The 72,089-nt window shown below is 36.4% G+C and overlaps 1 long non-coding RNA gene across 1 annotated transcript; it reads left to right on the forward strand.

Annotated features, from left to right (window-relative positions):
* Positions 1-19,026: 19,026 nt before the first annotated feature.
* Positions 19,027-44,733, forward strand: LOC128647946 (uncharacterized). The gene is made up of 3 exons (XR_008400466.1): positions 19,027-19,085; positions 19,640-19,733; positions 44,501-44,733. It is a non-coding gene; the product is annotated as an uncharacterized LOC128647946 (long non-coding RNA).
* Positions 44,734-72,089: the final 27,356 nt, after the last annotated feature.

A 72,089-nucleotide genomic window follows, 5' to 3' on the forward strand; every position in this document is an offset into this window, starting at 1 on the left:
CCTAATAAAATAACAAAGACACCCAAAATAAAAAAAAATGCCCTACCCTATTCTAAATTAATAAATTTAAAAGCTCTTTTACCTTACCAGCCCTGAACAGGGCCCTTTGCGGGGCATGCCCCAAGAAATTCAGCTCTTTTGCCTGTACAAAAAAAACATACAATACCCCCCCCCCCCCAACATTACAACCCACCACCCACATACCCCTAATCTAACCCAAACCCCCCTTAAATAAACCTAACACTAAGCCCCTGAAGATCATCCTACCTTGTCTTCACCATACCAGGTTCACCGATCGGTCCAGAAGAGCTCCTCCGATGTCCTGATCCAAGCCCAAGCGGGGGGCTGAAGAGGTCCATGATCCGGCTGAAGTCTTCATCCAAGCGGGCCAGAAGAGGTCTTCCATCCGATTGAAGTCTTCATCCAAGCGGCATCCATCCAGAGCGAAGCGGCAGCATCCTGAAGACCTCCACCACGGAACATCCATCCTGGCCGACGACTGAACGACGAATGACGGTTCCTTTAAATGACGTCACCCAAGATGGCGTCCCTCGAATTCCGATTGGCTGATAGGATTCTATCAGCCAATCGGAATTAAGGTAGGAATATTCTGATTGGCTGATGGAATCAGCCAATCAGAATCAAGTTCAATCCGATTGGCTGATCCAATCAGCCAATCAGATAGAGCTCGCATTCTATTGGCTGATCGGAACAGCCAATAGAATGCGAGCTCAATCTGATTGGCTGATTGGATCAGCCAATCGGATTGAACTTGATTCTGATTGGCTGATTCCATCAGCCAATCAGAATATTCCTACCTTAATTCCGATTGGCTGATAGAATCCCATAAGCCAATCGGAATTCGAGGGACGCCATCTTGGGTGACGTCATTTAAAGGAACCGTCATTCGTCGTTCAGTCGTCGGCCAGGATGGATGTTCCGCGGTGGAGGTCTTCAGGATGCTGCCGCTTCGCTCCGGATGGATGCCGCTTGGATGAAGACTTCAATCGGATGGAAGACCTCTTCTGGCCAGCTTGGATGAAGACTTCAGCCGGATCATGGACCTCTTCAGCCCCCCGCTTGGGCTTGGATCAGGACATCGGAGGAGCTCTTCTGGACAGATCGGTGAACCTGGTATGGTGAAGACAAGGTAGGATGATCTTCAGGGGCTTAGTGTTAGGTTTATTTAAGGGGGGTTTGGGTTAGATTAGGGGTATGTGGGTGGTGGATTGTAATGTTGGGGGGGGGGGTATTGTATGTTTTTTTTTACAGGCAAAAGAGCTGAATTTCTTGGGGCATGCCCCGCAAAGGGCCCTGTTCAGGGCTGGTAAGGTAAAAGAGCTTTTAAATTTATTAATTTAGAATAGGGTAGGGCATTTTTTTATTTTGGGGGTCTTTGTTATTTTATTAGGGGGCTTAGAGTAGGTGTAATTAGTTTAAAATTGTTGTAATATTTTTCTTATGTTTGTAAATATTTTTTTATTTTTTGTAACTTAGTTCTTTTTTATTTTTTGTACTTTAGTTAGTTTATGTAATTGTAGTTATTTGTAGAAATTGTATTTAATTTATTTATTGATAGTGTAGTGTTAGGTTTTATTGTAGGTAATTGTAGGTATTTTATTTAATTAATTTATTGATAGGGTAGTGTTAGGTTTAATTATAACTTAGGTTAGGACTTATTTTACAGGTAATTTTGTTATTATTTTAACTAGGTAACTATTAAATAGTTCTTAACTATTTAATAGCTATTGTACCTGGTTAAAATAATTACAAAGTTGCCTGTAAAATAAATATTAATCCTAAAATAGCTACAATATAATTATAATTTATAGTGTAGCTATATTAGGATTAATTTTACAGGTAAGTATTTAGCTTTAAATAGGAATAATTTATTAAATAAGAGTTAATTAATTTCGTTAGATTTAAATTATATTTAAGTTAGGGGGGTGTTAGTGTTAGGGTTAGACTTAGCTTTAGGGGTTAATCCATTTATTATAGTAGCGATGAGCTCCGGTCGTCAGATTAGGGGTTAATAATTGAAGTTAGGTGTCGGCGATGTTAGGGAGGGCAGATTAGGGGTTAATACTATTTATGATAGGGTTAGTGAGGCGGATTAGGGGTTAATAACTTTATTATAGTAGCGCTCAGGTCCGCTCGGCAGATTAGGGGTTAATAAGTGTAGGCAGGTGTCGGCGACGTTGAGGGGGGCAGATTAGGGGTTAATAAATATAATATAGGGGTCGGCGGTGTTAGGGGCAGCAGATTAGGGGTACATAAGGATAACGTAGGTGGCGGCGCTTTGCGGTCGGCAGATTAGGGGTTAATTATTGTAAGTAGCTTGCGGCGACGTTGTGGGGGGCAGGTTAGGGGTTAATAAATATAATACATGGGTCGGCGGGGTTAGGGGCAGCAGATTAGGGGTACATAAGTATAACGTAGGTGGCGGTCGGCAGATTATGGGTTAAAATTTTTTTATCGAGTTGCGGCGATGTGGGGGGACCTCGGTTTAGGGGTACATAGGTAGTTTATGGGTGTTAGTGTACTTTAGGGTACAGTAGTTAAGAGCTTTATGAACCGGCGTTAGCCCAGAAAGCTCTTAACTCCTGCTTTTTTCCTGCGGCTGGAGTTTTGTCGTTAGAGCTCTAACGCTCACTTCAGAAACGACTCTAAATACTGGCGTTAGGAAGATCCCATTGAAAAGATAGGATACGCAATTGACGTAAGGGGATCTGCGGTATGGAAAAGTCGCGGCTGAAAAGTGAGCGTTAGACCCTATTTTGAGTGACTCCAAATACCGGCGGTAGCCTAAAACCAGCGTTAGGAGCCTCTAAGGCTGGTTTTCACGGCTAACGCCGAACTCTAAATCTAGGCCAAAGATTCTTGGAATTGCGTGACTTGGGCGCAAGCCTCGTGCTCTTTAAACAGTACATAGATGATGTGCTAATTATATGGAGAGGAGACGAACAAAGTCTTCTGAAAATGTTTGACGATATGAACACAAATACTGACGGTTTACAGTTTACATATGAAATGAGTAAAAATAATATTACATTCCTGGATTTGGATATATTCGTAGAAAACACAACCTTATACACCAAAAATCATTTAAAAAAAGTAGATTCAAATGGATATGTACATTCAGATAGTTCCCACCTTCCAAGGTGGATAAATAATATTACAAAAGGACAATGTTTGAGAATCAGTAGGAGTTGTTCTAGGTTAACAGATTATGATACACAAATAAAAATCTTAGAAGAAAGATTTTTAGAAATGGGATATAATTAAGAAGTGATAAGAACAGCTATAGAATATGGTAGAGATATGAACGGGGGGAATAGACAAAGAATAATAAAAAAAGAGGAAAGTACAGTAAAGTTAAAAGTACCCTTTATCACAAATTTCAATAGTGATTATAAAACTATAGAGAAAATAGTAAAAAAAAACCCTGGCATTTGATAAAGGAGGACCCAGTTATAGGAGAGAAAATAACAGAGAATCCGAATTTTATATATAGAAGGGCAAGAAATATGAAGAGTATACTAGCCCCTAGTGAGTTTACACAAAAAGTAAAAAAATCAGATAAAGATCTAAAGGGAAAATTACTAACGGGTTTCTACCCCTGCTATAGCTGCAAAGCTTGCAAGCATAGCAGCAAGAAAAAAGAGATAGAATCCACAAGTAATAATTATAAAGTTAAAATAAATTAAACCATCAGATGCAGTGACCATAATGTTATATATATATATATATATATATATATATATATATATATATATATATATATATATATTACAATGTAGTTGTAAATTACAATATTTAGGTGAAACGACCAGGTGTCTTCTTACACGAATTCGTGAACACCTATGGAATATAGAAAAAGGACAACAGGAAACACACTTATATGAACACTTTAGATCAGTACATAACAACAATGTTAAGGATCTAACATATTGGGGTATAAAGAAGGTACAGAAACCTTGGAGAGGAGGTAACTTTGAGAAAATAATACTAAAGAAAGAGGCAGAATATACAGTATATATAATATGGAAACCTTGTACCCTAAAGGACTTAATTCAGAACTGGATCTTAACCCGTTTGTATTAGATTAAGAACTAATATTAAGATTTATATAGCATATAATCAATCTAAGAAATATGGGAACATCAGTATAAGGATTTAGAGTAGTTTCCTTTAATATTGGAATCCTCTATAGTAGTTAAGAATTCATTACATTGTATTTGTTACTTATTTGTTATTTATCTGTTGTTTTAAACATTAGAATATATTTAATGAAAGGTATACCTATATGTAGGAAGGTTTTAACATAATGTATAATGTAGAAAGAATTTTTGGATGCATTAATATATAATGTCGCTTATCTTTTCTGTTTCTTTTTACTTTATTTTTATTATCTATTTTTATTTATTATTTATTATTTTTTTTATATATAATTTTTTTACTGTGTTAATGCCACAATTAATCAATAGTGCAAGTCTACCTTTAAGAAATACCACTACCAAACTCACAAACAACGATTAGAAATAAGAAATAGGAAATATCAATATAATACCACCATTAGTAATGGAAGAGACGATACCACCTTAAAAAATCCGAAAAGTGTGATTGGAGGAAATTTTAACAAATGAAAACTTAGGGTGGGGTATTTAAATGTAGTAAATGTTCCCCTTGGATAGCAGTCTTAATAAAGCCTAAAACACAGGTGAAACACGTTGACGTTTATTCAAGGGTCTAAAGATAATATTAACATCTTTGAAATAATCGAAGCAGTCTTTTTTTTTGCCAGTAAGAATCAACACTCTGCGCAGAGTAAAAAAAGACCACGGAAAAAGACCACGAAAGTTAATGTTTACAGCGAATTGATACATGCCTAAAGTGGAAGTGAAAAGAACCGGTAGCCCTACAAACACCCGCCACCTTGAGAGACCTATGTGGTAAAGATCTGCAATAACAGCATTTCAATTGTGACACAAACATATCCAAGAGGTCAGAGGTGAGATCGGAGGCCAATTGGTCTAAGGTTAGACCGCAAGTATATTGCACAACAGCTCTATATCAAAACGGCAAAGGGACTGGTAAAGTATCCCCACTATACAATTATCTGTATCAATACTGTAATGAATCTCTGTAAATACATTGGTTAATTCAGACCGATTGTAACCTTAACGAACTAGCTCATATATCAGAGCCAAACCCATCATATACCTTGCAAGCTTGAAAGTTTGTATGTAACCCTGGAAGTTTCTATGCAAGTTTTTATGGAAGTTTATATGCAAGGCTATTTGCAAGTATAATTCAATTTTGCAAGAGTGTATTAAATCAAATTTGCAACATTAAAAGGTGGATTGATACAAGTGAACTTTTCAATATTAAGTGAACTTTTTTACTCGCACAATCACTGATGGACTTTATTTATTAAATGCATTGTAAACTTAGAAATATAATCATCTTAAGGTGGTTTTGAATAAATAGGCATAGGAGTGAGAAAGTGGCTGAAACACAGAGTTTTAAAATGTAGGTCGGAGGAGACGTCCTCCTATATTTGTACATGGTTTTTTTTTTTTGTTTAAATAATTTTTATTGATTTTTTAGGAAAAAAACAGACATATAATGAACAACAAACATAAACCAATAATTGTTTTTCAATTACAGTAAGGTATTGTAATATCTTAGTGATCATTTCTTTCCCTTATTTGAGGGAAGCAAAAAGCAAATTAAAAATAAGTTATTTGGGTAATAGGGAGAGAGGTGGACAGAGGACGGGTATGGAGAGGGTTAGGGCAGATAATAATAGGGATTAGTAAAAAGTAAAAAGGTGTGTAACAAGAGGGGGGGGAATATAGGGGACGAGAGGGAGAGAGGATGGTTAAGGAGGGATATGGTAAGGGTTAGAGCGTGCAGCAATAGAAATCAGTCGGGTGATAAACAGCAAAAATAAAAGAATACAGATATACAGAGGTACATGATGTCATGGTAAAATACAATATAACGTAATTTCCTTGCGTTTGTCTCTTTTTTTTTTTTTTTTTTTATTAGGTGTAACCTGGATAAATAATTAGACAGCAAAAATCAGCGAACATTCTCCAGCTACCTTGAGTCTTTGTCGTGTCTTAAAGTGAGAAGGGGGAGGGAGGTCTGAGGGGGAGTAGGAGAGGGGTTCGGACAGGTGACGGTAAGGGATAGGAGGAAGTAGACAAACATAAAAATATGTAAAGATAAACTATAGAGTAATATAGTATATTATATTATAGCGTGGTTCCATGTAAATCCTTTGTAATTAATCCTTTCAAAGAATGAAATACATACTCCGAAGAATTATGGAGCCTGTGGTATTTAGCAGTGAAGAAGGGTCGGTTTTGAAGAGTCATGGTGTTCTTTGTTCCCATAGGAAAATTATATCTAGTATAAAATCTCTCTTTCCTATAAAACAATAATGTCTCTTCTCTAAAGCTAGTATGTGTGTGACTTCTGATACCCAGTGTTCATAAGTAGGGGGATGAGCTTGTTTCCAATGCCGAGGGACAACGCGTCTAGCGCAAGTTAACATCAGTTGAAGGAGTTTCCTTCGGTAGACACATTCCAATCTAGGGATTTGGTTTAGTAAGATCATAGTTGCCGAAAGGGATATTTGTGTGTTTAATGTAAGATTGATGCTACGCTCGATTTGAGCCCAGTAAGTGGACATTTTATTACAGGTCCACCATATGTGGGAAAGTGTGCCCACTTCCCCACATCGTCTCCAGCAGCTCGAGTTAGCTCCTGGATATATTTCATTCAATTTTTGAGGTGTAAGATACCAGCGCGAGATGATCTTATAATTAAGTTCGGTCAGAATGAGTGAGGAGGAGGAGGAGGAGTGGACTGTGTTAAAACATTTTAGCCAGGTGTCTTTTGGGAGCTGAACTCGAAGTTCAGTTTCCCATTTGGTGGTATATGAGGGTAGTTTGACTGTGTGTATAGCTCTTAAGAGTTTATGTGTGAGAGAGAGAAGGGATTTCTGAGTGTCTTTTGTATTGCATAGCTTCTCAAATGGGGTAAGCGGACGGAGGCAATCATTTTTATGAGGGTTATCCATAATTGCTTGGCGTATTTGGAGGTAGGGAAACCAACAGTGGAAGGGAGAGCCTATTGAGTCCCTTAAGGCAATTCTATCCCTTATTTGGGAGTTTTCTATGAGTAAAAATATAGGCATATTTTTCAGGGAAGAATCTTCTGGTTCAAATTTGAATTGGTGTTGGGATAAGAAAAGGGTGTTATTTAACAGAGGAGTCATTGGAGAGATTGGGGTAGAGAGAGTGTTTGGATTTTGAATAAGGGAGTCCCATATGGTTAAGGTAGTTTTTATGCATTCATTAGCCTTAGTTATGGGGGGTCTGGATGATTTAGGGAGCCAACAAAGATCTCGCATCCCGCTTAAGCCAAGGGAGGCAGCTTCCATTTGGATCCATAGTTTGGAGGAGGGGTTGTGAGACCATGAGACTATTCGTGTTAAATGTGTCGCTTTGTGATACTGAAATAAATTTGGGACATTTAGGCCACCTTCCTCCTTGCTTAAATACATAGAATTCTTTGACACCCTTGGTTTTTTGTAAGCCCAAATAAAAGAATCTAGCATCTTTATATTTGTACATGGTTTTATATGTGTTTATTCACATTAGACTAATGGTTTTTTAAGTGTCATAAGGTTTTAAGAAATTAAATTGTATATTATTTCAACACTCTAATTTTTAATTTTTTCGAATTAATTTAAAACTGTTGATGAATATCCCTAGCTAGCCAGTATTTGCATACAGGTAAAGCGCTGTTTATTTTTTTTCCCTTTCTTGTACATATTTTTAGAATCACAGTGAGATTATTCTTTCAAATAGCACACAGTGTGGTGACATTTTATCACAGAAATATTAAAATATAGCTCACAGATTTTATACCTGGTAATTCACATAGCTGGTTTATTCAAATAATTCTTTTGTCTAGTGTCTGTCTAAGAAGGACACTCCCAATAGCCTTTGAGTGGCATTTGATAAACCACTCCCTATTGAATTGGGGTATAAAATACTGTAACTCCAAAACTTCTCTCTCTTTCTTTCTTTTCTTATCTTACTTATCCTGGAAAGATGGCTGATGGTGGACACCTTGGAAAATGTGACTAAGTATATTCCTATGATTATTTTAGCAGTATTGGACAAATTGGGGTTATTGTAATAGAGTTGCCCTGTCTTAAATTGGACTGTTGCTGTAAAATAGATTTGCATTTATACCTGTAAATATTTCTCTTATTATTAACATATATTGATTCTTAAATAAACTGTTTGGAAATAATGGAGACCCTCTCATAGAGTTAATTTCACAATTTATTTGTGTTGGTTTTAGTGGTTTCACCATAGAGATTTAGTATATTATATTTAGTATAAAGTAAAGTTATTTTAAATTAATTAAATAACCACATTTTGGCGGATGTGAAGTTGTAGACAAATCCATATGCCACCTAGTTTTGCAGGAATCAAATGAATGTTGATTTATTTCAGAATATTGCAGGATATATATATATATATATATATATATATACATTATTATTTTTAAAAAAACGTTTTCTGAAGAAAATGCATGGTTTGGAAAACCTGTATTTCAGGTGGAATTGTCTGTATAAATTTGCATTTCTATAGAGTTTCGTGGGTGATGGCAAATTAATAGCTCAGTCAAAGAAAATTTCTAATTTTAGAGCAAATAATACAATTGTATGTTACTGCAAAATGTTTAAATTTAACTGCAATAAAGTTAGATTATAGCAAAGTTTTTGTATGCAGTACTGTATTTATTTAAATAGAGCAAATAATGGTTGGTTTCAGCAGGCCTGTTGTATAAGATATTTTTTTTTTATGGGTACTAGGTTTGGTAAACTTTGTTTATTTTTACTGCTGGGATTTATAGATTGTCTGTAGCTTGCTAAATCTTAAATAACCCCTGTGCCTGAACACAGTGTAATCTATATGGCCCACGTGCACTTTCTGTCTCTTTGTGTTGAAAAAAGATTTAAAAAGCATGCAATGAGAGGCGGCCCTCATGGGCTTGGAAGTTGGCATATGGGCCTACCTATGTTTAGTTTAAACTAAGAGTTCCAAGAGAAAAAAAAGCGGATTTGATGATAGAAGTAAATTGGAAAGTTGATTAAAATTAAAAGTCTTGTCTAAATAATGAAAGTTTATACTAGACTGTCCCTTTAACTCTTGTATTTTTCTTGTTTTTGGAAACTGGATACTTTTTATTGTTGAGCCAGTTTTCTATCAGTTGTCCCTGCTAGACATGTTGTGTGTGTTTTTTTTCTTCAAATGTTTTTATTGGTCACCGCATGGATTTTAAACAATTTAATTTGAGAGTAAAATAGTTTTAGAATTTTTGTTTTCTGTAAAAATCTAATGAATTTTACAGACGTGTTGTGTTGGTCCCATCTAAATGTTTTTACAAAACAAAAGCTTTACAGTACTATGTAATAGTTGCCATAGTCAGGTTAAAGTGATTGACTTCTGCTCCTTTATAAATGGAATATAAGGTACATCTTATAAAGATAGTAATTTTCGTGCACATTTTTTTTTTTTTTTTTTTTACAAAGGATTCATTTGTGTGAATGTGTTACACCCAGAGCTCAAGCTTGTCTTATACATATGTTAATGTAAATTCCTTCCTGTTGGGGGAAGGTGCAAGAGGTAGATGGCAAGGTATATTGTGAGTGTGTGACACACTACTTTGATTTATAAGCACAAACATTTTTTTTTTTTTTTTTAACATTTTTCACTGTTTAAACAAAAAACATATGAAGGGTGTTTAATTTAGCCTGCATTTTCAATTTGGTCTATATTTTAGGACTACAAATGTTTTTTGTTTTGTTTTTAAATGCTTGATTTCCGCTCCTTATATACAAAGTTATCTCCTTTACAGAAAGTCTAAGTTGCTTAACTTCTGTTTAGTCTGGTGTTTCATTGCCCTATAGATATGATAATTCCTTGCATTTAGGGCAGGTAAAATAGTCTGGCAAACTATGCTGTGAGAGACACACTATTCTAAGTCTGTTCCCCAGATTTAAAATAAAGAATATTGAGCAGTGGTTAGGAAAACTAAATTTAACTATATTACCACCTCTGCTGCAATGCTAACCTGCTTATAAACAGATCTAATTATTACCCCTTTTAGGTAGCTTAACTGCTATGTCTTTTGTTGTGTAAAATTAGCATCTCAATGGTATCTTGTACATCCTATGTTAACATTTAAAAAAAAAAAAACTACTGTTCTGTGAGAGACACACTATTCAGAGTCTGTTCTAGTATATTTATTTTATTTTATATTTTAGTTCTAACGGCTATCTGTTAAAAATGCCTGGGAAAAACTATATTTCACAGGAAATTTGTGATTATTTTAACAATTATATTCATAAATACAAGGGTCCATTCCTCATCCCAGTAGCTAAGTACCCAAACTGTGAAAGTGTTTTTGAGATACTCACTAAGGTAATATCTATTAAAAAGATTAATAATAATAAAAGAAAATGTATGATAGCGCAGGCAGTGATGTCAACAATAAGGGGACTAACAAATATTATTGGAGACTTGACAGAGCAAAATACAGATCTTAAATTAAAGTTAGAAAAAGCACAGTCTGATAGAGATTGTATTAAACTTTCTGCTTTAACTAACACCATGCAGATCGGTAAATTACAACGTCAATTAAAATTAACAGAATACAGCAGAAACGAATACTCAAATAAAATGACTGAGTTACAAATGAAAATAAAACAAGAAGAAAAAACAATTAGTGATATTTCTAGGAACAATGCAGATAGTGATCACTTACTGCCACAAAGGAAAGAGCCAAAACAAGTAATAAAACACGATAAAATGCAAATGGGCCCCACTAAAAACCCAAGTTCTGTTCCAATTTGCCCCTGTCATAATATCTGAGAATTTTAACAACCTGAAAGTTCCTAAAGGTTTTTCAAATCAGACTAGGCCAATGACTGTAGCAGATAAAGACATTTTTAAGAAATGGTGGGGCACAATCCCCACAAACAGCTTTAATAACTTTTCACATTGGTTTCACAAGGGAACTGAAAAAGCCATAAAATTAGGTATGAGCATGCAGGAATGGACAGAATTGCTTCAAGATGCAATGGGCCCCTATGCAACAGGTTATTAGGATTCACCTCAAGCATATGTGATCAGGCTGAGAGAATAGTTAAAACCTTTTTCCATTTTACTAGTCTAGATAAAGAGATTAGTGAAATTACCATGAGACCTCTAGATGGGCCATTTGAAGTAGCAAAAAGAGTTTTATTCTGGTATGTGCTGTGCCAGCCACAGACCCAAATGGTCTGGGGGTTACCAGCTCACATACAGAGGGTACTTCAAGCTCTCCCCAGAAAATGTCAGGAGTTTGTAAAGCTGTATGATCCAAACTCCACAAACCTAGATATGGTGCTCACTAGAGCTGAGAAGTGGTGGCAGTCAATGGAGAACAATCTGACTATTCACAGGAAGGAATCAGAGATGGGTAATAGAAGGAATGTTTGTGGATATCAGAATAGTAGAGCATCAAATACAAGAAACTGGAGAGACAGGAATTTAATTGGCGACATTAACAGAGGAGAAAACAAGTGTAAAAAATGGAGGCTGAGGCCAAATGAGATAAGCAATAAGGCCTTAAGTTATTGGGAACTCAAACAAAAAAACAGGAGAATGAGAGATGAAATTGGGTTTCTAAAGAAACAGCTGACAGAGCTGGAGGGCTCAAATTAAATCATTCATTTTTGTTTATAAGCACATTTGTTTGCAGTGCATTTGTATTGTGTTAAGTTCAATTAATAATTTTAAGTGTTTTTCATTAAGTTTAGAATGCATAGTTAATTGTTGCATTTTCTTTCTAAAACAAAAAACAAAAAACAAATTACAGATACCTCCATTGTGATTAGTTTTGGGAGGCCACATGCAATACAATTTCTATGTAAACTGTCTGAAGTCTTATCTTGCAGGATGAAAACCAATGAAGATAGAAGGCTTCTCACCTTTCCTTACAGCTTTTCCCCAATAACACATATTATAGATTGTTGTTTTTTAGGTGTCATCAGGACTGATCTAACCAAGAATCTATGATGGTGGCATTGGACAAATTAAATAAGTATAGAATGTATCACAATGGAGATGTAAAATTGGGCACTAGGCCAAAATAATATATATCATAAAGGGGTAAATAATAATATAGGACAAGCAACATAAGTTTAAGTAAGGGGGCGAATGGGATGATGCAATGAGAGGCACATCCCAACTTGAAGTTAATAACTGTGAATGTGGTTTCTACAGCAGATGGAGTGTTGTAGTGTGAAGTAAATATATGCCTGGTTTTAATCTCTTTTCATTCCTTTGAGGGTCTTGGAAAAAACAAAGTGGTTCAAAGAGAGAGATTTGGTAAAGCAAAAGCAAGGACCAGATGCCAAAAGATAACAACAAAGAACTTCAGTGAACCATTATAACTTTTGTTTTACAGGCACAATTCACACTTTATTAATAAAGATTTTTTACTACACTCATACCCATCTAGTGTACCCGCACTCACACACTCATACATGAACTTTTCCCAATTTTAAGACCATTGTATAAATGTTGCTAATGGGGTTTAGCATAGGATTTTGTGTTTCTATGTATAATTTTAAATTATTTTTTTTAAGAAATTGTATAAAGTTAGACTAAGAATTGACAGTCCTAGGAAAGTACAGAAGAGCTCATATCGCCGAGGGAATGATTCCGAAGGGATGGTGGGAGAATTTTCCCTGTAAGGTTTTCTCTCCCACTGTGTTCTTCTGTACTAGTGGGTATAACTAGAAAACAGGGCAACATAGGAGAAGAAAAAGTGAGGGAATTTGGTGACATTTTATCACAGGAATATTAAAATATAGCTCACAGATTTTATACCTGGTAATTCACATAGCTGGTTTATTCAACTAGTTATTTTGTCTAGTGTCTGTCTAAGTAGGACACTCCCAATAGCCTTTGAGTGGCATTTGATAAACCACTCCCTATTGAATTGGGGTATAAAATACTGTAACACCAAAACTTCTCTCTCTTTCTTTCTTTTCTTATCTTACTTATCCTGGAAAGATGGCTGATGGTGGACACCTTGGAAAATGTGGCTAAGTTACATTCCTATGATTATTTTAGCAGTATTGGACAAATTGGTGTTATTGTAATAGAGTTGCCCTGTCTTAAATTGAACTGTTGCTGTAAAATAGATTTGTATATATACCTGTAAATATTTCTCTTATTATTAACATATATTGAGTCCTAAATAAACTGTTTGGAAATAATGGAGACCCTCTCATAGAGTTTATTTCACAATTTATTTGTGTTGGTTTTAGTGGTTTTACCATAGAGATTTAGTATATTATATTTAGTATAAAGTAAAGTTATTTTAAATTAATTAAATAACCACACACTTGCTTTCCTTTGAAAAACACTAACCCCCTTAACCTAACACCCCTAACCTAACACCCTTAGGTACCCCTAAAAAAAACTAACACCTGAAAAATAAAATAACCTAACTATACAGAAAAAAATATAGATTTTTTTTACCAAAAATAAAAAAACTGTTATGCCTAAAAACTCTCAAACTAAAGCCCCACTTTAAAAAAAAAAAAAAAAAAAAACGCACCCAAAATTAAAAACCTATACTAACACTAAACTATAGCAATAGCTCTTTAAAGGGCTTTTTGTAGGGCATTGCCCTAAAGTGACTTAGCTCTTTTTCAAACAAAAAAAAAAACCACTACCCCATTTAACAAGTAACTCCCCATGCCCCACCAAAAAAAAGCTATCTAAAGAAAACCTACTCTAAAAATTGCCCTGAAAAGGGCATTTGGCTTGACATTGTCCTTAGAAAGGCATTTAGCTCTTTTGCTAAACCAAAGCTCCACCAAAAAAACCCTATTCAAAAAATAATTTCACCCAAAAAACTCCTATCACTAAACCCCAAAGGTTGTACTCACCAAAATTGAATCTGACTCTACATGGCGGCATCACGCCATCATCTTCCCGGTGGCGCTCCATCATCTGGTGGTCTTCTATCTTCATCCTGGTGGCAGACTTCTAGCTTTGTCGATCTTCTTATATTTGGATCTTTCATAGCTGATGTCCTCTTTATGCAGTCACCCGCTACACACTGTATATTGAATGCAAGGTACCCCCTTATATACTTATATACCCTTGCATTTCTATTGGTTGGTTTTCATTTTAAAATTTAAATCAACCAGTAGATGATACTAGGCTAGATTTTTTTTTGTTGAACTCATTTAATTTGAAAACAATAAAAAAACACACCTAAGCTGCAGTGACGTGCAGTGAGGTCAGAGGCTGGTGAGGCACTAGATATGATACAACGGAGAAACACATGTACAGAGGGCCGCAAGTACCCCCAACAGGGCAGGTTTAAATGATAGCTGAACCAGTGCACACGTGACATAATCAGATGATGGGTGAGAGCAAGTTAGTAACCACTGAGTTACTGATCAGCTGATTACTTCACCTGTGCACTGATTCAGCTATAATGAAAACCTGGTCTGTTGGGGGTACTTGAGGACCATTGTTGAGAAACACTGCACTAAAGCACCAGCTCATCGGAAATGTATTGATTACCTGGAGAATAAAGCACACATACTCTGCTCACTGACACCCACACACACTCTGCTCACATACACACTCACACAATTCTGTGGCACAGTGCCAGTTAATAATAATTAGAATGATACACAATCTCTTCTCTACTCAGTACTTTATTGTAAAAATAGAAATAATTTACCATACAAATTTTACACAAAGGACAATTTATCAATACTGCCAACACAGCTGCTGCTGTAATATGGTGTTCACACTTAGGTATGCTCTTCAACAAAGGACACCAAAGGATACCAAAATAATGAAGTACATAATAATAAAAGTAAAATATAAAGTTTATTTATTATTTTTTTGTGCAATTTCTATCTGAATGATGGAAATGTAATTATGACTTTCATGTTCCTTTCAAAAACTAATTTGATTTGCTGACATGGGACCAGTAATAGTTGATGCTAATTCTCAAAATAGAAATAACTAGAAAAGTCTATTAAAATAGCATGCTCTACCTCAATCATTAAAGTTTAATTTTAAATGTCTCCATTTGACTATGTGTTTAACCAGTTACTTTACAGTGGCATTATTTCTAAAAACAGTTAACTGCAATAATTACATATATTTTTTAAATTACTCTATCTCCTTTTATTAATATAAACTTGTATAAAAGCAGCACCTATTAAAAACACAATGCAACAGCTTTCAATTGATTTGTGAATTACAAGTTAACAGCAGTCTTTAAATAAATGGAGACACAGAGAAAAATAAAAATAGATTCTGCATCCTCTGACTGAACAGACATAACATATATGGGGTTTGCACCTAATTAAATCAAATAACCATGAAAAAGGGAGACTTAGCAATATTCAATGTCAAAAACTTTAGTTTAAATAATGTGGACACTGCACACTTAACTTCAAAATCTGGGTTTTAAATTATGGATTTAAATTTGAATTTACCCTTTGACTTCCTGTCAGTATTGGGTTATGCTCACTTACTGTCCCCCCCTGTTAATGAGCTGTATCTGAACACAATTTGTGAATCACAAGAGATGTAGAATACTACTTTACTCTTCTGCTTGGTGTCATTTGTTGTTAGGTTACCTCAGCTTCCAGTTGTGTCACATGACCCTGCTCACTGCATCCTCCTTCTGATTAATCTATATATCCTTCAATTGCTAGGAGGCATCAAGAGGGTGCCTCCTATTGGTCCCAATTTTTACTGCTAATATATTGACAGAACACAGGTGGCGCTGCAGCACAGCTTTTCCTTTGACCCATGTACTGCAATGGAGAGAAGCGTTCCTGTACCTGCCTCTCCATAGCATTACCTGGGGGCAAAATATTTTTTTGGGGACTTTTTTTTGTTTTAATTAAATGTAATTAAGCTTTGGCCACATATGGTTGGGTAGGCACTGCCTCCCCTGCCTCTTATGAGTGCACGTCCCTGCTAAGCTGCTATAGTTTATGTGTGAATTCAAACTGATTGGAATGGGGGAAAACAGTTGTCATGATATAAACTTAATATTCATCCAAGGCCTATAGTGGCTGTGTTAATAAAATTTATTTTATGATACCTGGAGCTTACATAAGCAATATTATTTATACATCCTGTCAAATTTAGCCCCATTTCCTTTTTATTTGTTGAAATTTCACTGGAAAAACAAGGCCTATATCCTATGAGATTTGTCACAATGGAGTTACTACACTTCTTTATATCTAGAGTATTTATGTTAATGACTAAATAAATCATACTTGAAATATTACTATTTAGTGACACATTTGGCACTGGTTGCTCACTAAATAGTAGCAGTATGTGAGAGCTTATCACAGTGATCAGCTACCATTGTGGGCATCTACAGGGGGGGGCATCTGCCCCCTTTGATTTTCCTCCCTACCTGTAGTAGAAACTGCAGGAAAAAAGACAACTGAATATCTGTTTTTTTCCTTTTAATCCCCCTGAATGTAGCTCCATTTAGAGGAAGAAACACATTATTTTGGGAGTTACATAGCATTCTGGAAATTGTTCATTATTTCCCTCTCAGCATTGTGCCACTGCAGATCTGGAGGCCCATTTATCAAGCTCCGAATGGAGTTTGAGGGCCCGTGTTTCTGGCTAGTCTGCAGGCTCGCCAGAAACAGCAGTTATGAAGCAGGGGTCTAAAGACCGCTGCTCCATAACCCCATCTGTCTGCTCTGAGCAGGCGGAAAGAGATTGCCACAATTCAACCCGATTGAGTACGATCGGGTTGATTGACACCCCCCTGCTGGCAGCCGATTGGCTGCGAATCTGCAGGGGGTAGCATTGCACCAGCAGCTCACAAGAGCTGCTGGTGCAATGCTGAATAAGGAGAGCATATTGCTCTCCGCATTCAGCGAGGTCTGTCGGACCTGATCCGCACTGTTGGATCAGGTCTGACAGACCTTTGATAAATAGGCCTCCTGGACTCTAATTCCCAGAAAGCATTTTACAGTGGTGAGGAGTGAGCTTCCTGGAAGGCACAAAGTTTTGTATGACATCACACCCTCTCCTTCATTCTATAAGCCCCTTGGACACACTGGGGAAGGCAGCTGGGAGTATTGTCTTCTAACACCTTTTTAACAGCAGCAAAGAATAAGATTCCTTATAAATGGCAATGTGCTTTGTTTGAGTTAACACTTTCTTTACTGGAATAGTTTGTTAAAAGTTTTACTGGTTTAGGCTTTATATGTACAGGTTAACTTTTGTTGGTTCTTTTGTGTTTTGTTTTTATTATGTTTTCTTCTTTATAACTGTATAATGCAAAAGAGCAAATAAACAAAGCACTAAATAATAAATAAAACTATATGCTCCTTCTATTTTAATTTAAATGTTAGGCGTCTGGAGAAATACATTCATTTTATTACACCCAAAATAAAAAAATGTATAAAAGTGTATTTAAGTTTATCTGTCCGACATAATATGCTGTAGCATATCATGTCCGACAGACATCGCTGAATGCTTGTGCAATGCCGCCCCCTGCAGATTGGCCACTAGCAAGGGTGTCAATCAACCTGATCGTATAGGATGGCAGTGGACCAGTTAAGGAGCAGCAGTCGCACGGAAACAGAGGCATCAGGGGCCATTTGGCCCTTGATAAATCGGCCCCTAAGAATTATAATGTAATAGTAAACTAGGACTAGTAGCATTTTGTGATAAATTTCAACCCCTGATTGATATGCTTACATATACAGCTTACTCCCCAGCAAGAAATGCAGATAAACGTTTAAAATCCCAGCAAGGTAGCATCACCGACTCTCTCTTAAATCAAGCAATGTGTGAAAAAAATGTCCACATTTGTGACTCATTTAAAAAAAAACTCTCTCTGTCTCTCAATCTGCTTTTACACTTTCTCACCATAAAACTCTGAATTTTCACAAAAATATTCACTATCATCTCACAACATCCAGACATCTATACACATCAGATTTTACTAGCAAGAAATACAGACAAACTCCAAGCACCCTATCATTTACTCATTTATATAACCACTTTTTCTGATTGATATGAGGCAGTTATCACTTCACCTGACTCGTGGGCTAGATTATGTGTGGAGCCACAAATGTAGCCACCAATCATCAAGATACCAAGAGAACGAATAAAATTTGATAAAAGGAGTAAATTAAAAAGTTGCTTAAAATAGCATGCTCTATCTGAATCCTGGAAGAAAAAAAAAATGGGTTTCATATCCCTTTAATTTACTCATCCATCCATTCTGTGTTTATTAGAATCTTGCATTAATCATGTAGTATTTTACACACTGCTAATAATATGCAATACTGCTGTATAATGAGTATAGAACATGTAAGTGTAGGACATAGAAATAGTATACTGTATAGGACATATTCAGTAATGTATATGATTGCTTAAAGGGACATGAAACCACAAATTTTTCTTTCATGATTTAGATAGAGAATACAATTTTAAACAACATTCCAATTCACTTTTATTATCTAATTTTCTTCATTCTTTAGAAATCCTTTGTTGAAGAAATAGAAACAATCACATGAGGAATCTATGTGCAGCCACCAATCAGCAGCTACTGAGCCTATTTAGATATGCTTTATAACAAAGGATTTCAAGAGAATTAAGCAAATTAGATTATAGAAGTAAATTGGAAAGTTGTTTATAATTGCATGATCTTTGTAAATCATGAAGGAAAAAAATTTGGGCTTCATGTCCCTTTAATTTTTACTGATCGACTAACGCTGAAAAGTGTTTTGTTTTAAATTATCACTACACGTGGTGTTTGCTTTGTTTACACAGCCGGCTGTGAGGCAGCGTTGCTTTGTATGACAGCTGGCTGGATTGGGTCAGTCTAGGGTGACGTCAAAGGTCACGGGATGTCGGCTGCTTCCGGAACACTGCTGGCAACATGAAGGGGATCCGGGGAAGGAGATATAAATGGTGAGTCACTTTTGTGTATGTCACATGTTTTTATAAACAGATTGTAAGACCCAGCTAGTGCCTTCCCTGTTTGGCTTATCTGTTCTGTCCAGATCCCTCCAAACATTTAACCCTAACCACAACGACTGAAGGAGGAATTTTAAAAAACTATTTTCTTACCTTTTGTATCAAGTAATAAAAAATACTTCCTTATTAAATAACACTGGACTTACTGTGGTACTGCAAAACGTTTTTAAAAGACACCTGTATCTTTTTGTACTCAGTAAAAGTGACAGCAACGGCTCTAAATAAGTAATAGGGCACAGTCTATTCAAACAGATGCCTTAATAGGTGCAAGTATGCATGAGCAAATAACAAAACAATAAAGTAAACCGCTTCTTATCATTGTTATAAGTTTTTGATTACTTCAATCAATTCAATAAGTATGAAATATCTAATTCTTATTTAATACCAGACATCATATCCATCTTATTTAATGTAATGAGTTTTGGTTATTAAACCATTCACTAAAATGAGTCTAAGATGTTTGTCTCCTGTAAAATTTACACTTACAGGGGAGTTTATAGGTGAGGAGCTTTGACACCAGAACATTCTACCTTTGGGTAAGACTGAGGTGTTACTTCCGAACATGAAGAAAGAAATGTTTTAGTAAGTATAAATGTAGTTTAAATGGTTGGACATTAGACTCTATGGGGCTGATTTATGATGCTGCGAATGTTATGTCGCTGCTTATTAACTCATTCTCTGAGGTGGCGTACAGCAATCATCCCAATCGGGATGATTGACACCCCTTGCTAGTGGCTAATTGGCCGTGAATGTGCAGGGGGTGCCATTGCACAAGCATTTCACTAGAAATGCTTGTGCAATGATAAAAGCCAACAGCTTATGCTGTCGACATTTACCGATGTCGGGTGGACATTATCCGCTACAGCAGATCATGTCTGCCCGAACATAATAAATCGGCCCCTATGTGTAGAGGAATGAGAACAATTTATTGTTAGACAATAAATAAATGGCCTGGAAATAACTTCTCTTGGGGGGATTGCCTTACTTGGTGGTCATGTGGTAAAACTTTGCAATACACTTTCCACCGCATTACATTCTATATTATATTTTGTACAAAGAACAAGTGCACAGTAGTGGTGACATCACTTCTAATAAAAAATCAGTAGGATTATTTTTAACAAACACATAGGGATGTAGTTAGTGTAAATACAATCCTTCTTGGAATGCTTGGGAAATGCTGGAGAAGCATCATAAATTAGGAAGTGGCATGTTCATATCTTTGCAGAATTAACCAATCAGAAGAATGGGAAGGCTAAATTCTGACATTGACCCATCCTATCACAATCCTTATAGATTTACAAAAAAACTGAATGCACCTCCTAGTGCCAAAAATCTGTGATAATACTATGATAATACTGTATTTTAAAATAAATATATATGTAAATCACTGTGATCAAAATATATACAGAACATACAAAAATATATGTATAAAAAAAGTGTTATATTAAAAGTCACTGGTTTTGCAAATAACAGATGGCAAAAACCGGGAACATAAAGGGTAGAGATCATAACAAAGTCCACAAAATGTCGGAATGATAGACGGTGTCTCTATGCAGCTGCTTGCTTCTCCAAAATCCAACAGGACCGCAGCCAAAAGAACTGTGATAGCAAAGAAGAACAAAAAGAGAAGGCGCCACAATGGTGCAATATCATTCAGATGCGTGAGAGGTATGTACAAGAGTAATCACATTATACTCACACTCTCCAGAGCACTTAAAAAGTGCCAGATAGGCGTGCTGAACTATCATGAGCTGTTCAGAAAGCTTTCACAGGCATATCCGCTTGTGTTGTGTCTCAGAAATGATCCCGGCCACAAGCACAGGTGTACTTGAATTGAATACGGCAAACTGCTAGCACACAGGGATAATGATATCGTCAAATGCCAGAAGGTATTAGTAAGCATAAACAAAGGTGTGCCGTGCCGTTGAGTGTCTAAATACAATAGACTTTAATAAATGCTTTAAAACATTAAAAAGTTCACAACGCGTTTCCTAGTCTACACATGGACTGCTTCCTCAGGTAAACACTGAACAGCACGGCATTTATTCTGATTGGATCGATTTTAATTACAGCTGAAAGTGATCACTATACTTCTGAGGTGACATATTAGTCACGCCCACATGAATACAGCTACAATGAAACCAACGTTCTCATGGATACCATACTTGCTATGTATTGATACCATACTTGCTATGTATTTAAATCAACTAATGCCATAAGGAGAAATATCAATATATATATAGAGGCACGGAGAACCTATTTCACTCTACCATAAGCTGAGCGAATACCTTACCTCATATGATTGGGGTAATAGTTGTTAAGCAGTAATTACTTACTATACATCACTGTATCAAAGAATCTAAACGTTTGGGTTTAAGGAACTTATTTACATTTACTGTGGACTACAATCATGTTTATAACCATTGAATAAGAACATTATTGCTAGCTGAGCGCCTCTGCACTGTTATTGAAATTGCTCTTTCTGCATTTACTTTTTTTCAGAGACAGGGGTACTCTGTATCAATATAGGGGCTGCACGCTACTCTCTCTTTTTATATGGTCCATATTTTGTGACAAATTAACAGGGACAGTTTAACTGATACTATAAGTCCTAATTGTGACTATTACAGAACTTTAGGCTTATATTCATATTTATATGTAATTTTATATTCATATGATATTAACTGTACTTTCAAATATATTTGGAGGTAATACTATTAGTCCCTAACACACATACGTATATATTATTGGCCTTTTAAGAGATCATTAGACACATTAATACAATCTACTTAGAATTAGCGCTAGTGATTTTCTTCTTTACACTTATATATATATATATATATATATATATATATATATATATATATATATATATAAATCAGAAATACATAATAAAATGCATAAAAAATATATATACAAATTTTGTGAAATTAATATTAATAAACACATAGCACATATGAGAATCAGATATAATCAAACATAAATAAAATCATATCATAACGAAAAAATGCACATACGTTGTTACTCATGTAGCAATAAGGGATCAGTCTATAAGGCGGTTACATATTGTCTACATTTAATCTGAGGTTGATCTGCCCAAATGATATATACAATATATATAGCTATATATAGCTATATATATATATATATATATATATATATATATATATATATATATATATATAGCTAGTGTAGTCTAATCAACATATGGCCCCAGATAGAACTCTTAGTTAAACATTGTCAATCAATCTGTTTGTTCTTCAACTTCCAAATCCAATACATTTCCCTTTGGCGTAAATGCACTAACCTATTGGTGCCCCAACTCTTACTTATATGATCAATAGGGAAAATCCTAAAAATATCAGATCTGCTTTGATGTTGGCAAGCACCATGTCTAGGGACACTATGGTTGGGGAGATTTTAGGTTCCTCATATGCTCTCCCCATCTTTTTTGAGGGGTCTACAGGTCCTACCTATGTACTGTATCTCACAGATACACTTCAAAATATAATCCACAAATTGAGAATCACATGTAAAACGTATTGAGATGTCAAAAGATTCATTAGTGGCGAAGGATGTGAAGGTAGTTCTAGTACCAAAAGTATAAGAGCAAAGACCACAATTAGCACTCTTACATTTATAAAATCCTGCAACACACAATAGATTACATTTTTGGCCTTATTTCTATATTTTAGCTTATTGTCTGATGGTTTTAGTTTGCTCATAACTATTTTACTTGGAGCCAACCTATTTTTTATAGTAGGTGCTCACCTAAAAGTACATATTGGACTAGGACCCACTACGTCTCTAAGAATCGGGTCACCTCTAAAAAAAGATGGGGAGAGCATTTGAGGAACCTAAAAAACCCTCCCCAACCATAGTGTCCCTAGACATAGTGCTTGCCAACATCAAAGCAGATCTGATATTTTTTAGATTTTCCCTATTGATCATATTTGTAAGAGTTGGGGCACTAATAGGTTAGTGCGTTTACTCCAAATGGAAACGTATTGGATTTGGAAGTTGAAAACCTTTTGTCCCTTTGGCCAAAATGAACAGATCGATATGGCAGCGTTTAACTAAGAGTTCTACCTGGGGTCATATGTTGATTAGACTACACTAGCTATATATATAGCTATATATATTGTATATATCATTTGGGCAGATCAACTTCAGATTAATTGTAGACAATATGTAACCACCTTATAGACTGATCCCTTATTGCTACATGCGTAACAACGTATGTGCGTTTTGTTCATAATGATATGATTTTTTCTATGTTTGATTATATCTGATTCTCATATGTGCTATGTGTTTATTAATATTCGTTTAACAACATTTGTATATATATATATATTTAATGTATTTTTATTATTATTATTATTATTATTATGTATTTCTGATTTTATGGATCGATTTTGGTTCCTACTGATATATATATATATATATATATATATATATTTTGATATCTGTCCTTATGGCATTAATACATATTTATATTATGGGGGGTAGTTATCAAGCCGTCTACTTTTCTGGCTTCGCCGGCCCAATACGCCCGCCTAAGCTCGCCTACCTTCGCTGCCGCGGACCTGAAAAAATACGCCTAAGTTATCAAATAAAGCTGTCAAAAAGCCGCGGGGCGATGAGCAGCGGACTGTGACAGTTATCACTCATCCGATCTCGCTGCCCTTCGGCTTTTTCCCAGCTTTATTGCTAGCCTGTCACTAAGCACTCACACTAAACTGCACTGTTCTACCCCCTATACCGGCGCCCCCGGAGCCCCCCGCAACTAAATAAAGTTACTAACCCCTAAACCGCCACTCCTAGACCCCGCCGCAACTCTTATAAATGTATTAACCCCTAAACCGCCGCTCCCGGACACCGCTGCCACCTACAGTATACCTAGTAACCCCTATCCTGCCCCCCCTACACCGTCGCCCTCTATTATAAAATTATTAACCCCTATCCTGCTGATCCCGCACCTCTCCGCAACTAAATAAATAGTTTAACCCCTAAACCGCCGCTCCATGAACCCGCCGCAACCTATATTAAACCTATTAACCCCTATCCTGCCCCCCCTACACCGTCGCCACCTATAATAAATTTATTAACCCCTATCCTGCCCCCCACTACGCCGCCGCCACTGTAATAAAATTATTAACCCCTAAACCTAAGTCTAACCCTAACCCTAACGCCCCCCTAACTTAAATATTAATTAAATAAATCTAAATAAATTAACTCTTATTAACTAAATGAATCCTATTTAAAACTAAATACTTACCTATAAAATAAACCCTAATATAGCTACAATATAAATAATAATTATATTCTAGCTATCTTAGGATTTATTTTTATTTTACAGGTACCTTTCAATTTATTTTAACTAGGTACAATAGCTATTAAATAGTTATTAACTATTTAATAGCTTACCTAGCTAAAATAAACTGAAATTTACCCCTAAAATAAATCCTAACCTAAGTTACAATTACACCTAACACTACACTATACTTTAATAAATTATTCCTATTTAAAAATAAATACTTACCTGTAAAATAAACCCTAAGATAGCTACAATGTAATTAATAATTATATTATAGCTATCTTAGGATTTATATTTATTTTACAGGTAACTTTGTATTTATTTTAGCTAGTTAGAATAGTTATTAAATAGTTATTAACTATTTAATAACTACCTAGCTAAAAGAAATACAAAATTACCTGTAAAATAAATCCTAACCTAAGTTACAATTAAACCTAATACTACACTATCATTAAATTAACTAAATAAACTACCTACAAATAACTACAATTAAATAAAATTACATAAACTAACTAAAGTACAAAAAATAAAAAAATAAGTTACAAACATGTTAAAAATATTACAACAATTTTAAGCTACTTACACCTAATCTAAGCCCCCTAATAAAGTAACAAACCCCCCCAAAATAAAAAAAATCCCTACCCTATTCTAAATTAAATAAATTTCAAAGCTCTTTTACCTTACCAGCCCTTAAAAGGGCCATTTGTGGGGGCATGCCCCAAAAAGTTCAGCTCTTTTGCCTGTAAAAGAAAAATACAACCCCCCCCAACATTAAAACCCACCACCCACATACCCCTAATCTAACCCAAACCCCCCTTACAAAAACCTAACACTAATCCCCTGAAGATCATCCTACCTTGAGTCGTCTTCACTCAGCCGATCCACCGATGGAACTGAAGAGGACATCCGGAGCGGAAGAAGTTAATCCTCCAAGCGGCGCTGAAGAAATCTTCCATCCGATGAAGTCATCATCCAGGCGGCGCTGAAGAAGTCTTCGATCCGGCCGATGTCATCTTCAAAGAGGCGCTGAAGAGGTCTTCTATCCGGGCGAAGTCATCTTCCAAGCCGGGTCTTGAATCTTCCTTCCGCCGACGCGGAACCACCTTCTTCACCGACGGACTACGACGAATGACGGCTCCTTTAAGGGACGTCATCCAAGATGGCGTCCCCTCAATTCCGATTGGCTGATAGGATTCTATCAGCCAATCGGAATTAAGGTAGGAAAATCTGATTGGCTGATGGAATCAGCCAATCAGATTCAAGTTCAATCCGATTGGCTGATCCAATCAGCCAATCAGATTGAGCTCGCATTCTATTGGCTGATCGGAACAGCCAATAGAATGTGAGCTCAATCTGATTGGCTGATTCCATCAGCCAATCAGATTTTTCCTACCTTAATTCCGATTGGCTGATAGAATCCTATCAGCCAATCGGAATTGAGGGGACGCCATCTTGGATGACGTCCCTTAAAGGAGCCGTCATTCGTCGTAGTCCGTCGGTGAAGAAGGTGGTTCCGCGTCGGCGGAAGGAAGATTCAAGACCCGGCTTGGAAGATGACTTCGCCGGATAGAAGACCTCTTCAGCGCCGCCTGGATGATGACTTCATCGGATGGAAGATTTCTTCAGCGCCGCTTGGAGGATTAACTTCTTCCGCTCCGGATGTCCTCTTCAGTTCCATCGGTGGCTCGGCTGAGTGAAGACGACTCAAGGTAGGATGATCTTCAGGGGATTAGTGTTAGGTTTTTGTAAGGGGGGTTTGGGTTAGATTAGGGGTATGTGGGTGGTGGGTTTTAATGTTGGGGGGGGTTGTATTTTTCTTTTACAGGCAAAAGAGCTGAACTTTTTGGGGCATGCCCCCACAAATGGCCCTTTTAAGGGCTGGTAAGGTAAAAGAGCTTTGAAATTTATTTATTTTAGAATAGGGTAGGGATTTTTTTATTTTGGGGGGGTTTGTTATTTTATTAGGGGGCTTAGATTAGGTGTAAGTAGCTTAAAATTGTTGTAATATTTTTAACATGTTTGTAACTTATTTTTTTATTTTTTGTAACTTAGCTTTTTTTATTTTTTGTACTTTAGTTAGTTTATTTAATTTTATTTAATTGTAGTTATTTGTAGGTAGTTTATTTAATTAATTTAATGATAGTGTAGTATTAGGTTTAATTGTAACTTAGGTTAGGATTTATTTTACAGGTAATTTTGTATTTCTTTTAGCTAGGTAGTTATTAAATAGTTAATAACTATTTAATAACTATTCTAACTAGCTAAAATAAATACAAAGTTACCTGTAAAATAAATATAAATCCTAAGATAGCTATAATATAATTATTAATTATATTGTAGCTATCTTAGGGTTTATTTTACAGGTAAGTATTTATTTTTAAATAGGAATAATTTATTAAAGTATAGTGTAGTGTTAGGTGTAATTGTAACTTAGGTTAGGATTTATTTCACAGGTACATTTCTCTTTATTTTAGCTAGGTAAGCTATTAAATAGTTAATAACTATTTAATAGTTATTGTACATGGTTAAAATAAATTGAAAGTTACCTGTAAAATAAATATAAATCCTAAGATAGCTAGAATATAATTATTATTTATATTGTAGCTATATTAGGGTTTATTTTAAAGGTAAGTATTTATTTTTAAATAGGATTCATTTAGTTAATAAGAGTTAATTTATTTAGATTTATTTAATTAATATTTAAGTTAGGGGGGCGTTAGGGTTAGACTTAGGTTTAGGGGTTAATAATTTTATTACAGTGGCGGCGGCGTAGTGGGGGGCAGGATAGGGGTTAATAAATTTATTATAGGTGGCGACGGTGTAGGGGGGGCAGATTAGGGGTTAATAAATTTATTATAGGTGGCGACGGTGTAGGGGGGGCAGGATAGGGGGTTAATAAATTTAATATAGGTTGCGGCGGGTTCAGGGAGCGGCGGTTTAGGGGTTAATACATTTATTATAGTTGCGGTGGGCTCCGGGAGCGGCGGTTTAGGGGTTAATATGTATAGAGTAGCTTGCGGTGGGCTCCGGGAGCGGCGGTTTAGGGGGTAATAACTTTATTTAGTTGCGGCGGTGTAGGGGGGGTCAGATTAGCGGTGTTTAGACTCGGGGTACATGTTAGGGTGTTAGGTGTAGACAGCTCCCATAGGAATCAATGGGATATCTGGCAGCAGCAAACTTGTACTTTCGCTATGGTCAGACTCCCATTGATTCCTATGGGATCCGCCGCCTCCAGGGGTGGCGGATTGAAAACCAGGTACGCTGGGCCGTAAAAGTGCCGAGCGTACCTGCTAGTTTTTTGATAACTAGCAAAAGTAGTGAGAATGTGCCGCACTTGTGTGCGGAACATCTGGAATGACGTAAGAATCGATCTGTGTCGGACGGAGTCCGGCGGATCGATGCTTACGTCACAAAATTCTACTTTTGCCGGTCTCGAGCCTTTGATAACTAAGGCGTATCAGCCTCGCCACAAATACGCTGCGGAATTCCAGCGTATTTGAGGTTGACGGCTTGATAACTAGGCCCCTATATTTTTTTATATATTGTTACCCCATTTGATTTACATACATAGCAAGTATGGTATCCATGAGAATGATGGTTTCATTGTAGCTGTATTCATGTGGGCCTGACTAATATGTCACCTTAGAAGTTTAGTGATCACTTTCAGCTGTAATTAAGATCAATCTAATCAGAATCACCTGAAGGGTTTTTAAATGCTGTGTTGTTCAGTGTTTATTATTCACCTGAGGAAGCAGTCCATGTGTAGCTAGGAAACGCGTTGTGAACTTTTTAATGTTTTAAAGCATTTATTAAAGTCTATTGTATTTAGACACTCAACGGCACGGCACATCTTTGTTTATGCTTACTAATACCTTCTGGCATTTGACGATATCATTATCCCTGTGTGCTAGCAGTTTGCCGTATTCAATTCAAGTACACCTGTGCTTGTGGCCGGGATCATTTTTGAGACACAACACAAGCGGATATGCCTGTGAGAGCTTTCTGAACAGCTTATGATAGTTCAGCACGCCTATCTGGCACTTTTTAAGTGCTCTGGAGAGTGTGAGTATAATGTGATTACTCTTGTACATACCTCTCACGCATCTGAATGATATTGCACCATTGTGGCGCCTTCTCTTTTTGTTCTTCTTTGCTATCACAATCCTTATACATTGTTTAACAAAATTATAAAGGCCAGATTACGAGTGGAGCAGTAATTATTGCTCCTGTTTGTGTGTTAACTCTGCTAGAAGTAAGCTTTTTGCACGCATTAGGTAGCGTTCATATTAAAAGTTGGAAGTAAAAGGTTTTCCCTCGTGCGCTAACCAGACAGACACAAAAAGACAAACTTCCAATATCACAAACGCGTTAATGTATTCCCACATTGACTTCGATGGCAAAAAACATAACACCTTACTTACACGCAAACCTAATTGCATTTTCTCAAGTGCGCTAACCTGACATGAAAATATGAATATTTCACCTTCCAAAGTTCTTATACATATGTATACAGCTGCCAGGGTGCACTTTAACTCACATTACCGTCCCATCAAAAAGGCACTCGCTGTTCTTCATAAAAAAATAACTTTTATTTTAGTTCTTCATAAGAAATGACATAACGTTTCGGTGCCTAACAACACCTTTGTCAAATGTCACAATAAAAACATCAAGCCTCCAAGAAACCCAATCCCAAAAAAACACCTGTATATATATTGGAATTTGTTTGAAAAATATATCTATACCATATATATATATATATATATATATATATATATATATATATATACACTATATATATATATTGGAATCTTTTTGAAAAATATATCTATAATATATATATTTATATATATATATTTGTATATGTGTATATATATATTTGTATATGTGTGTATATATATATATATATATATATATATATATATATATAGATAGATAGATGTGTATATATATATATAGATATATATATAGATAGATGTGTATATATATATATATATATATATATATATACAGATATTTATATATAAGAATATATATATATATATATATATATATATATATATATATATATATATCTTTATATATCTATCAAATCTATTTCTTTCTTTCTATCTATCTATCTATCTATCTATCTATCTATACATATACATCTTTAGAGAGGTTTATGTATGTATCTATATGTTTAAGACATTTGCCTACCTTTTTTGTAACACCTCAGTCCTCATATCTTTAAGCCCTTATAACTTTTTAGTGCAATATTTTTTTTAAAATATTTTTTTATTAGATAGTGTTATTATGAGTGTAACTGTACTTTTAAATTTATTTATGATGTGTTTTGTGACACTTTGTTTCATGTAACAGTTCTGAAAGCTCTGAGGTTGCAGTAATCATTATTTCATAAATCGTGATTGTGCTCATGCACAATAAACCGGATATCGCTTGCACATTACTGTTAGCGCACCACTCGTAATCTGACCTTAAGTAGTAACAGCAGATAAGACCCAGACTAAGATTATCACAATGTGGCAAATCTGAGGTCTCATCTGCTTATTGTCATCTCTTATATTCTATTTTAGTTAATGATAATTGTATTATTTTAGATCTCCATAACATGTAATTGTATTATTATTAATTTAAACATATGCAGAGGCAACTCCAACTTTGAAGCCTAATATTTCTAGGGCTGGTAAGTGGAGTCTCATAAAATAATGCTCAGAAAACACAACCCTGTAAGATATATCACACTGCTGTGGTGTAATAGTTTTTAAAAATTAGTTTAAAGGGACAGTCTTGTTAAAATGAAACTGTCATGATTCGGATAGGGCATGCCATTTTAAACAACTTTCCAATTAACTTTTATTATCAAATTTGCTTTGGTCTCTTGGTATTCTTAGTTGAAAGCTAAACCTAGGCAGGCTCATATGCTAATCTCTAAGCCCTTGAAGGCTGCCTCTTATCTCAGTGCATTTTGACAGTTTTTCACAGTTCAACAGTGCTAGTTCATGTGGGCCATATAGATAACATTGTGCTCACTCCCATAAAGTTATTTATGAGTCAGCACTGATTGGCTAAAATGCAAGTCTGTCTGGAGTAGACTGTCCATTTAAGTGTAGCTTTCATGCTTTCATTATATTCAGTATGTTATTTGAATAGTATACCCTCCATATGTTCATTGCTAATAAATATCATTGCTTAGGATATGTAAATAAATGTAGAAATAAAAATATCCATGTGCCTTACAAAATATGTTTTGGAAAAAACAAAAAGTTTCCTATTATATTAACCAGGGGATGTTCTTAAATACATGGAAGATGTCTTCCTCTCATTTGGTTACATCATCAGAGTGCCCAAATGGAGAAGACTTCCTGGAATGAGGTGTTAGATATTAAAAAGAAGCATGAAATGTCTCACTCATCGTAACTAGACTCTGAGGCTCAGGCTGCATGCTTGGATTTATTGCCAACTGTGAAATTCTGTCTGAGCAAACTAGCACGAACAGGAAATGTCACAGGCAGAGCATCTCAATGGCATTGGTAGCATGCCTTGCTAAGTACTAAGGATTGACACTTGAATAGTCTTAAATAAACCTGGCTAGAGGCAAATGTGTCAAGTGCAGTCAAGATGCCCTGTGGCAAAAAACAAAAAAAATCCTAGAGAATCAATCTATCGCATCTCATACTCTTATAATGACCCATTTATCAAATTATAGCTGCCATACTTCATCAAAGTGCCTTGTAAAATGATCCTTCCACATTTTTATCAGATGTATAAGGAATGTTTGTTTTTAAAGATAACTTGTTGTTAAATAGCTACAAATATAATTTCCTATTTTTATTCCCATTATACAGACACTTATAGGGACATGAAACCCAATTTTTTTCATGATTTAGAAAGAGCATGCAATTTTAAACAACTTTCCATTTTGCTTCTATTAGCTAATTTGCTTCATTCTCTTGACAGCCTTTGTTGAAAAGCATATCTAAATATGCTCGGTAGCTGCTGAGTGGTTGCTGCACATAGATGCCTCACGTGATTGGCTCACCCATGTGCACTGCTCTTTCTTCAACAAAGGATATCTGAAGACTTACGCAAATTAAATAATAGAAGTAAATTGGAATGTTGTTTAAAATTGTATTCTCTATCAGAATCAAGAAAGAAAAAAAATTGGATTTTATGTCCCTTTAATTAAAGTGTTTTTACCACGCAGGATGTAATTGGAGAATGATCTCAATTTATTTCACAGCTGTCAAAAATATACAATTTTAATCCCAAAATTGCCATTAAGTGATTACATAATAGAAGACATTTAACACCGCAGCTGAAATTAATATAGAAACATCATTTTTGATGGCAGATAAAACCCATAGGGCCCAAGAAGTATGCCCAAAATGTCCTAAAAGTGTAAAATGACTTAGTTTGTAGGAAAGTCTGATGCTTATCACAGGCATTCTTGAAGTCCCTCACAGTGTTTGTCCTTACCACCTCTAATAGAAGTTTATTCCATGAATCAACCACCCTTTCTGAAGAAGTGCTTCTGCAAATTACTCCTGAACCTTTTACCCTTCAACTTGAGATCATGACCCCTTGTTCTGGAATTGCTCTTTTTGTGAAAAATACTTACAGCCTCAGTTTTATTAAGCCCCTTAACCCATTAAGGACCAGGTATTTTATACAAAAACTTCCCCAAAAGACCAGAGCATTTTTAGCATTTTTGCCATCACTACATTTAAACAGAAATAGAGCCTTTTTTTATATATATTTACCTATCAAAACTATATATATATTTTTAGTAGACAACCCAAAGTATTGCTCTAGGCCCATTTTAGTATATTTCATGCCACCATTTCACCGTCAAATGCAATCAAATTAATTTTTTTAAATTTTTTTTTCACAATTTTAGGTTTCTCACTGAAATTATTTACAAACAGCTTGTGCAATCATAGCACACATGGTTGTAAATGCTTCTCTGGGATCCCCTTTGTTCAGAAATAGCAGACATATATGGCTTTGGCATTGCTTTTTGGTAATTAGAAGGCCGCTAAATGCTGCTGCGCACCACACTTGTATTATTCCCAGCAGTGAAGGGGTTAATTAGGTAGCTTGTAGGGTTAATTTTAGCTTTAGTGTATAGATCAGCCTCCCACCTGACACATCCAACCCCCTGATCCCTCCCTGACACCTCTCAAACAGCTCTCTTTCCTCCCCCACCTCACAATTGTCACCACCATCTTAAAGGGACAGTCAACACCAGAATTGTTGTTGTTGTTTTAAAAGATAGATAATCCCTTTATTACCCATTCCCCAGTTTTTCATAACCAACACAGTTATAATTATACACGTTTTACCTCTGTAATTACCTTGTATCTAAGCCTCAGCAGACTGCCCCCTTATTTCAGTTATTTTGACAGATTTGCATTTTAGCCAATCAGAGCTGACTGCATGGTAAATTCACGTGCATGAGCTCAATGTTATTTATATGAAACACGTGAACTAATGCCCTCTAGTGGTGAAAAACTATCAAAATGCATTTAGATTAGAGGCGGCCTTCAAGGTCTAGAAAATTAGCATATAAACCCCTAGGTTTAGCTTTCAACTAAGAATACCAAGAGAACAAAGCAAAATTGGTGATAAAAGTAAATTGGAAAGTTGTTGATCCCCCCAAACAGCTCTCTAACCCTCCCCCTTCTACCCAGTTTGCTGCAAATTAGGTAAATGTTTTACAAAAAAATTAAAATTACCTTTTTGTCTGTAGTATAGCTGACCCCCCTTCAATACCCTCCCCCCCTCCCAGATCCCTTTATGGCAATGGATCCCACATAGGATCTCCCTCATTTCCCCTACCTCGCTCCTCCCTCCTTCCCCCTCAATGACGCTGTTTTTTTTGGCTTCCCTGTAGCGTGACTAAGCGGTCCCACCTGCTCCTACCCTCCTCCTGCCTCCTACAGCAATGGGCCGCCCACCCGCCACCCTCCTCATCATCCCACCCACCAATGATCAGCACCACTGCTGGCCAATGCAGAGAGGGCCACAGAGTGGCCCTCTATGCATTGGTAACTCTGCAAATCTATTTCAGCAGTGCCCCACTCCTGGGGCATGCAGAAATAGTGCGATCCTGCAATTTTGAGCGAGATCGTGACAGAGAAAAGCCCAGGACTGCAGCTGGTCCTTAAGGGTATAACGGGGTTAAAATACTTCAAAGTTTCTATCATATCACCTAAATATCACTTATTTTCCTTTTTCCTTTAAGCTTCAGATATTTAGGTAATTGAGCCTTTTCTGGTTTTATTATTTATACCATGTACCACTTAAGTAGCTCTTCTTTGAACAAATTCCAATTTATTTATATCCTTCTAGAGATACGGCCTCCCGAACTGTACACAATACTCAAGATGAGGCATAACAAGTATCTGAAAAGTGGCACAAGAACCTTACTTTTTCTGCTGCAAATACCTCTACCTGTAAAACCAAGAATACTACTGGTCTTACTCTCTGCAGTACTACATTGTTTATCAAATTTCAAATAATCGGAAATAAGAATTTCCTGAGTCCCTTTCCACTTTTGTAACTGTAAGTTAAGTGTCATTGAGTGTATACTTAACTTTTTGATTTTTCTTTTGTAAATGCAGGAGATTTACAGGACCCTATACTTTTTATGGAGCACATAAATGGTTCCCGGTTTACTATCTTAATTAAAACAAAATCCTATCTTTTACCCATGTATTTGTCTCTAGGAAACTTACCCCTTCTGAGAAGATATATGATGTAGCCAATAAAGAGCTGCTAGCTATCAAGTTGGCTTTGCCTAAGTAACAATATATTTTAGACTTTAGACCTTCTCTGGATAGTTTTCCTCACTCACTCCTTATAACATTGTACAGCCAGAAAATATATCTCTGGAATCACTTTGGAGGCTTCATGGCAATTAAAAGAGAATCCACCACGAATTCCTTCAGGCTAAGTGTCATCTAGCTAATGTCTTTTGACCTGGTAATTGAGGATGACTGTCACCCAAGAATTTTAATGTTCTTCAACCCATTCCAAAGTTTGGCCCTCAATATTTTTTACCTCTTTAGATAGTGAATCTGGTTGAGTACAGACATTAGGAGAGTTTATTTGCATTCCACTAGCATTTGCTTGCTCAATTTATTTATTATGATCTTGTTCTCATATTTGGTATATACTGCCAACTCAATTACATGCCATTTGGTCTCAAGCGTACCATCTTTGTGCCAAAATAATTATACATAATTAAAAAAACTCATATGAATTTAAAGGATCCAAATTTATTTAATAAGGTCTAAAATTTATTTAATAAGGTCTAAGATTTTACAAGTTACTAGTGAAGCCATGTCATTTGCTCATATTTTTAGCAGTCAGGATGTATTTATGCTAATTTACATGTAATGTTTCCTTACTAGAATCTGCTTATTCTACTAAATGTTAATCTAAATAATAAAGCTAAAATGAACATATGTACCTTGCTTTCACAAGTGATGTAAAAAAGTATTTATAGTGTATTTTTAATCCAACTTTAATTACAAATGTTTGTGCTGAAACTGATATTTTTTTATATCATACAATACAAGGGATGTTCCAGGCAGTAGTTTTCCCTCGGGACTGCACATATGGCACATTCTACATTACAAATTCCTCTTGGATTGCCTTTGTTATGACCTTAGAAGTATTCGAAATCCAGATCCATCATTTTGCTATTATTTTACAGATTATGCTGGCTCAGAAGAATTGTTCAGCTACTCACTCATTTTGCTGTGTGCCAAATGATAACACCTGCTAGTCCTCTGCTTAAGGGGCTCTGGAGTACAAGGTGAAACATAATAATAAATGGGACTTTGTTTATATTTCATGTATATTGAAACACACAATAGCAGTGAAATAATTGTTACCGCACAGAGAGACCTGAAATACACTGCAGCAATTTTCTTTATTCATTAGTTAGAATTTTACTTTAACACTATATCTACAGTATATATATATATATATATATATATATATATATATATATATATTGTGACAGGATCAGAGATCATATATATGTCAGCAGGAGAATGGAGCTCTCTGTGCTTCTGTGCTTACAGGCAGTCTGTCAGGTAATTCCTCCTCACAGGAGAGAGACAAACCTGTGCTCTCAGAGGAGCCTTTTTGCTAGCTCGGCTAATTCCGCTAGCTGAGTGCACCTGAAAATTAACTGTTTTCATTCTGGAAACACAAAGAGCTCCATTCTCCTACTGACATATATATGATCTCTGACTCTGTTATATATATATATATATGTAGAGGAAGGTGTGCTGGCGGGAATAGTGCTCCAAGAAGCAGAAGAGGAGACAAGATAAAATAATATAGTGTAGCATTATTAAATAACCATTGTGGTAGCCAAAATAATCAATAAATGCTCACCTTGGCATACCCACCTTTATGAGGTATGTATCCAAGAGTGTGGGGTCTGTATCCCTGTCTGTGGTAATGATGTGAAAGAACAGATATATATATATATATATATAAAACAAATTATATTGGTTGTAGGTATTTAAAAATATTTCTAATTTATTATAAAAGAATCCAAAATATGGAAGTAAATATTGTCTCTGATTAAAAGGCCAATACTTTTAATGTGACTTTATAAAACAAATTGGATTAAAAACTGTGTTAGGTACATAGATATTTTATAAAGGTCATGAAATATACCTAGATAAATACCTTGGTTTGTCTAGTTGAAAAATATATATATATAGTTTTGATAGGTAAATAAAAAAACAAGGCTCTATTTCGGTTTAAATTAAGTGATAGCAAAAATGCTAAAAATTCTCAGGTATTTTGGGTGATGGGTTTACTGAGCCTGACTAGCTAGCATTTGGATATACACATACAACTTGCATCAGATCACATATCAGTGTGGTCTACATACATATTATATGGGACTATATAATTAACAGATATGGGTTCCGATCCGATATGCAGCGTCGCCCGCAAAAGCCGGCGATGCCAAATATTGCGCTGGTTTGGTGTCCTATATACGGTGTAACCTAGAAGTTACGCTCATATATTTCCCCCTTCGGCCGTAGTTTTATGGCCCATAGACTGGTATACCAAACCCGCGCAGTTTGGTATCCAATATACAGTGTAAGGACTTAAGTGGCGAAAATGGAGAAATCTTACTCCATTTTCACCTCGCCACAAAATGCAGACGTAGTAAGCCTTACGCTGAGTATTGGAGCCCCGTAACTCCCTAAACTGCCTGCAAAATAAAACCTAACACCTAACTCATGCGCAATGTCTATCTACCTGTCAACCGCAATCCCCCACCGCAATCCCTAATAAAGTGTTTAACCCCTAAACCGCCGCTCCGGGACCCCGCCGCCATCTATATTATATGTATTACCCCCTAATCTGACCCCCCTACACCGCCACACCTATATTATATGTATTACCCCCTAATCTGACCCCCCTACACCGCTGCCACCTATATTAACTTTATTAACCCCTAATCTGAGCCCCCTACACCGCCGCCACCTATATTAACTTTATTAACCCCTAATCTGAGACCCCTACACCGCCGCCACCTATATTAACTTTATTAACCCCTGATATGAGCCCCCTACACCGCCGCCACCTATATTAACTTTATTAACCCCTAATCTGAGCCCCCTACACCGCCGCCACCTATTTTAAATATATTACCCCCTAATATGATCCCCCTACACCGTGGCCACCTATTTTAAATATATTACCCCTTAAACCTAAGTCTAACCCTAACACCCCCTAACTTAATTATTATTTTAATAAATCTAAATAATATTAATATTATTAACTAAATTATTCCTATTTAAAACTAAATACTTACCTATAAAATAAACCCTAAGATAGCTACAATATAATTAATAATTACATTGTAGCTATTTTAGGGTTTATATTTATTTTACAGGTAACTTTGTATTTATTTTAACTAGGTACAATAGCTATTAAATAGTTAATAACTATTTAATAGCTACCTAGTTAAAATAATTACAAAATTACCTGTAAAATAAATCCTAACCTAAGTTACCATTACACCTAACACTACACTATCAATAAATTAATTAAACTACAATTATCTCAACGAAAATACAATTAAATAAACTAAACTATATTACCAAAAAAACAAACACTAAATTACAAAAAATAAAAAAAGATTACAAGAAATTTAAGATAATTACTCCTACTCTAAGCCCCCTAATAAAATAAAAAAAAACCCCAAAATAATAAAATTTCCCTACCCTAAACTAAATTACAAAAGTAATCAGCTCTATTACCAGCCCTTAAAAGGGACTTTTGCGGGCATTGCCCCAAAGTAATCAGCTCTTTTACCTGTAAAAAAAAGAACAATCCCCCACCATTACAACCCACCACCCACACACCTCTACTCTAAAACCCACCCGATCCCCCCTTAAAAAAAACCTAAGTCTAACCCCCAAGTGGTCCTGAAGACCGGCGGAGACGGTCCTGTTCCAGGCGGAGAAGTCTTCTTCGAAGCGACGACCTCTTCTTCTTCCAGGAACCAGCCGGCACAGAGCAGAGGAGTTGAAGACCGATAACCGCGGAGCTGAAGACCGTCCACTCTGGAACTGAAGTCCGGCGATGCTTGAACTGAAGATCGGCGACGCTGGAACTGAAGACCTTGGAGCCATGGAGCGTGGAGGATCCTCTTCATACGATCTCCGCCGTACACTGAATAGGAATTCAAGGTACGCAATTAAAAATGGCGTCCCTTGAATGCCTATTGGCAGCCAATCGTATGAGAGCTACTGTAATTCTATTGGCTGATTTGAATAGCCAATAGAATAAGAGCTACTGTAATTCTATTGGCTATTCAAATCAGCCATGATTGTTCTATTTAATTATTATATATATATATATATATATATATATATATATATATATATATACATATATATATGATGCTTTTTTGGTAAAATATATATCTATACCTGTATATATAGATGATTATATATACAGTAGGTATAGATATATACATATATATATGTATATATATATATATAAATATATATATAAATATCTATTTAGAAATACTTGAAACATATTCAAGTAGGTATAGATATATACATATACATATATATATATATATATATGTATATATATATATATATAAATATATATATATATAAATATCTATTTAGAAATACTTGAAACATATTCCCTTATGTGAAGAACATTGGAATGTGAATTATTTACATTACATACACACACACTTAATTAAATATGTTCAGCTTCATGACTGAAAAGGGCTCCAATGCACTTATATATATATATATGTATACATATGTATTTATGTGTTTAAATGTGTATATATAGTTATATTAATACATATATACACATATAACTATATAAATACATCTGTACACACATATATACATATATATACAGTATATACTGTATATATATATATATATATATATATATATATATATATATATATATTTACATATTTAGACAAGTGTATGTATCTCTATATTGAAGCCCTTTGCAGCCTTTTTCCTAACACCTGAGACCTCATATCTTTGAGCCTTTATAACCTTTTATTGCATTTTTTAAAAAATATTTATTATGAGTGTACTTTTAAATGCAATTTTGATGTGTTGCATAACAGTTAACCAGAGCTTTGACGTTTTGCTATCCTGCAATGTGTTAAATTCAATTGCACTCAAGTTAACGTGTTTACTTTCAACTTGTAATATGCACTCTTCTGACGTGCATGAAAAGCCATGATAAAACCCCTTATCGTGCGCAACAGTTAGCACGCCACTCGTAATCTGGCCCTTAGTTTTGGATTTGGAGTCTCCATCTAATTTATCCAACATTTTTAGTTTCTGATAAATTTGTAAGTTTAACACCCCAGATTAATTCACTGTGAACTTGGATAAAATACCCCACTATTGTTAACTGCTTCACATTCTCATTGGAGCAGCTGCACAGCAGCACAAAGGGGCAGATAGAGACCAAAAGCAGTAGAGGAACTGCAGGACATGCCAGGCAGCAGAACAGCAGCTGTGTATGCTAGAATATGACTGATATCTCAAGTTACAAATTGGACCAACAACAACAGTACAAATGGGTGGGTGGACACCAGGGCAGCACAAGAGCTGAATATGCCCAAAAATCAGGACCAGACTTTTTTTTAAAAAAACATGAACATTGTACAAAATATTATTGTGACAGATACCCCGACTACCCCGACTGGGTAGCTCCTCCAAAAGGGTTTCTGCTTCCTTCCTGCCGACTGCAGCTGTGTAGTTGGCAAGTGACTACAGCCTGTAGCCCACCCTGATACCTGGACCACACCAGTATTCAGGGTCCCACCCTGTGGCAGACTCCGGCTACCCTCTAGCCAGAACCTGGAACAAGCCACTATGTAGCGGATAAAGTGATTATACCAGGAACCCACCAAAAGCACTAGACAGACTAGGATTCAGGTGAAACAAGAACTGATTTTATTGGGAAACACACACTCCTTTTATACACAAACCAAGGGTCTTATCTCCCTCCCAAATCTCCCGCCATTACCGCCCTTCCAGACAGGCTGGCGCCTCCATAGCAGCCACAGTCCCCAGGACCCAGAGGTGGTGGCTTTGGGGTGATCCCGGGGGGGTGGTGGCACTTCCATGGTGTCATTTAAAAAGCTCTCGTTCCCCAGATGCCACAGTCCAAAAAGCGACGTGATTCGTTACTGGGGATCGGAGTTACAGCCTGGTAAAGAAAGGGGGGTAGGGGTATCCAAAAACCCCGGTTCCCAAAGGTGCTCCCCTTCGACAATCACCCAACCTCTTGTCCTCCCTAGGGGCTACTAATCTCCAAAAGAGTGGAGCTCTGAGGTAAAGGGCCGCAGGAGGGACCAGTGGTAAAGTTAGCGGGTGTCCAGCATGAAGCGGCCGACCAGGAGTTCCAGGAGCCCGGCTAGCCTGAGAAGGGTTAGGCGGGTATCCATTGTGGTGGGGCCAGCCAGCAGTTCCAGGAGACCGGCCAGCCTAGAACGGTCTTCCCGGTCAGAGATCAGCTCTCCTCTGACAGAGTACTCATAGCAAAAACAAAATCGAGCATGAATCTGGGAGATTGCGTAAGCCATGAAAAGGCCAAATCTGATGTAGAAAGGAGAGAGACCTGTAGTGTGTGTGTGTGTGTGTGGGGGGGGGTGGCGGTTAGTTTTGGTGGTCTGGTATCCGTGAAATCTTCCCCCTTCCAGTCCGGCAGACGTGGCTAGATCCCAACGGATCGGCCTGGGGCTGTCCGACGGTGGCCCTCCACTTGTTGGCGGCTGGGAGGGGACATCCCATCCCTCCTGGTCTTGTAGTATCCTTGTTGCTCCCCGCTGGCCTTCATGGGTGCAGGGATATTCACATAAAGCACAGTCCCAAAACAGGTTTCCAAGGCCAGCTCTAAAACACTTGCTCTCCCCCAAGTCCCAGTGTCATTAAGTCTCAGGGTCACACCGCCTTCTTCTGTGACACTCGACTGAGTACCTGCCGACCCACCCACAAACAAAGCAGTTGCAGGTTTCCCCGCTGTATTTCCAACCCAGTCTGTATGTTGAGGTTGCTCCTTAGTGGGGCAGGCAAACCTCGGGTGCCCAAACTTGTGGCACCAACTGCATGAGCTGATATCCTCCTTGCTTAATGCAACACCTGCCCCCTGTGAGAAATCCTCCTGGACAGGTATAGGGTGGCAATCCTGCCAAGCTGCTGGGGAGGGAGACCGGCTGTCTCTTCTCCCTGGAAGGGTTTCTGCCGCTGGGGAGGGAGGTTGGCTGTCTCCTCTCCCAGGAAGGGGTTCTGCTTACAGGGAGGGTGAACGACTACCTCCACTCCCAGGGGATGGCTCTGCTGCTGGGGAGAGAGACTGACTGCCGTCTCTCCCGGTACCTGGCTCTGCCGCTGGGGAGAGAGACCAACTGTCTCCTCTCCCAGGAAGGGTTTCTACCGCTGGAGAGGGAGATCGACTGTCTCTGCTCCCTGGAAGGGGTTCTGCTGCTGGGGAGAGGTATCGACTGCCGTCTCTCCCTGCAAGAGGTTCTGCCGTTGGGGAGGGAGACCGACTGTCTCCACTCCCTGGAAGGGGTGCTGCCGCTGGGGAGAGATATCGACTGCCTTCTCTCCCAGCAAGGGGTTCTGCCGCAGGTTGCTGAGGTCTCACTGAAGTTGGAGGCTGAATTAACATTAGATGGGAGTATTAGGATGGCCCGCCAGAGTGAACTGATGAAAAAGCAAAGTGCTGATCTGAGGGTCTGACAGTATTGTGGATGAAGTGCAGTAGTTCAGGAGAGCTGCAGGTGAAAAGCACAGTGTGAGCGGTAGACCAAGGGCAACAGATAGTCCCAGAAGTGGATGGGTGCATCAGGCTTGCTGCACACGGTGTAACCGTACCCATGATCAGAATGTTGTATTAAAGATAAAAGATGTAGAAAGTGTAACCGAATGGGTCATTTTGAAGTGGTGAGTAAAACTGAATACATTAAGGAGATGCAGGTAGATAGTTACCAGGAGGGTAAAAAAGTGTCCTTTGTAGGGTCTGTTGTTGAATGGTCTGGTTCAGACGAAGATTGGCGGGTTACCCTTACTGTAATGGGAGCCAAGGTTGCCTTCAAGATTGACACAGGAGCAGACATCACTGTTATGTCCCTTGCAGAATTTATAAAACTGCCTCAACAGCCTCAGCTGGCAAAAGTTACAACAAAAGTTCATAGTCCTGGTGGCTGCATCAATTGTGCAGGAAAATTTCTTGCCAGCTGTGAGTACAAGCAGAGAAAATTCACCATGTGGGTACATGTAATTAGAGGTCAGTGTGTTAACAACCTATTGAGCAGGAAAGCAGCCTGTGGTTTGGGCCTTTGCGACAGAGTGAATGAGATTTCGGAAGACATGTTTGGTGAATTGGGCCTACTGAATTGCAACCCAGTCCATATATCACTTAAAAGTGATGCAGTCCCATACAGCATTACCACTCCTCATAGAATTCCGTTCCTGCTAATGCCTCAAGTGGTGAAGTAACTTCTGCGTATGAAGAATATGGGAGTTATTGAAGAGGTTGTTGAAGCAATTGACTGGTGTGGCCCCCATTGTGCTTGTTGCAAACAAAAACGGGAAAGTACGCATCTGCGTAGACTTGAAAAGGCTGAATGAGGCGGTGAAGAGAGAGATATGTGCTGCCAACGCTTGAAGACATAGCTCCGAAACTGGCTGGGGTGAAGTTCTTCTCTACACTGGATGCTTCCAGCGGCTTCTGGCAGATACCTCTAGATCCACAGTGCAGCAAACTGACTACCTTCATTAAACCGGTAGGTCAGTTTTGCTTCTGCAGACTCCCCTTCAGGATATCCTCTGCTCCTGAAATCTTTCAAAGAGAGATGAGTTCCCTAGTGTATGGGTCTACATTTGAAGAACATGATCAGCGATTGAACTGTGTGCTGCAGACCATAAAAGAGTCTGGGATGAAATTAAATAAAGACAGGCACGCTCATAGGCAACAACATATGAGCTGTGTGTTAAAAACATTTCTGTAATGCTACATTTGAAGTAAGATACAGCCACAACTTGAATATAAATAATGGCACATCTTGTCCCAAGTGTCCCAACTGCAGAGTTGGCAGAGAGTAAGTATGTCACACCAAGTAAACTAACACTGAATTATTTATAGATTTTCAAATTTTTATTCTTTCCTTTTCCCCTTCAGCCCACACAAACTAGTTTCCCAGTCCCAATTTAAGACTGTAGCACAGCTCTTTCTTCTCTATAATAGTATTATAACATAGGGACTGGATAGTGACTGGTAGGCACTTTGTAGTGGCAATGGGCAGGCAGCCTATAGTACAGCTGTGTGGAATGGTATTGCAATAGCCTGGAAAGATAAATGATATAGTAAGTGTTTAATGACCCTTTAAAGGGATACTAAACCCAATTTTTTTTCTTTCTTGATTCAGATAAAGCATGCAATTTAAGCACCCCGGATAGCACTTGCTTATTGGTGACTACATTCAGCCAACCAACAATCAAGCATAACCCAGGTTCTGAACAAAAATGGGCCGGCCCCTAAGCTTTACATTCCTGCTTTTTAAATAACGATAGAAAGAGAACGAAGAAAAATTGATAATAGGAGTAAATTAGAAAGTTGCATAAAATTGCATACTCTATCTGAATCATGAAAGAACAAATTTGGGTTTAGTATCCCTTTAAGGATCTCAGATCATTACAGATTACAAGGTACTGATTTAATGTTAATTTTTAGCAATCAAACAGAATCAGTCTAAAGGTATAGTACAAGCCATGGAGGGCTACATGATAAACAACTATACATCTGTGGAAACATCCAATAATTTACAGGTTAATTGTGCAGTAAATGATGTGTTTTAGAGTGCTCTCTGTATTTGAAAACAAGTAGTGAGAATGCTATTCACAGCACTACATACAGTATATAGAGGCCTTGAGCCATTTACTTAGGTACAGATAGCAATGTTTTTGTTTTAAACATCCATTCTTTTATTATCATGTATAAACAAAAACAAGTATGTGAAAACTGTCAAATGACACTATGGGGCCGATTTAAGAAGCTCCGTATTGGCCCCAATGCCTCTGTTTCCGCGCGAGCCTATAGGCTCGCCGGAAACAGGAGTTAAGCAATCAGCCAGATCACAGGAGTTAAGCAATCAGCCAGATCACATACGATCGGGTTCATTGACACCCCCTGCTAGTGGCCGATTGGCCGCGAATCTGAAGGGGGCGGCATTACACAAGCAGTTCACCAGAACTGCTTGCGCAATTATAAATGCTGATAGGATTTATTGATGTGCGGCGGACATGATCGCTACAGCGGATCATGTCTGTCAGCACAATGGTAAATCTACCCCTATAAATAACTCTCTCTTAATGAAATCTTTGAAAATAATGAAATGTTGACATATTTTAAATAATTTGCACAAATTGGGACTCATTGATCTACTTTCACTAAAACCCATTTCTGAAACTATATCTTGCAGAAAAACCTACAACAACATCACAACTGGAAAATGGTGGAACTCATAAACATCTGTACATGTCCCTTCATCACATCTGTGATTTGCAAGTTCAACTCCTTTATAATCAATGGAGCCTCATCTATCTTTTTATTTGTCAGTGAATAGAACAAGCTTCACTGTCAAGTGTACCGCTATAACAAAAACAGCTTCATAACAAACTAATTAAAACAGGAATAAAATACTCCAGCTATAAAGCACTTCACTCTAACGTATGCAATAAGAAAAAAGTAAAAAAACCAGCCTGGGTTATGCTTGCTTATTGGTGGCTAAATGTAGCAGGTTGCTGAAACTAAAATGGGCCTGCTCCTAAGCTTTCCATTCCTGCTTCTTTTTACATAAAGATAGCAAGAGAATTAAGTAAAATTGATAATAGGAGTAAATTAAAAAGTGGCTTAAAATTGCAGGCTCTGTCATGAAAGAAATAATTTGGGTTTAGTATCCCATTAATGGGAGAATGCTCCAGAGCTTTCTTGCACTGTCCATGCCCACAAGGAAAAAGAGAGTCACTTTTAAAGTCATGTTTTACAGCCTTACAGTAATTTCAGGGTGCAGATCTGTCCAAGATAATGAAAAAAGAGACCCAAAACATATAAATATATTAGGATACCCTAGAAATCACTATGACTTATATAAATGTTACTGACCTAGGAAGTTATGTGTTAATATTAGGGATGGGCGAATGTTTCTAAACATTCGAAATTTAAAACAAATTTTTATACATTCGTTCGAATCGAATTTCGAATGTTTACATAACATTCTAACATTCGATTTTCGAATGTTTGTTTTTGAATTTTTCAATTACATTCGAAAATATTTGTTCTAATAATAGAATGGTTGGCTTTGTATTATATTCAATATTCTAATTCGATATCTATATTTCACATTTGATTTCGGAATGTAATATTCAAATTTAATTCAATATATCACATGCGATTTCGAAATGTAATATTCGAATTCGATTCCAATATATCAAATTTGATTTTATGTAATATTCTAATTCGATTTTAATTTCAAATTAGTTTTTATTATTCAGTTATCTTATAAATATTAGAATTATTTAATATTCAAATTTAAATATTCAAATCAACTTATTCCCTCCCATATGTAAATGTTATAGTTGTAGTTGTTAAAATTTCATTTGACAGGTTTAGTTTTCTATATACTACTATTATCTATCTATTTGCTCCTGTGGCATCTTTTATTTGTTATTTTTGTGTGGACACAACTGTGGAAGGTGGACTGCACACCATGAGAAGATGCATTTTTCTTTCATGTAATTGGCAAGAGTCTATGAGCTAGTGACGTATGGGATATACAATCCTACCAGGAGGGGCAAAGTTTCCCAAACCTCAAAATGCCTATAAATACACCCCTCACCACACCCACAATTCAGTTTTACAAACTTTGCCTCCTATGGAGGTGGTGAAGTAAGTTTGTGCTAAGATTTCTATGTTGATATGCGCTTCTCAGCATTGTTGAAGCCCGATTCCTCTCAGAGTACAGCGAATGTCAGAGGGATGTGAAGGGAGTATCACTTATTGAATACGATGATTTCCCTAGCGGGGGTCTATTTCATAGGTTCTCTGTTATCGGTCGTAGAGATTCATCTCCTACCTCCCTTTTCAGATCGATGATATACTCTCAATTTACCATTACCTCTACTGATAACTGTTTCAGTACTGGTTTGGCTATCTGCTATATGTGGATGGGTGTCTTTTGGTAAGTATGTTTTTTATTACTTGAGGCACCCCAGCTATGGTTTGGCACTTTATGCATTTATATAAAGTTCTAAATATATGTATTGTGCTTATATTTGCCATGAGTCAGGTTCATGTATTTCCTTCTGCAGACTGTCAGTTTTATATTTGGGGAAAATAAACATTTTTAAGAAATTTATTTCTTACCTGGGGTTTAGTCTTTTTTTCAATTGACTACTTTCTTGCAAATTGCGGGCGGTATTAGGCCCGCGGGTGCGCCAAATGCTAGACTTTATTGCGTCATTCTTTGTGCAAGATTTTTTGGCGCGAAAAATACGTCTTTGACGCAACTTTGTCATTTCCGGCGTCATAGTTGACGCCGAAGTCTTACACATGGTTGCGTCATTAGTATCCAAGTATCTGCTGGAACTTTGCTGCCTGACATCGGTTCTACCAAAGCTAAGTGCATTTGTTGTAAGATTGTGGAAATTATTTCTCCGAATGTCATTTGTAATAGTTGTCATGATAAACTTTTACATGCAGATAGTGTGTCCATCAGTAATAGTACATTGCCAGTTGCAGTCACTTCAACTTCTAATGTACATGATATACCTATGAATTTTAAAGAATTTGTTTTTGATTCTATCCAGAAGGCTTTGTCTGCATTTCCACCTTCTAATAAACGTAAAAGGTCTTTTAAAACTTCTCATTCAGTTGATGAAATTTCAAATGACCAACAACATAATAATTTATCCTCCTCTGATGAAGATCTATCTGATACAGAAGATCCTTCCTCAGACATTGACACTGACAAATCTACTTATTTATTTAAAATAGAGTATATGCATTCTTTATTAAAAGAAGTGTTAATTACTTTGGATATTGAGGTAACTAGTCCTCTTGACGTTAAGTCTAATAAACATTTAAATACTGTTTTTAAACCTCCTGTGGTTTCTCTAGGGGTTTTTCCTATTCCTGAGGCTATTTCTGATATGATTTCTAAGGAATGGAATAAGCCAGGTACTTATTTTATTCCTTCTTCAAGGTTTAAAAAATTGTATCCTTTACCAGCAAATTCTATAGAGTTTTGGGAAAAAATCCCCAAAGTTGATGGGGCTATTTCTACTCTTGCTAAACGTACCACTATTCATATGGAAGATATTACTTCCTTTAAGGATCCTTTAGATAGGAAGCTTGAATCTTATCTAAGGAAAGCCTATTTATATTCAGGTCATCTTCTCAGACCTGCAATTTCTTTGGCTGATGTTGTGGCTGCATCAACTTTCTGGTTGGAGAATGTAGCGCAACAAGAATTGGATTCTGACATATCTAGCATTATTCGCTTACTGCAATATGCTAATCATTTTATTTGTGATGCCATTTTTGATATTATCAAAATTGATGTTAGATCCATGTCTTTAGCTATTTTAGCTAGAAGAGCTTTGTGGCTTAAATCTTGGAATGCTGATATGACATCTAAATCTAGATTACTATCTCTTTCTTTCCAAGGTAATAATTTATTTGGTTCTCAGTTGGATTCTATTATTTCAACTGTTACTGGGGGAAAGGGAGTTTTTCTGCCTCAGGATAAAAAAACCTAAGGCTTCTAACCATTTTCGTTCCTTTCGTCAAAGTAAGGAACAAAAACCCAATCCTTCCCCCAAGGAATCTTTTTCCAATTGGAAGCCTTCCTCAAATTGGAATAAATCCAAGCCATTTAAGAAACCAAAGTCAGCCCCTAAGTCCGCATGAAGGTGCAGCCCTCATTCCAGCTCAGCTGGTAGGGGACAGATTAAGGTTTTTCAAGGATATATGGATAAATTCTGTCCAAAATCAATGGATTCAGAGCATTATCTCTTAAGGGTATTGAATAGGATTCAGAGTAAGACCTCCTGTGAGAAGATTTTTTCTCTCACGTATCCCAGCAAATCCAGTAAAAGCTCAGGCTTTCCTGAAGTGTGTTTCAGACCTGGAGTCTTCAGGGGTAATCATGCCAGTTCCTTTTCAGGAACAAGGTTTGGGGTTTTATTCAAATCTATTCATTGTCCCAAAGAAGGAAAATTTATTCAGACCAGTTCTGGATCTGAAAATTTTGAATCGTTATGTAAGAGTACCAACTTGGTTGGAGGATCAATTTACCAAAAAGTTTCTTGATTCCTCAGACAAGGGTCACCTTTTTAGGCTTCCAGATAGATTCAGTGTCCATGACTCTGTCTCTAACAGACAAGAGACGTTTAAAATTGGTTGCAGCCTGCCGGCACCTTCAGTCTCAGTCATTCCCTTCAGTGTCTATGTGCATGGAAGTTTTAGGTCTCATGACTGCAGCATCGGACACGATCCCCTTTGCTCGTTTTCACATGAGAACTCTACAGCTTTGTAAACTGAACCAATGGTGCAGGGATTATACAAAGATATCACAATTAATATCCTTAAATCCCAATGTTCGACACTCTCTGACGTGGTGGATAGATCACCATCGTTTAGTTCAAGGGGCTTCTTTTGTTTGGCCAACCTGGACTGTGATCTCAACAGATGCGAGTCTTTCAGGTTGGGGAGCTGTTTGGGGATCTCTGACAGCACAAGGGGTTTGGAAATCTCAAGAGGCGAGTTTACCAATAAATATTTTAGAACTCCGGGCAATTCTCAGAGCTCTTCAGTTTTGGCCTCTGTTAAAGAGAGAACTGTTCATTTGTTTTCAGACAGACAATATCACAACTGTGGCATATGTCAATCATCAGGGTGGGACTTACAGTCCCCAAGCTATGAAAGAAGTATCTCGGATACTTGCTTGGGCGGAATCCAGCTCCTGTCTAATCTCTGTGGTGCATATCCCAGGTGTAGACAATTGGGAGGCGGACTATCTCAGCCATCAGATTTTACATCCAGGGGAGTGGTCTCTCCATCCAGATGTGTTTTCTCAGATTGTTCAAATGTGGGGTCTTCCAGAGATAGATCTCATGGCCTCTCATCTAAACAAGAAACTTCCCAGATACCTGTCCAGGTCCAGGGATGTTCAGGTGGAAGCAGTGGATGCGCTGACACTTCCTTGGTGTTATCTGTCAGAATCTCCTCTTTCCTTCCTTTTTCTGCCCTTCTGGCCCTTTAAATTTGCCTCTTCATTCCCTATAAAGGCTTCCTAATCCTAGCTGTCATTGCTGGATTATTGAATCTCTCTATCTGAGACTCATTTACTCACCAGCCTTCCTGGCTCTACCAAATCTTCAGCTCCTCCTGCTTGCTTCCACGGCTGCAGCTGCATCCCAGCAGCACCTGTTCTCTGCCTCAGTCATCTGACTGCTCCTCCTCTGGGCCAACGCCCCTCAGCAGCAGTATCTCACTGTGCAAACAGCAGCAGTGTCTCTCTGATACCAGAGCCAGCTTTCCTCCAACTGAAGCTGAACTCCTGCACTGAACTTTACCTCTCATCTGCAAAGGATACAGGTTGTATATTTATCTTGATACTAACTGCCTAACCTGATATACAAAGCATTATTGACTTTACTTTTGCTTGTTACTTTCTCTGCTCAAAGCAGTACCACTGTGTTTGTGTTTGCTTAAACAGTTACTGCAGCTCCTGCTCTGCCTAATGATCAATTGAGCTTTTCTGTCTGTGAACAAGCTTCCTTGTTGTTTGGCTATATTAAAACAGAGCAGTTAACTTTGTACTCTGTAAGATTCTGTTAACTCCACTGTCACACATCCCACTTTTCCAGTGTTGTATATTCCTGCTAACAAAAAATCCTCTCATTAAATGCACAGACTCTCAATAAATCTGGTAACATCAGGTCTCTGATATAATTCTGATATTATCATCCTGCTTACATTTTCCCGCCTCTAGTTCTTCCAAAAGTGATCTCCAAAATCATCATGGAACAATCGTTTGTGTTGCTGGTGGCTCCAGCATGGCCACACAGGTTTTGGTATGCGGATCTGGTTCGGATGTCCAGTTGCCAACCTTGGTCACTTCCATTAAGGCCAGACCTACTGTCTCAAGGTCCGTTTTTCCATCAGGATCTCAAATCATTAAATTTGAAGATATGGAAATTGAACGCTTAGTACTAAGTCATAGAGGTTTCTCTAACTCAGTGATTAATACTATGTTACAAGCTCGTAAATCTGTCTCTAGAAAGATTTATTATAGAGTTTGGAAGACTTACATTTCATGGTGTTCATCTCATAAATTCTCTTGGCATTCTTTTAGAATTCCTAGAATTTTACAGTTTCTTCAGGATGGTTTGGATAAGGGTTTGTCTGCAAGTTCCTTGAAGGGACAAATCTCTGCTCTTTCTGTTTTATTTCACAGAAAGGTTGCTATACTTCCCGATATTCACTGTTTTGTACAGGCTTTAGTTCGTATTAAGCCTGCCATTAAATCAATTTCTCCTCCTTGGAGTCTTAATTTGGTTTTGAAGGCTTTACAGGCTCCTCCATTTGAGCCTATGCATTCTTTGGACATTAAACTACTTTCTTGGAAAGTGGTATTCCTTTTGGCTATCTCTTCTGCTAGAAGAGTTTCTGAGCTATCTGCTCTTTCTTGTGAGTCTCCTTTTTTGATTTATCATCAGGATAAGGCAGTTTTGCGGACTTCTTTTCAATTTTTACCTAAGGTTGTGAATTCTAACAACATTAGTAGAGAAATTGGTGTCCCTTCCTTGTGTCCTAATCATAAGAATTCTTTGTAAAGATCCTTACATTCTTTGGATTTGGTAAGAGCTTTGAAATATTATGTAGAAGCTACTAAAGATTTCAGGAGGACTTCCAGTCTATTTGTTTTATTTTCTGGTCCTAGGAAAGGTCAGAAGGCTTCTGCTATTTCCTTGGCTTCTTGGTTAAAACTTTTGATTCATCATGCTTATTTGGAGTCGGGTCAGGCCTGCCTCAGAGAATTACAGCTCATTCTACTAGATCAGTCTCCACTTTGTGGGCCTTTAAGAATGAAGCTTCAGTTGATCAGATTTGCAAAGTGGCAACTTGGTCCTCTTTGCATACATTTACTAAATTCTACCGTTTTGATGTATTTGCTTCTTCAGAAGCAGTTTTTGGTAGAAAAGTTCTTCAGGCAGCTGTTTCAGTTTGATTCTTCTGCTTTTGATTTGTTTTTTTCTTTCATTTATGAGAATAAACTTATTTTTTTGGGTTCTGGATTAATTTTTTTCAGCGGAAAATGGCTGTTTTTATTTTTATCCCTCCCTCTCTAGTGAATCTTGCGTGGAGTTCCACATCTTGGGTATTGCTATCCCATACGTCACTAGCTCATGGACTCTTGCCAATTACATGAAAGAAAATATAATTTATGTAAGAACTTACCTGATAAATTCATTTCTTTCATATTGGCAAGTGTCCATGAGGCCCACCCTTTTTATGGTGGTGATGTTTTTTTTTTGTATAAAGCACAATTATTTCCAAATTTCTTTTGATGATGCTTTCTACTCCTTTCTTTATCACCCCACTGCTTGGCTATTCGTTAAACTGAATTGTGGGTGTGGTGAGGGGTGTATTTATAGGCATTTTGAGGTTTGGGAAACTTTGCCCCTCCTGGTAGGATTGTATATCCCATATGTCACTAGCTCATGGACTCTTGCCAACATGAAAGAAATGAATTTATCAGGTAAGTTCTTACATAAATTATGTTTTTATCTTCATCTTCAATCAATTTCATATATTTTTGGAGAGGTTTATTTGAGGACTGTGGTTTAGAAGTACTGATGTTCATCATAGAGATGTTGTACTTGTAATGTAGTGTGGGTTGTGTTTTACTGTGCTAGTCCTGCCTTGTATCTGGGTACTATTGAATGGGCATTGTCAGCCAGTGATGCTGACTGACTAGGGTCTAATTTATATTTGTAGACTAGATTTTCTTTTAGATTTGTGAAGTATGATATGTTAAAAAGATACATTTTGATACATTTCGAATATTCGATTTCAATCAAATGTTTTCGAATGTTATATTCCGATTTTCAGAGTCATATTCAAAATAATGCAATCTATTTTGTTTTCGAATGTTCATAAAAAATCGAATATATACATTCAAATTTCGATTGTGTATATTCAATCTTTTATGCACATTCGAAATCGAAAGTGACATTCGAAATCGAATATACACATTCAAAATTGAAAGTGACATTCGAAAACTGTAAATAATATTCAAAAATAGAATTTTTAAGAATATTCGTTCTTATCAACATTCGAATTTGTAATTCGAATTTCTGTAATAACATTCGTTCTAACATTCAAATTTGAAAATGTACACATTCGCCCATCCCTACTTAATATATGTTAGTGTTCTACAGGTATTGTTTTATCCCTCCTGAAATGCCCCATCCAAATACTGAAAAAAATGCAGCCTCTCTGTATTTAAAGTGGCCAGGGAAGTTAAGAAAATATAATTATAGATTTGTGCATATGCTTATAAAACATAAGGGGAAGGACATAAATTCATGTATGTTTAACAAAACATGAAACCCAGAAAAAAAATCAAATAAAACAAAATCTGAAATAGTTTACTTTAAAAATATGAGGGGCCCGATCTGATATGCAGCGTCGCCCGCAAAAGCTGGCGACGCCGAAATTTGCGTTGGTTTGGTATCCTATATACGGCGTAACCTAGAAGTTACGCTCGTATATTTCTGCCTTCGCCCATAGTTTTTTGGGCCATAGGCAGGTATACCAAACCAGCGCAGTTTGGTATCCAATATACAGCGTAAGGACTTACGTGGCAAAAATGGAGAAATCTTACTCCATGTTCACCTCGCCACAAAATGCAGCCGTAGTAAGCCTTACACTGTGTATTGGAGCCCCGTAACTCCCTAAACTACCTGCAAAATAAACTAACGCATGCGCAATGTCTATCTAACTGTCAACCGCGATCCCCCGCCGCAATCCCTAATAAAGTGTTTAACCCCTAAACCGCCATTCCCGGACCCCGCCGCCACCTACATTAAAAGTATAACCCCCTAATGTGATCCCCCTACACCGCCGCAAGATACATTACATATCCCTTTTTGTGAGTCCCTTACACCGCCGCCATCTACCTTACCTACCCCCTAAAGTGAGCCCCTACCCCGCCTCCATCTACCTTACCTACCCCCTAAAGTGAGCCCCTACCCCACCTCCATCTACCTTACCTACCCCCTAAAATGAGCCCCTACCCCGCCGCCATCCATTTTAAAAATATTAACCCCTAATTTAATCCCCCTACACCGCCGCCGCCTATATTAAACACATTAACCCCTAATCTAATCCCCCTACACCGCCGCCAGCTATATTAACTATATTAACCCTAATTATATTAGGGTTAATATAGTTAATATAGTTATTATATTATATATATTAACTATATTAACCCTAATTATATTAGGGTTAATATAGTTAATATCGTTATTATATTATATATATTAAGTATAATAACCCTATCTAACTCTAACATCCCTAACTAAATTCTTATTAAAATAGATCTAATTAATATTAATATTATTAATTAAAATATTCCTATTAAAATCTAAATATTTACCTATAAAATAAACCCTAAGATAGCTACAATGTAATTAATAATTACATTGTAGCTATTTTAGGGTTTATATTTATTTTACAGGTAACTTGGCATTTTTTTTAACTAGGTACAATAGCTATTAAATAGTTAATAACTATTTAATAGCTACCTAGTTAAAATAATTACCAATTTACCTGTAAAATAAATCCTAACCTAAGTTACAAATACACCTACACTATCAATAAATTAAATAAACTACAAATATCTAAACTAAAATACAATAAAATAAACTAAACTAAATTACAAAAACAAACAAACACTAAATTACAAAAAATAAAAAAAATATTACAAGATTTTTAAGCTAATTACACCTATTCTAAGCCCCCTAATAAAATAATAAAGCCCCCCCAAAATAAAAAAAAATTCCCTACCCTATTCAAAATTAAAAAAGTTCACAGCTCTTTTAACTTACCAGCCCTTAAAAGGGCCTTTTGCGGGGCATGCCCCAAAGAATTCAGATCTTTTGCATTTAAATAAACATACAATACCCCCCCAACATTACAACCCACCACCCACATACCCCTATTCTAAACCCACCCAAACCCCCCTTAAAAAAACCTAACACTACCCCCCTGAAGATCTCCCTACCTTGTCTTCACCCAGCCGGGCAGAACTCTTCATCCGATCCGGGCGATGTCCAATCAAGCGGCAGAGAAGTCTTCTTCCATCCGGGCAATGTCTTCAATCAAGCGGCAGTGAAGTCTTCTTCCATCCGGGCGATGTCTTCAATCAAGCGGCAGTGAAGTCTTCTTCCATCTGGCGATGTCTTCAAGCAAAGCGGCATCTTCAATCTTCTTTCTTCGCTCCTCCGTCGCAGAGCATCCATCCTGCACGAAGACTGAACGAGGAATGAGGTACCTTTAAATGACGTCATCCAAGATGGCGTCCATCGAATTCCGATTGGCTGATAGGATTCTATCAGCCAATCGGAATTAAGGTAGAAAAATATGATTGGCTGATTGAATCAGCCAATCAGATTCAAGTTCAATCCGATTGGCTGAGTGGCAATATGGCAATATGGCAACCCTAATAATATGGTAATGATGGTTTTATGAAGGGATTCTGCTGCACTCACTTTCCCAAGATTGTTCATTGGCTTTTCAATTACAGTGGTCCATTCCTATTAATCAGAGTTCACTTTGTGGATTTTTATGGGGTCTTTAAATCTAAACCCATTCCAAAGCTTTCAAGACCCTCCCATGATGACCTATTTATTTTGATTTTTTCAAATGTATTTGTATAAAGAAAACTCCTTGTGCACATTTCATATGCTTAATCAATTCATATCAGCAAAAAACAATAAGCTTATTGCAGTTTTTTTTTTTACATTTTAAACCTGTTGAAAAGACATGTTTTTGCCTATTTTAAGTTAATTTCCTTGGCTGTTTGCAAGACTCCCCTCCCCACCCGAGTTTTAAAGTTCTTGCACATGCTCAGTTCATGTTCATAAACTTGATTTGTTTGCTAAAAAGATACAAATTAAGTTCATGTTATTAAGATCACATTTTAGCCCAGTAGATATTCTGCAAGCCTAGCTTTCATCCTTGTGAATTTCAAGACAGAGGGCAATGCATACAGGAGGTCATCATCTAAAAAATAATTTACCCACGTGTACAACTGTCCATACCCTGATCATATCTATCCTGTTTCACTGTGGATTTCTTGCCATTATCCTGTACTGCACAATCTTCCTTTTATCAAAATGTTGAAAAAAATATAAACATTTAAATGGTAAATGTATAAACAATGATTGTAGAACTCAACCATTATCAAATTGCTATTATTATTAATAATAATAATATCAACATATGGATGCCAACATTATGGCAGGATATTATTTTTTAGAATATTCAACAAATTCACACCAGCTGAATATTTGCTGCTGCTAAATTGTAATTAAATAATTCTGTAAGGCGTTAAAAATGATTATAGTATTTTTACCACATCTGACAGTTTGCAGCGTCTGTTTTCTAGGATTGTCTAATACTAGTAATAAGCAGATGCATTTTAAGGATTCTCTAATGAAGCATTGCCAAGCCCAGGTACTGCTATGCTATGATAGGAAATCCCTAGAAAAACCTACATTTGCTGTGTTTGCTTTTTTTTGGCTTAGCTTATTGATGATGGCACACAATATAACTATGCAAAATGATTCTAGACTCCACAGCTCAGATTACTTTTGTTAAACTGGAGTTCTGATAATGTTACAGTTCTCTCTTTTTCATATGCTCAAAGTATGCAGGACGTAAGTACTATATATATATATATATATATATATATATATATATATATATATATAAAAATATATATATACAGTATATATATATATAAAAAAATATGTTGTGCTGTTGAAAATGGATGTGCGCCAATACCTTTTTGTTTGTGTAATTACTGGGTCATATTGGCAGCACTCCCAAAGATGTGTATATAAACTTTTTGTAAGGTGTGCTAAAAAAACAAATTTTGTATTTATATTTAAACATAATAAGGGAGACTGACCATCTCCCATTGGTTTAAGCACCGCACCCAAGCTCAGGTGTGCTTATGACAGTGTAATAGAGTTGTGAATATTAAGCCAGGGATTCTCATTCTATTATGGAGAGTAAAAGCAGGAATGATTCAGCCCTCTGTGGCAAAAGGACTGTAGTGTTAGGACCAGTCTATATTGGGGCACCTTGTAAGTGGTGACTGGCTAAGCAAAATATGGCCATGTATTGGCGCACATCCATTTTCAAAAGCACAACATATTTTTTTATATATATATACTGTATATATATATATATATATATATATATATATATATATATATATATATATATATATATATATAGTACTTACGTCCTGCATACTTTGAGCATATGAAAAAGATCCCAATTTTATTTAAAAAGAATAGTTGTCTCTTGATGTTGTTTGCAGGTGATTTTTAGATTAGAATACCAAACCCACCAAAGAGAGGGGGGAAGATAAGCTGCCCAGATGTCTGCGCTACAAAAACTCACTTCAGTGAATGGGCCTTAGATGTGCTGCTATAGTCTTAGAGTATGTGTTCCAAACTCTACTACCACACTGGGGGGGTACCGAGAATGGGAGCACTAGGTATGCGAGAGAAGAGGGAACATGAAATAGCGCTTAGTCAAGAGCCCAGAGAAATACAGTTATAGTCGGTGATTATATACCACATATGTGTAATAATTACTTCAACATATGAACAGTGATTGACAGTATAAATATGTAATGAATCATTTGGAATAGACAAATAAATGAAAAATTAATACAAGTATGAGTCCCGTATTGGATTAGGAGCATCCACAGTATAGAAAAAACACAGATTGCCGGTAGGTGTGCACTTACTAGAAATTACCCCAATCATATGAGGTAAGTTGCCGCATCTGTGTCAGACACCACCCTCTGATGAAGAAGGATATTAATGCCTTGAAACGCATAAGGGATTCTAATTGGACTTTTGCTTTTATTGACTGCCTCACAGTTTTATGTACATGTGAATGGTTTAGAGATATCTCGGACTGTAACTTATTGGCACCCCATTGATATCTGACTGGTACTATTATCACCTGAGAGTACTTCAGGGGACCATATTAAATGTGTACAGGAGTTTTATGAGTTTTTTTCATACCTCATATGTTTGAGGATTTTAAATGTGAGTGGTCATTAGGCTTTTTTTTTAAATACACTTTTGTTTTAATAATAACTTTATTACGCTATGTACCCTCTTTGTGTTTTTTACTTGGCATAACGCTTTGAACCTACAGAGGAGCTACTTAAGAACACACCTTTTGGCCCTACATAATACTCCAAGGGGAGAAGAAGTAATACATCCTTGTCTCCAATACAGATGTGACATATCACCGGAGGCCTGTCCCTGATAGATGCGGCAATTTACCTCATATGATTGGGGTAATTTCTAGTGCACACCTACCGGAAATCTGTGTTTTTTCTATACTGTGAATGCTCCTAATACAATACGGGACTCATCCTTGTATTTATCTTTAATTGTCTATTCCAATTGATTCATTACCTATTTATCGTGTCAATCACTGTTCATATGTTGAAATAATTATGTGGTATATAATCACCGACTATAACTGTATTTATCTAGGCTCTTGACTAAGCACTATCTAATTTTCCCTCTCGCATATATATATATATATATATATATATATATATATATATATATATAGATATATATTTATATATATACAGTATGTGTTTATGTTTATTAAGCAAATCACACTAAATAAGAAAGGGATTATAGTCTGGATCACTCTATCACCTTTATAGACACAATAATCATTTGTATGAACTCACAAAATAATACTTTCAAATAGGGGTGAGTATTCGGGTGTCTATTTAGCATCCGAATGTGGAAATAGTTGGCTGCTCGTGCGGTCCGGCTCTTTTTGGAGCCGTATTTATTCTGGTGAAAGTACAACACATTAAGATCTGGATTTGCACATATCTTAGTGTGTTGCAGTTTCGCTAGAATAAATATGACTCCGAAAAATGCCGAACGGTATGAGCAGCCACCTACTTCCACATTCGGATGCTAAAGAAGCATACGAATACCCACCCCTACTTTCAAACTAAAATGAACACAGTTTAGTAGCTTGTTTTAGTCTAAGGACCCAGTTTAAAGTGCAGTCTGCTCAAATGATAGCGCGGGACGTGATAAGCAGTATCGTTTGACCATGCTAACATTAGCGTGCAACCTAATATACAAGTCCATGGTAAAACTGATTTCCCAGAGCATGGATAACATGGCTAACATCGCTCTAGTGCAACCTATACTTTCAATAGATACCACGCTAAATAGTTCTCATATTCTAAGTTGAAAGTTACATATTGTGCTCGAGGCACGCCGAAATTGCACTAGAATATTTTGCACAACTTGTGACCTGAAGTAAAGTGTAAAGGTTAAAATATATATATATATATATATATATATATATATATATATATATATATATATATATATATATATATATATATATATATATATATATAAATATATATGTACACACACATGTGTATTTATGCGCACATACATACATATATACACATAAATATACACACACACACATATATATATATATACTTTTGAGTCCTTCCCAGTCAAATAGATAAAATGCAATACCATTTTTAAACAATTTTAATATATTTTTATGGGTTTTAGAAATACTTGAAATTCCTATGACCTTCACTTAGAGGAAAATTTTCTTTTTATTTCTACTTTATTTATGAAGTGTCAACATATTCCGCAGCGCTGTCCATGGATGCAATTCATTTAAATAAAACAATATAAGACTTGTAAGAGACAGAACAAAATTTACAAACAAATAAAGGAGGGATTGAGGGCCCTATTCCCGTGGGAATTTGCAATCTAGAATATATCTGTTTATACAATATCTGTCTATCTATATATCTATATATATATTTATATATTCACATGGATATATAGTTATAGATATATATTTTACAACATTTTATATATATATATATATATATATATATATATATATATATATAAAAATAAAATGAATATATTCTTCTAATTGAAAAACATAGGAATGTAAAGTATTCCTATCCTAACACATTAACGAATGTAAAGTATTCCTAACGCATTAGCACAGTAAAGTTGATCTAGCGCAGTTTTCAGGTTAGTGCACGAGCGATAAATAGAAAACGTGTTTTAGTGCTCCCCATAGAAGTCACAATATCTTAAGTCCTGAAGTTAGCATGACTGAGTATTTCACTTGCTTAAAGGGACACTGAACCCAATTTCTTTCTTTCGAGATTCGGATAGAGCATGCAATTTTAAGCAACTTTCTAATTTACTCCTATTATAAATGTTTCTTCGTTCTCTTGTTATCTTTATTTGAAAAAGAAGGCATCTAAGCAAATTTTTTTGGTTCAGCACTCTGGACAGCAATTTTTTTATTGGTTGTTGAATTTATCCACCAATCAGCAAGAACAAACTAGGTTGTTCACCAAAAATGGGCCGACATTTAAACTTACATTCTTGCTTTGCAAATAAAGATACCAAGAGAATTAAGAAAATTTGATAATAGGAGTAAATTGGAAAGTTGCTTAAAATTGCATGCACTATCTGAATCACGAAATAATTTTTTTTTGGATTCAGTGTCCCTTTAAATGGATAGTTAGACAGATCTCTATATAAGTTTTGAATAAATTGGTATGTTTTATGTTATGTCCATATACGCTAAGAATAATAATGGGTAAGATTTTTTTTTTTTATTCTCCACAAAAAGCATAAAATAGTGTCCCCATGTCACAAATGCAGTGGTTCTATAACTGCAAAACAGTGCAAATACCTTAATAGAGATGAAATGTCAAGCAATAGGAAAGCAATAAACGTTACATAGTTTGTACTTGTCTCAATTTGCCAGCGATTTGTATCTATTTATTAAAAGGCAGAAGAAGAGGACACAGTAATATGTTTTAGGGGGGTACCATGAAAAGGAAAATGTGCAATATTATTGTTTTTTTGATGGAAAAAAATAAGATTAGGGTTACACTTAGAGCTAGAGCAAACTCTTTTGATCTTGGACAGGGTAATGCACTATAGCCCTAAAATGTACCTAATGCAACAATAGCAGACAACATTGTGCCTAACACGAGATTATGTCTGCAATTTTTGGCAGCCATAATATTTTGCTGATTTAACATTTTGGAATGAACCATCTAACTCAGAAATTACATTGTACCGGTTTATGAAATAATACGTTGTGGAAAAAGAGTTTTAGAGCAGGATAGGAGAACTAAAACAGGTAATCATATTTATTAAATTCAGATATTAAGAAGCCTTCCAGTATGACTGCTACCCCCTAAACATATATATGTATTTGTAATTATGCCATCATATATGCTTTACAGTTACTATAAAGGCAGATTCCTCACATGTTCTCTGCCTTAAAGACATAAACTAAATTCTGTTTCCACAAAAAAGGAAAATAAAACATTGAGAAATTTTACAGACTGATTCTAAAGTGATTAATCTTTTAAGCTAAAAAATGTAATATGCAGTACATTTGATACCATATATCAGTAACCATGTTGTGTACTGTCTGTCTTTAAAATAAGGCATTATGCTGTTAGTTAGTGTTGAAATAGAAACTAGAAAGAAATCCAAGACCAGAACATATAATTCTATTTCTCATGTGACCAAAACATATAATTCTATTTCTGATGTGAAAACAAACTCTTCCTGGCTCTAAAGATCCTTCCTGACTTTTGACAACTTGCCTAAAACACTGTAGATGTCTGTTATATATAGTTCAGTGAAGTAAGTGTTAAGTATGTGTTGAAAAACACACATCTTTGTTCTCTTCTCACACTGACAGACTCTGACAGAGATTTAGATAAAAGCCTTATCATATTCTCCAAGTATTAACAATAACAAAGTAAAAAAGTGTGTGTATATATATATATATATATATATATATATATATATATATATATATACAGGGAGTGCAGAATTATTAGGCAAATGAGTATTTTGACCACATCATCCTCTTTATGCATGTTGTCTTACTCCAAGCTGTATAGGCTCGAAAGCCTACTACCAATTAAGCATATTAGGTGATGTGCATCTCTGTAATGAGAAGGGGTGTGGTCTAATGACATCAACACCCTATATCAGGTGTGCATAATTATTAGGCAACTTCCTTTCCTTTGGCAAAATGGGTCAAAAGAAGGACTTGACAGGCTCAGAAAAGTCAAAAATAGTGAGATATCTTGCAGAGGGATGCAGCACTCTTAAAATTGCAAAGCTTCTGAAGCGTGATCATCGAACAATCAAGCGTTTCATTCAAAATAGTCAACAGGGTCGCAAGAAGCGTGTGGAAAAACCAAGGCACAAAATAACTGCCCATGAACTGAGAAAAGTCAAGCGTGCAGCTGCCAAGATGCCACTTGCCACCAGTTTGGCCATATTTCAGAGCTGCAACATCACTGGAGTGCCCAAAAGCACAAGGTGTGCAATACTCAGAGACATGGCCAAGGTAAGAAAGGCTGAAAGACGACCACCACTGAACAAGACACACAAGCTGAAACGTCAAGACTGGGCCAAGAAATATCTCAAGACTGATTTTTCTAAGGTTTTATGGACTGATAAAATGAGAGTGAGTCTTGATGGGCCAGATGGATGGGCCCGTGGCTGGATTGGTAAAGGGCAGAGAGCTCCAGTCCGACTCAGACGCCAGCAAGGTGGAGGTGGAGTACTGGTTTGGGCTGGTATCATCAAAGATGAGCTTGTGGGGCCTTTTCGGGTTGAGGATGGAGTCAAGCTCAACTCCCAGTCCTACTGCCAGTTTCTGGAAGACACCTTCTTCAAGCAGTGGTACAGGAAAAAGTCTGCATCCTTCAAGAAAAACATGATTTTCATGCAGGACAATGCTCCATCACACGCGTCCAAGTACTCCACAGTGTGGCTGGCAAGAAAGGGTATAAAAGAAGAAAATCTAATGACATGGCCTCCTTGTTCACCTGATCTGAACCCCATTGAGAACCTGTGGTCCATCATCAAATGTGAGATTTACAAGGAGGGAAAACAGTACACCTCTCTGAACAGTGTCTGGGAGGCTGTGGTTGCTGCTGCACGCAATGTTGATGGTGAACAGATCAAAACACTGACAGAATCCATGGATGGCAGGCTTTTGAGTGTCCTTGCAAAGAAAGGTGGCTATATTGGTCACTGATTTGTTTTTGTTTTGTTTTTGAATGTCAGAAATGTATATTTGTGAATGTTGAGATGTTATATTGGTTTCACTGGTAAAAATAAATAATTGAAATGGGTATATATTTGTTTTTTGTTAAGTTGCCTAATAATTATGCACAGTAATAGTCACCTGCACACACAGATATCCCCCTAAAATAACTATAACTAAAAACAAACTAAAAACTACTTCTAAAACTATTCAGCTTTGATATTAATGAGTTTTTTGGGTTCATTGAGAACATGGTTGTTGTTCAATAATAAAATTAATCCTCAAAAATACAACTTGCCTAATAATTCTGCACTCCCTGTATATATATATATATATATATATATATATATATATATATATATATATATATATATAGTGACAAAAGCACCTCTTGCCTGCACTGTACCATGCTGTCTTTAAAAGCTGCAAAAGTATATTTAAACAGGTCTTTGTACAAAAGGTAAATGGAGTTCACATGAATAAAAATAAACACTGGCTATTCTGAGCACTAACTTTCACAGAAAAAAATGTACTACAGTTGGTCGGCTAATCTATAGCCAACAATTTAAAAAGAAAAATAATTATTGTACAGAGCTTTACATTTTTCTGAGGCAATTTTCCTCTCTCAGGAAAAACCCATAGAGTTTCACTCTCTGCCTTTTGTCTGTGTGTGCTTCACTCTCTCTCTAAGAAAACTGCTGATGAACAAATGTTTCTGTAAGCCTGTCTGTACTGTATGTGCATTTTTATACATTACAATATAGGAATAAAATTATATATAAGTGCCCAGAGGTGACGTGAAATGCGTAAAACAGCTTTACCATGTAAACTATTCCAAACTATTAGACGAGGTAAGATTTATCTTAACTGATCTCTCATTCTACCACATTCTTTACAGTAATTGATTGATCAGTGCAGGAGCTCATGTATAGCTGCCTTTAATTAGCCATAACAAATTAAATTAGATAAAAAAAGATGTTCAATGTATGCATAATTAAACTTTTTATGTGATATTTAATTATTTAATTTTGAGTTTAATGTCCCTTCAATGTCCCATTAAAGTTCAATATGAATTAAGCTATAGCAGACTTTTTCAACAGACATCTGCAGAGCAAAAGATACACGGCAGAAGTGAAAATATAATACTACAGCTAATTAAGCATTAATACTGTTTGTCTAATGTGTTTAAATGCCGTTTTTTTTAATTAAAGTATAATTGCAGTTAATACATTCTATAGTTAACAGTATCATTTAATTTTGCATCATTTTATAATTAATATTTTTTTTAAATATCCAAATACTTATAAATAAATATTTGTATGTCTGTGTTTACTCAAAAAAATGATCCCCTATAATTTGTTCACAATGATCCTCTTTACCTGCTGGAGTCTATTAAGTTGTTTACAAGTATTTCCATTACCCTTATATTGGCATTTGAAATAGTTGATTTACCCTTTGGTATCCCCACCTATTCTGAAAGTTTTTGGCCTTAAGGTCTTAACACAGCCAGTAGAAGAAATTATGCTCACAGTGGGGTATAGAAGAGATATTGTAATAAAATGTTAATTTTCCATTGTTCTCTCCAAGTATTGGTGATGCGTTTATGGACAGATATAATATAAAGAACCAGGTATATGTACAAAATGTAATAAAGTAATGAGATCTGATTATATCTACAAGCTCAATCTATTTTATTAGGTTGTGGCTCCAAAACACAAAATCAGTAAATTGATATACACAAATAAACCTTAAAAAGCAAATCTCATACATTTTTTGCTCTGCAGCTGGTAAAAAAGAAATTGAAAACACATTAGGGGAAAAACTATTTTATAGTATACTGTCCCTTTAAGTTCTATACAAGATTTGTAGTTTAAACATATGAGTTGATCACTTTTTATTGCAAAATCTTGTTTATTAACGGGTAAATTGAGACAAGAAATTACAAAATAGGGTTTTAATTTAATCTGAAACTGTCTCCAAAAATGTTTTCTGGTACCTGTATATTATTAATTACATGTAAATTATTAGTGAAGTTAAAGAGACTTTTAAATGATGTTTATGCATAACTGTCCCTTTAATAATCCCTAACAGAAGAGATACAAGTTTGCAGGCTTTTACACTTAGGGAAACCTATGTTACAGCATGACAGCACCCCATTATTTAATAATGTTTAAAACTTTACAAGGTCTTTTTGCTGGGGAATTCGATAAGTGAAAAATTGCCCCATAAATGTGTTGATGAGTACTGATAATTTTATTTGTAATTAGATAAACAGGACTGTCACATGTTAAAGAGCCATTACAGTCAAAAAAGGAAATGATCTAATTGGTTAGAGCATGTAATTTTGACTAGGGGATTGGTGCTGCTTACCAATGATATGAAACACTAGTTCAGTTATAGACACTGAAAAAGGTAGAGATAAAGCACCAAATGGGCTGCTTATGTAAAACAACTTTTATTCAAATGTGGTAAAAATGAACTAGTGAATTAAAGCAGTTCAACAGTGTTGCATTAAGTAGCAAATAAAATATATTTTTCTGACATTGTTAATACAATCCTGTAGCAGTTTTACTTCATTATATTTATTGAGTTGTAAGCTTAAAAGGACACTAAACCCCAATTTTTTATTTTATGATTAAGATAGAGCATGCAATTTTAAGCAACTTTCTAATTTACTCTAATTATCACTTCTCTTCATTCTCTTGCAATCTTTATTTGAAAAGCAGGAATGCAAAGCTTAAAAGCTGGCCAATTTTAGGTTCAGCACCAAGTCATGGGAAATGTCTGATAGAACCTTAGTCACAATTACCAATTGTTCTATTCATGTACTTATATAATAACACTCACTTTTGGAATTAGTAATCCTTAGTTGGTGTCAATAAGAATGAGCACAATGTTGTTACTATTTATATTACCACTGTTTATTAATACTATGCCCAATAATTATTTCCCACTACCTATTGTTAAAGGGACTGTTATTTAAAAATTAGCAAAACTATACATTTCTAAAAAAAAAATGCTGTTTAGGCTATATAAATGGATCATCTACAAAACATTTATGCAAAGAAAAATCTAGTGTATAATGTCCCTTTAAGTGAAGCGCTCCTGTGGGAAGTTAAAAGTAAACAATAATTTGTAGCAGATTTCCGAGAGAGAGTCTCCACTATTTATTGTGTGTTAACTAAACAGTAATTATATAAAGTAAAAATTGTAAATTTATATTGATTACTGTTTTTTATATTATCAATGTATAGCTCCTACTCTTAAAGGGATGTTCCAGTCAAACTTTAAATGCACATTGATGAATTACATCTTTGAATAGAAGCATATTTGCAATATACATGTATTAACAAAAATGATTTTAGTAAAAGTTATTATTGTTTTAGTGGTAAAATTTTTCTCTGCACGTGCATGTGAAGCATAGCTAGATATTCTCAGTGCACCAGCATTTAAATACAGCGGCTGCTTAGAGCATCAGTGGGGTTTGTATCATATCAGCAATTGACAAATTACCAGATGGTACAAGCACCTTAGGCTCTCTGAGCAAGTGCTGTGTTTAAAATGCTGGTGCACAGTGCATACTTAACCCCTTAGTGACCAACGACGTATGGGGTACGTCCTGCAAAAAAATGCAGTTAATGACCAAGTACGTACCCCATACATCGTTGGTCTTTGAAAGCAGTGGAAGCGATCCTGATAGCTTCCAGCTGCTTTCATGTTATTGCAGTGATGCCTCAATATTGAGGCATCCTGCAATAACTGTTTTTAGCCATCCGATGCAGAGAGAGCCACTCTGTGGCCCTCTCTGCATCGGCTACCGATGGCCGTTATGGTTGGTGGGTGGGAGCTCATCCAGGGAGGCGGGTGGCCAGTTATTGGTGGAGGAGGGGGGAGGGATCTAGTGCGGGTGCGTGCGCGTGCACGTGCGCACGCACGAGAGTCGTGCACACGCACGAGAGTCGTGCACGCGCGTGCACGGGCGCGCGCGTGCACGTGATTTCTATCAAAACAGCATCAATATGCTGTAGATCTGGAGGGTGGGAGAGAGGACTGGGGAGGGTGGGATTTTGAAATCAAGGCATCAGGGAGAGGGTGGGGGGTTGGATGTTGAGGGGGGGGCAGCTACACTACAGAAATAAATAAAATATTTAAAAAAAAAAAAAAAAAAAATACATTATTATTTTTCAAACTGCCAGTACCCAATATGGTGCCCAATAAAGGCAGAGGGGGGGGGGGTTAAAGAGCTGTTTGAGCGGGGATGAGGGAGGTTGGGGGCTAAGGGGGGTCCTACACAGCAGAAGAATTATTTTTTTTTTTTTAAAAAAAACCTAAAACTTTTATTTTAGTACTGGCAGATTTTCTGCCAGTACTTAAGATGGCGGGGACAATTGTGGGGTGGGGGAGGGAAGTGAGCTGTTTGGGAGGGATTAGGGGGTGGGATGTGTCAGGTGGGAGGCTGATCTCTACACTAAAGCTAAAATTAACCCTGCAAGCTCCCTACAAGCTACCTAATTAACTCCTTCACTGCTAGACATAATATACGTCTGATGAGCAGCGGCATTTAGCGACCTTCTAACTACCAAAAAGCAACGCCAAAGCCATATATGTCTGCTATTTCTGAACAAAGGGGATCCCAGAGAAGCATTTACAACAATTTGTGCCATAATTGCACAAGCTGTTTGTAAATAATTTCAGTGAGAAACCTAAAATTGTGAAATATTTAAAGTTTGTTTTAATTTGATCGCATTTGGCGGTGAAATGGTGGCATGAAATATACCAAAATGGGCCTAGATCAATACTTGGGGTTGTTTACTACGCTACACTAAAGCTAAAATTAACCCTACAAGCTCCCTACATGCTCCCTAATTAACCCCTTCACTGCTGCGCATAATACACTTGTGGTGCGCAGTGGCATTTAGCGGCCTTCTAATTACCAAAAAGCAACGTAAAAGCCATATATGTCTGCTATTTCTGAACAAAGGGGATCCCAGAGAAGCATTTAAAACCATTTGTGCAATAATTGCACAAGCTGTTTGTAAATAATTTCAGTGAGAAACCTAAAGTTTGTGAAAAAATTTGTGAAAAAGTGAACGTTTTTTTTATTTGATCGCATTTGGCGGTGAAATGGTGGCATGAAATATACCAAAATGGGCCTAGATCAATACTTTGGGATGTCTTCTAAAAATATATATATACATGTTAAAGGATATTCAGGGATTCCTGACAGATATCAGTGTCCCAATGTAACTAGCGCTAATTTTGAAAAAAAGTGGTTTGGAAATAGCAAAGTGCTACTTGTATTTATGGCCCTATAACTTGCAAAAAAAGCAAAGAACATGTGAACATTGGGTATTTCTAAACTCATGACAAAATTTAGAAACTATTTAGCATGGGTGTTTTTTGGTGGTTGTAGATGTGTAACAGATTTTGGGGGACAAAGTTTGAAAAAATTGTTTTTTTTCCATTTTTACCTCATATTTTATAATTTTTTTAATAGTAAATTATAAGATATGATGAAAATAATGGTATCTTTAGAAAGTCCATTTAATGGCGAGAAAAACGGTATATAATATGTGTGTGGGTACAGTAAATGAGTAAGAGGAAAATTACAGCTAAACACAAACACCGCAGAAATGTAAAAATAGCCTTGGTCCCAAACGGTCAACAAATGGAAAAGTGCTCTGGTCCCTAAGGGGTTAAAGGGACATTAAACCCAAATTTTTTCTTTCATGATTCAGATAGAAAATACCATTTTAAACAACTTTCTAATTTACATCTTTTATCTAATTTGCTTCATTCTCTTGATATTCTTTCCTGAAAAGCATATCTAGATATGCTCAGTAGCTTTTGATGGGTGGCTGCACATAGATGCCTCATGTGATTGGCTTACCAATGTGCATTGATATTTATTTCACAAACAATATCTAAAGATTGCAGCAAATTAGGTAATAGAAGTAAATTGGAATGTTGTTTAAAATTGTATTCTCTATCTGAATCATAAAATATTTTTTTGGGGTTTAATGGCCCTTTAAATACTCTTTTGAAACAGTTTTAGCTTTATTAGAAGCATTTTTGCTAATGCATGCTCATTACAAAGGTGCTTCTATTCAAAACTGAAATGCATTAATGTGGATTCCAATTTTTTCTAGTATGTCACTTTAAATATAAATCACACTTAAGTCTTGTGCTAGTTTATGGCATGCACTGTTTATGATATTATTCTATTGTGCTTATTTTTACAACAGAAATAGCGCTGAATTATTGGGCTATTGTGTGCTAACACCTTTCAAGTTAAATTATTAGTGCTTTTATTTTTGCAGTCATATTACAAATGATATATTATATGGTAAATGTATATATTAGTGCTTGAATGAAAGTCTAAGGCATGCTACAATCTAGATGTTGGATAAAGCTGGTGTGCTAAATCCCTCACATAATAGACTTCTAAGGGGGTGCGCTGAAAAACTCATGTCAGCTATTGCTCATGCGCTAAACCTAAAGTGTGCTAAGCCTAAAGTGTGCTAAACCTAAAGTGTGCTAAGCCTAAAATGTGCTAAGCCTAAAGTGTGCTAAACCTAAAGTGTGCTAAACCTAAGGTGTGCTAAGCCTAAAGTGTGCTAAACCTAAGGTATGCTAAGCCTAAAATGTGCTAAGCCTAAAGTGTGCTAAGCCTAAAATGTGCTAAGCCTAAAGTGTTCTAAACCTAAAGTGTGCTAAACCTAAAATGTGCTAAACCTAAGGTGTGCTAAACCTAAAGTGTGCTAAACCTAAAGTGTGCTAAACCTAAGGTGTGCTAAGCCTAAAGTGTGCTAAGCCTAAAGTGTGCTAAACCTAAAATGTGCTAAGCCTAAGGTGTGCTTAACCTAAAATGTGCTAAGCCTAAAGTGTGCTAAATCTAAAATGTGCTAAGCATAAGGTGTGCTAAACCTAAAATGTGCTAAGCCTAAAGTGTGCTAAATCTAAAATGTGCTAAGCCTAAGGTGTGCTAAACCTAAAATGTGCTAAGCCTAAATTGTGCTAAACCTAAGGTGTGCTAAGCCTAAAGTGTGCTAAGACTAAAGTATACTAAGCCTAAGGTTCAGTAAAACGAAGGTCAGATACTTGAGTCCTTTACTAACTTTTAAACCATGATGTCTTATTGAAAAATATGTTTAAAACACTGTACACATACACATAAATACATATTTACACTCAAATACACATACATACAAATACTGATATACACACATGCATACCTTTGAGCCCTTCCCAGTATAACACCTTGTCATATACCATATTCCTTTAAACTACTATTAACACATTTTTTTGTCAATTATAAACCTTAATTGTGTATTTAATATGTATAAATATAAGTGAAATACCTTATTTTGATATATTATACATGTCTTGTTATGAATATTATCAAGCGTTAACACTTAAAGGGACACTAAACCCAGATTTTTCTTTCATGATTCAGAAAGAGCATGCAATTTTAAGCAACTTTCTAATTTACTCCTATTATAAATTTTTCTTTGTTCTCTTGATATCTTTATTTAAAAAGCTGGAATGTGATGCATAGGAGCCGGCCCATTTTTGGTTGAGAACCTGGGTTATGCTTGCTTATTGCTGGCTAAATGTCAGCCACCAATAAGCAAGTGCTATCTCCTGCAACGGAAACGTTTTTTCACTGTAAGAGCAATAAAATTGTGGAACTCATTACCAAAGGAGGTAGTGAATGCCAATACCATAGATTCATTTAAAAATAGTCTGGATACATTTCTGTATATAAACAAAATTCATGGATATGATTGCTAGTATTAAATGGGTCACATTTTAATGGGGTTATTTAAGCTTAACTGGAGCTTTTTGTAAGTATTTTAGATTTGTATAGGTTGAACTCGATGGACTTCAGTCTTTTTTCAACCTTATCTACTATGTTACTATGTTACTATGTTACTATGGTGCTGAACCTAAAATGGGCTGGCTGCTAAGATTTACATTCCTTCTTTTAAAATAAAGATAGCAAGAGAATGAAGAAAAATCAATAATAGGAGTAAATTATAAAGTTGCTTAAAATGTCATACTCTATCTGAATCACATGAAAGAAAGAATTTGGGTTCAGTGTCCCTTTAATTTAAGGTCTACAAAATCAATACATTTTCCATCACAATCCATTAAAATAATAGATTGCTAAAAAAATTACGACTGTGTTAAGAATCTCTGGTAAACATTTTTTAGCATTCACTTTTAATATCAGATTATAAGCAAGGACACAATAAGGATAACACACCCTGCGCTATTGGTTGTGCTCTTATAGTAATCTATCCCATAATAAATTGTTGGTTGATCTAAGTGTTCCGCGCGAGCAATAAGGAGTTTATCACAGCTGTTTGTGTACATCTGAAGTAGGATGCGTATTTTAAGTTGGTCGAGACCAATTTAATTTAACGCACATCCGGTTGGCGTCACTTCAGAGCTCTAATTAGCTGTTCACCAGAACTGCTTGTGCAATGCCGCCCCCTGCAGATTTGCGGCAAATCGGACGCTAGCAGGGGATTCCAATAAGCCCGATCGTATAGGTTCGGGCGGATTGCAGACCGCAGCCTCAGAGGCAGAGGACCAGTTATGGAACAGTGGTCTTAAGACTGCTGCTTCATAACTGCTGTTTCCAGCGAGCCATTTGGAGCTTGATAATTCTACCCCTTTGTGTCTGAAACCCCATTAATGACAGCAAAGAGAGCACCAAGCTTAAAGGATAAGTTGGTGCGCTCAGAGTTCGAAAGAAGTAAACTAGCACAGAATTGGTTAACACAGAGGCAGGAGACGGTTGGATGTCATCCCTGTGGTAAATTTACTTACTGTTGTAATATTGTGAAAACCAAAACAAGCCCTGATGAAGCCAGATGGTTAAACAATCGTAGGCAGTTCTCATTGGTTCCCTGAACAGTTCTAATCAACTAAATACTGACCTGAGACCGGACCTGAGAGGACCTGAGGGAGGGGATCTTTATCCTCAGCAGTTGCGGTGTCTCAATTGTGTGCAATTCAGGTACTTGCAAACCTGGCAAACTAAGGTTTGTAGCACTATATTTCCCACAACTCTCTCTCCACAGATACTGTACATCAGATGGAGAAGGCTGGACTTTCAATTTGATTTCTGGATTACAGTTTTTCAGCGTTTTGTGGATTTGTGAAATCTGCTCAGTTCACTGTGATACAGCAACACTTTTGTTTGGAAAGGCCTGGCTGATGAGACTCAGTATCTGATTATTTAGTGTGGTAACTATTATGGAAGGACTGTTTACCTCCAGATAATGCCTTTTTTCAGGGGACTTTAAGATATATGTTCACATTTGTTTGTAGTTATATACTGGATGTCTTATATCAGTGCTAGCATATAGGGTTTTTTTCCTTTAAATTTTAGTGCTGCAATAAAATGTATTTGACATGGATGTCCACTGTTTTGTGTAAATCTTTATCAGTGGGGACGGCTATGTTTTATATGTAGCCATTTTTGCTGATTGACAAGAGTGCTTTATCTGAGTACTATATTTTCTCTTTTTTGCAATTTAAGCTTAAAG

Source organism: Bombina bombina, chromosome 2 (assembly GCF_027579735.1).
Source record: "Bombina bombina isolate aBomBom1 chromosome 2, aBomBom1.pri, whole genome shotgun sequence".
Taxonomy (NCBI): Eukaryota; Metazoa; Chordata; class Amphibia; order Anura; family Bombinatoridae; genus Bombina; species Bombina bombina.